This window comes from Camellia sinensis, chromosome 7 (assembly GCF_055761805.1).
Source record: "Camellia sinensis isolate YWXY chromosome 7, ASM5576180v1, whole genome shotgun sequence".
Classification (NCBI taxonomy): Eukaryota; Viridiplantae; Streptophyta; class Magnoliopsida; order Ericales; family Theaceae; genus Camellia; species Camellia sinensis.
This window is the reverse complement of record NC_138967.1, coordinates 178,126,403-178,198,491: the sequence shown is the minus strand read 5'-3', so window position 1 is coordinate 178,198,491 and position 72,089 is coordinate 178,126,403. Positions and strand designations below refer to the sequence as shown.

The 72,089-nt window shown below is 42.2% G+C and overlaps 3 protein-coding genes and 1 long non-coding RNA gene across 4 annotated transcripts in view; 2 read left to right on the top strand and 2 right to left on the bottom strand.

Moving 5' to 3' along the window:
• Window positions 1–3,124, bottom strand: part of LOC114288649 (Met-10+ like family protein) — a 7,200-nt gene extending 4,076 nt beyond the window's left edge. The window contains exons 1-2 of the mRNA XM_082879983.1: window positions 1,990–3,124; window positions 133–231 (exon numbers count right to left, since the gene is read on the bottom strand). Of these exons, the coding sequence (XP_082736109.1) occupies window positions 133–231; window positions 1,990–2,841 (951 nt within the window). The 5' untranslated portion in view covers window positions 2,842–3,124. The remainder of the gene's footprint in view (window positions 1–132; window positions 232–1,989) is intronic.
• A 13,546-nt stretch (window positions 3,125–16,670) lies between these two features.
• Window positions 16,671–17,635, top strand: LOC145794858 (uncharacterized). The gene is made up of 3 exons (XR_014334816.1): window positions 16,671–17,153; window positions 17,282–17,443; window positions 17,537–17,635. It is a non-coding gene; the product is annotated as an uncharacterized LOC145794858 (long non-coding RNA).
• A 27-nt stretch (window positions 17,636–17,662) lies between these two features.
• On the top strand, window positions 17,663–45,389 carry LOC145796320 (uncharacterized). Its single transcript, XM_082881407.1, has 4 exons — window positions 17,663–18,130; window positions 18,213–18,311; window positions 18,519–18,820; window positions 45,230–45,389. The coding sequence occupies exons 1-4, from the start codon at window positions 18,020–18,022 to the stop codon at window positions 45,387–45,389; spliced, it is 672 nt and encodes a 223-aa protein (XP_082737533.1). The 5' UTR covers window positions 17,663–18,019.
• Window positions 45,390–60,921: 15,532 nt separating this feature from the next.
• On the bottom strand, window positions 60,922–64,080 carry LOC114288674 (uncharacterized). Its single transcript, XM_028232229.2, has 2 exons — window positions 63,525–64,080; window positions 60,922–61,747 (listed from the first exon to the last, which is right to left on the bottom strand). Exons 1-2 carry the CDS (start codon window positions 63,837–63,839, stop codon window positions 61,202–61,204), a joined length of 861 nt encoding a protein of 286 aa, XP_028088030.2. The 5' UTR covers window positions 63,840–64,080; the 3' UTR covers window positions 60,922–61,201.
• Window positions 64,081–72,089: the final 8,009 nt, after the last annotated feature.

The window sequence follows — 72,089 nt, the reverse complement described above, 5'->3', positions numbered from 1 at the left end:
TGAAGAAGAATAGCAGGCAAACAGATTCAGAGAAACATAAAGCAACAAAAAAGAATGACACAAGAAGAAGGCATGCAGACACAAGAAGATTAAAGAAACATGCTTAGAAATGATATTGTTCAGGTTTATTACCTCATTCATCTGCCAGTAATTATAAAACAAAGTCAGCTTGCATCTCACAAGCTCAAAAGTTGATGTCGTATCCTCCCTGCCATTCTCATTTAACACCACCTGCAGAGTATGTTTTGAATAGTTGATATATTGTCACCAAAACAAGAAAACTGAAAATCAATCATTTGGAATTGAATCGAAACATGTGCACTCTACCACACTATAAAACATAGAACAAGCATGCGAGTATCGGATAAATTGAAAGGTATCCAGTCCACCCCTCCCAGAAACCCACATTGGGAAGACCAACCCTGTAATGACCTCTCTCTCTCTCTACATGAATGAAGCAATGGAAGGATTTAATTTAGGATGTCAATGCATACATGTCAAGGACTAACCAGCAGTAGTGAACTCACAGCCAGACAAAATTCTTCATTCGCAAGTAAACCAAACCAAACCAAACCAAGTAACTAGGATTTAATTACAGTCTGCATCACATAGTATCTGACAGAGTTAAAAAAATTTGCAGCCATATAGCCCATGCGTGTGGATACTTTCGTGATCACAAGACCACCTACATACTAAATCCATAATACATGGTTTTTCTTTTTTGTAAAAGAGATCCATATCAATGGCTATCAATGGACAAGCTTTCTACGGTCCAGACAAATGAATTGCGACATAACTACCATAAACAGACAATAAATTAATCTAATAATGGACCATGTACGAGGAGAAGAGGCACAGTCACATAGAAAGGTTGCTGTTAAGTTACCAATTTTTCCAAAAGCCTAAACTATTACAAAATGGGCCCAACAATGTATATCAAGCTATCTAACACCCCCCTTCACATACAACCCCGTCTTGCACGTGGAGAGACAAACAAAGAACCAAACAGAATGAGAAGCAAACAACCAAACAAAGAGGAAGATGCCAAACGGGAATATAATACCAAATGTTGATAGGGAGACTTGAACCCAAGAGCTCTCTCAACCAGAGCTTTGATACCATGTTAAGTTACCAATTTTCCCAAAAGCCTAAGCCATTAGGAAATGGGCCAAAAATTTATATCAATCTATCTAACAGTTGCTAACAAAACTGTTTTTTATAATATCTCTCAATCTTCTGCATTTCTGCCTTTACACAAGACCCTGGCGACACAAATATAGACTCAACCATTGTAGCCTTAATCAAATTAGGAAACCAAACAATTAATCAACATATTCCAAAAATATAAAATTCCTAAAAATATTATAACATAACTCTACAACAAACATCTGAATAATATAGTAAAAACTTGGTTTAATCTGGCAACAGCCTCTGGGCTTTCTATCAATTTCAGCCCCTAATTGGTCTACTGATTTCGAGCAGATACCCCTTTGAAAAAATTAAGCATCCTAACCATACAGGAAACGCTACTATGTTTACCCTTTTTGGGGTGCGTATGGTATGCACCTTATGCAAAATGTATAACTTTTTATCTTCACAAAAAGTATTACTTTTATCACAAAATGTATAACTTTTTTTCTTCACAAAAAGTGTTACTTTTATCACAAAATGTATAACTTGAGTTATACATAACTTACTTTTAGATGCACATCACGACTTCACCATTCATAACTTTTATCATAAAAATCGTAACTTCCGTCACAAAAATTCGTAACTTTTATCTCAAAAATCGCAACTTTTATTACAAGTGCACGATGTAGCATTTCCCAAATATCACTAACCCAGAAACAATAGTTGTATTACTGCGCATCAATCATCATCCTCTATCATAAACTTAAAGCATTACACAAAGGAATAGAATTAAATGCAAGGGAAATTTCAAAATCACAAGCAACAACTCACAGAGGATCAGAGTGTTGAAACAGACACCTTAATTGCTTCAGGCAAATTGTCCAAGCTTTCGCCGCCATACCTCTCATCCAAAAGCAACAACCGAGTCGAACCCTTCCATCTCCTCCCTTTAAACTCATCCCCAAGCAACCCACTCAAGTCCTCCCCATCCCCATCTCCCTCATCCTCAACAACCTCCACCGTGGAAAATTCATTCTTCCCAACAAACCCTTTCCTCTTCTTCTCCTCCCCAACTCCTTTCTTCCTCTTCTTTGGCCTCGACAGCTTCGCCAAATTCCTAAACTTGACAAACCCTAGCGAATTAAAAGTCCTCGCTAACCTATCCCTATACAAAACCAAACTCAATTTCTCACCATCTCCCTCAGCTTTTCCGTAAATTCGCCGATTGAGAGACACCAAGCTCTCGCCTTCACCATCATCAGATTCAGAACCAGAATTCGAATTGGTTTTAAGAAATTTCTTGAAGTCGTCTTCGATTTCGTCACCGGGAACCCTAGCGATATTGCGGACGCGAGGCCAGTTCAAGAGGTGGCCTCGGAGGCGGCTCTCGAGGGAAAAGCAATGTTCGGAGGGAACTCGAAGGGTTGAGACGTCGTAGACGCGAGCGAAGCTCTCTCTGTCGATTAGGTCGTCGTCGTCGTCTTCTACTTCTTGTTCTTCTTCTTGGAAGTGGTGATGGTGGGGAAATTTGAGGCCTTTGTGGAGGGAGGGGCCATAGGAGAAGGATTGGTCTATGGCGGCAGCGGCGGTGGTGGTGGTGGTGAGGAGAGAGAGGGGTTTGGAGAGAGGAGGGAGGTTGGGGTAGAAGAAGGGTGCAGATAGAAAGGAGAAAGGGAGAGAGTGAGGTCGGAGCATGAATTTAGTGAGCATGGCATGGGGTTAGGTTCGTAATGTTGTGTGGAAAATGCCCGGGAAAATACCAGTTAAGGGAGTGAGGAGACGGAGTTGCCAACGGTTGATGGATAAAAAGGGCACTCGGTGTGTAGGGTGTAAAAATAACTCGAGACTTTTGGGCGGTTTGAAATCTGCTTGAGATTAGAGTGGCCCGGCCTGATTAGGCCTCGGCCTTTTGTTTGAAGTCGGAGTGAGTGAGGAGACCGAGTTGCCAACGTTTGATGTATAGAGGGCACTCGGTTGGTAGGGGTGTAAAAATAACTCCAGATTTTGGACAGTTTGAAATCTGTTTTAGATTTAAGGTGACCCGGCGTAATTAGGCCTCGGCCTTTTATTTGAAGTTGGCTTGGCCCAAAAAATTTTAGATCTTGCAGGACAGCCCGGCCCGGCCTATTTCACTTAGCCCTCTCTATCAATAGTCAAATTTTAAAAAATAAAAATAAAAAACAACTTGTAACAATTAAATAATTTAAAAAATATAAACAAATAACATAAATAAAAAGATTGATCTTACAAAAATAAAAAAATAAAAACAAAAACAAAATAACATAACAGTTAAGGTCATTTCCTTACAATGAATGAATTATATATTTACATATATATATAATAATTCTAGACCCTCTCTCTTTGTGCTCCGCCCAACCTACCCTTGCATTATCACATCATCACTTGACACCCTCCTTCACTTTGCTTGCAAATTTGAAATTGCAATTGAATGAAAAATAAATAAATAAAATTCAAACGGTTTGTTGCCTGCAGCCTGTCTCGCTCCCTACTAGCCTATTCTGTTGCATCTCAATCACTCAACTCACTCTTCATTCATTGAATGAAAAAAAAAAAAAAAAATCAAACAGTCATAAATTAGTAAAGACGGTCATAATTCAAACAGTAATATATATATATATATATTTATTTATAGATTTACTTCACTATTTCAAACTACTATAAATATCCTTCATTTTTCAAAATAAATCTCTTAAATTATTCTCTCTCTCTCTCTCTTAAACTCTCTCAACTCTCAATTAATTTTGAAGTGTCATCCCTAAGTGACAATTACAATTGTGTAACAAGAAACTTTTATCAGAAGAAGCTAATTTTTGTATCGCATTCGCCAATCGATAACATTAATTTGTTTAATTAAATTTATTAGCTACTCATTTTTTTTATTAATTATTTGTGCACATATATTAATTATTATTTTTTACTCATTGTATTTACACATTATTTAAATTAATTGTTAATTCTTATATATTATTTTATTTACACTACTATGGATCCTAATATTCCTAATGTTTATGTCGATATTGATACATACACTACACAACATGAATCTATTGATTCTCTTCGTAATATCCCTCTTCCAACAGTCGGATCATCATCTAAAGCAGAACTAATAGTGTTTGGGAACATTTTGAAAAAATATCTATAAATAATTCTGATAGTACAATTACATTTAAAGCAAAATGTAAATTAGTGTTGCATCTGCAGGGGTATTAGTCATCTAAAAAAGCATGCTAACAAACATTTACAAAGTCAGCAACATGATATTCGAAGTCAAATGCAATTAGGGGTTTCATCAATTGGTAATTTGCAAACATTTTCATATGATCCTATACATGTACAAAATTCTATAGTTGATTATATTGTTAAAAAAGAATAACCTTTTACTACTAATAAATGTCTTAATTTTACCGAAATGATTCACGAAAGTTTTGCATTGCAATATCAAAGTTTTTCAAAAAATACTACTAGAAACAGGATTTTAAAGAAATTTGAGGATGTTAAAAGTGAATTATTTGATATCTTTAAAAATTTGAATGTAAAAGTTTGTTTAACATCTGATCAGTGGTCAAATAATGGTTTTGAATATCAATGTATCACTGCACATTTTATTGATAATGATTGGAAATTAAATAAAAGAATTATTTCATTTAAATTAGTTGAATTTCCATACACTAGTCATTCATTTGGTGTAGAAATAAGAAATGTCTTATATAAGTGGGCTTTACAAAATAAAATATTTACGATTAATTTAGATAATGCAGCATATTATAATCAAATTGGAGCCTGTTTAAAATCAACTTTACAATTACTTGTTGATGGTGATTTATTTCATATTTATTGTTGTGCCCATATTTTAAATTTGATTATTAAAGAAGCTATGCATGTATACTAGGCTTATGTACTTGTAATAAAAAATACAGTTGTTATTATTATGTCTTCTGCTAATCGAATTTCAGAATATAGAAAAATTTGTCAACAAGAAAATATGTCATTTAAAAAAATTAATTTTAGATGTAGATAATAGATGGAATTCAAATAAGAGCAATAGATTTATTTTTTGCAACAACATCAATAGAAGGAGTACTGACTCTCACAAAACTTAATTGGCGCGACGTAACCTTGCATAAAGAATTTTTAAAGTTTTTGATACTTCAACAAAATCATTTTCTTATATATATATATATATATATATATATATATTTATATTTCACCATTTGTTTTACATATGTTAGCAGAAATAATTAAAGTTTTTATAAAATATATGGGTAATGAATATTATGTAGCCATTATTACTTCAATGAAAGTAAAATTTGATAAATATTTGGATCATTTACCTCATGTTTTAGGTTTAGCTATAATAATTGATCCTGGGTGTAAAGAAATTGGTTTACAATAATTTTTAAAACATATTTTCGTTAATCAAACATAGTTTGCCCCTATTATGTAAACATGCAACAGATTATTTGAAGAATACAGGGTAACTGCATCTGTAAATACACTTATGCATATTATACTAGCAGTCTCATCTCGAGGCGAAAAATTAAGTGTTTTTTCAGCAATAAAAAGTAGAAGAATATCTCAACATATAAGCGTAAGTGTAGACATCCCATTTTTGACCGCCCTTAAGATTTGGGCACCACTGATGGTTTACTTGGTGAGGAAAGTTGTGCAGTGCAAAGGTTCGATTTCTTTGGCAAAAGGAGAGTCAAATCCTAACCTTACACTCCATTTTGGACCAAAACCATTTTTGAAAGATTTTAGACCTTAAAACCCTCTCTTTCAAAATATTTTTGAAAAGGGTTTCTACGTTGTTCCGCGGCTCGCATTTCGTTAAATGTTGCGCTTTTCGGTAAATCGGGCAAGGACAAAGTGGGAATGAATGAAAGAGAGGTGAACTCTTTGAAAAATCTTCCAAAACATCTTGGTTAGAGGTTTGGAGTTGAAGAAAAGAAGAAGAGAGGGAAAAAAGCAAGTTGGGGAAGAAGTTGGCCATGAATTGTTAAGAGAGAGTCGAACAGCCCTCGCTGAATCAGGGCCTATCCATTTGTACACTTGGATTTCAGATATGAGGCCACCACCGTTGGAAAGAAGACTTTCGGGGATTCATTTTTCATTCAAGAATCTCCTCAAGCCGAGGCCAGATGAGGGAGATATAGCTGGTTGAAGTTAGGCATCAACCCTATTGGACCGAAATTGAGCAGTCTTCACTAAACGAGGGATATCTCTTCGCACACTTCGAATTTTGATATGAGGCTACTACCATTGGAAATAAGACTTCTGGGGCTACAGTTTAGGCTCAAGAATGACCTGAAAAGAGGTCCAGATGAAGGAGTTATGCCTGGTTGAAGTCGGGGCCTAGGACTAGTTTTTGCCGTCGGCCTCTGGGGGACAGTGCCGGCCACAAATGGAGCTTGCTGGCCATAGCTCGGCCAAAAGTGATCCTTATCGGCCAACATTAGTAGCTGGTCAGCCAACAAAGTAGTAGGTCGGCCACCAAGATGGCCGGTCGGCCAGAAATGTCCAGAAAGCTCAAAATTTGCAGATATTTTGCTCAAGCTGTCTTTCAACTGTGCCAGCTGTCTCTAAATCAGATATTTTTGACCTGAGGCTCTCTTTTTGCTATATATGGAGGCCATATATCTTGTTAAAGGAAGTTAGCAAGTTTGGGAGGCTCTCTCTCTAAAATCCCTCTCTCTCTACAAAGTTTTGTAAGTAAAATTTCAGCCTCTCTCTTTAGAAGCCTCTCTCTCTTCTTGTTTTGTGCCTTAAGTTTAGAATCCTCTATACTTTTGCAAAGAGACCCTTAACCAAAGTTGATCATCTTTGGGCTGAGGTAGCTTGGGACTTTGTTTGAGCTCCAAAATGTGGTTTTAGCTTAGAATTGGGGTTGTTTTGCTGCTGTGCTTCAAAGGTAACCTCTTATCCCTTTTAAGCTCTTTGTTGTAACAAGCCCGCGGGGGACCTCGCTACAGCTCGGACTCGATTTTGTTGTCACGGTTCCTAATCTGAACCAAAGAGTCCAAATCCGGCAAATCGTTTTGAGAAACTGATTTTTTGAAAAAGTAATGCCAAACATGGACTGCTTTGCCAGATACAGAGTCGCCACCTAAATATTTTATTTTTGGGAAATTTAGGAAACCCTAACTCGGTGCCAAAAGGCCACGTGTCCGTCATCACCAAAGTTGCCTCGGCTCGGGAACTTGGGTACGATTGGGGAAGGTCACTTCGTGAGCACCCCCGCTCGCCCGGTCAAAGACCGGCCTCTACTAACCATGATATCAATTTTTGAAAACATTGTATGTTCTTATTCCGGTTATTAGCCTAGATTACTATGTGATGCTCGCAGCATATAAATATAGACCGGGTCGCCCGAATTGGAACAAAACATTTCATGCTTGCTTTTGAAAATGGTTTTGCTACCCGCAGGTAGGCTTGAAACATTTGATGATCTATTCCAATTCAGATAACCTAACCTTCACCCACAGGCATTCAGACAGTTATATCACATAAGCACATAGCCTCATGGTAAGCATGCTATTCATGGCATTCACTCACACACATACAAGGATGCTAAAGCATAGAACTTACCGAGTACTCCAAGCCAAAACAAAAACTGTATTAGAAATCATGCATGACCCTAAGTATACAGAAATGCCTAATGCAACACATGCAAAATGCAACTATAACAGGCTCGGCTATTCTAAGATGGTACATGAAATGCTACAACTATCATGTATTCAATTTGGAATTGAAAGTACGATGCAGTTAGTATGATGCGCCGAGCCCGGTGCATGCGATACAGATGAATGAATGCAAACATGCTGTCATACTGTATGCTAATTTAGATATGCCCTAATCTAACCATCATAAGCGGATAAATAAAAGGGAGAAAGACGTGGGGTTGGAAGACATACATCACACTCACGCACACTTATTACAGTTATGCCCTCACTCGGAGGGTCCGAATAAATAATACAGTCCAAATATTACAGTCCCGAATAAAAGAATATGACAGTCCAAAATATTACAGAATTCTAATTAATTAATGAATTAACTAGAAAGCAAATAGACTGGCGTGCAAGCCAGGGACTGCCTTGCTTCTGGTGGATGATGCATGTCCGGACTGTCTTGCGCAGAAATCCACCGAAATGCCCCAATTAGCCTCTGTTTACACCTGTTATTCTTGAAAAGCGTGCCAAGTCCCGGAAAGTTGCTGATTCCTGATTTTGCTGCAACAGAGAGCAGGAAAGGGGCATAGCAATGTATTTGCACAGATATATGCATGTCTCGATCCTCGTGCCACCAATTACGCATACCGAGGCATGATGGCCGAGGAGTCGAAATGCACGACTCAATATAGGATGAATGCACATGAAACTACAGCTAAAACCTAACTCCATCATGGATAATCCGGAGTGTCGGTGACTAGGGAATTGAGACGCATTCCGTCACTCGGAGTACGAAATGCACCTCGTTTCCCGTTCCCGGACTAACTCCTATTCCGGACACGATGCAATATGCATGATATGCATGAAATGCAACTAAGATACAATCCTAACATACTCAATGCTATGAAAATGAGATGCCTCGAAATGCGTGCACACGGGCACGCAAACCGAGAAAATGCACGAATGCAATGAAAATGATATGCCTCGAAGTGCGTGCACACGGGCACACAAACTGAGAAAATGATATGTCTCGAAATGCGCGCACGCGGGCACGCAAACCGAGAAAATGCACGAATGCAATGAAAATGATATGCCTCAAAGTGCGTGCACACGGGCACACAAACTGAGAAAATGATATGTCTCGAAATGCGCGCACGCGGGCACGCAAGCCGAGAAAATGATATGTGTCTCAAAATGCGTGCACGCGGACACGCAAACCGAGGCGATGATATGTGAAAATGACAAATGGACTTATACCAACATAAGTGAACCTCAGCCGCACTCACATGAGATGCCGATGGCAGAAAATGAAGTGCCTCGAAATGCGTGCACACTAGCACGCAAACCGAGACGATGCTAAAACGATGCGAATGACATGAAAACATGATATGGACTTATACTAACATGAGTGAGCCTCAGCCGCACTCACATAAGATGCCGATGGCAGAAAATGAAGTGCCTCGAAATGCGTGCACACTGGCACGCAAATCGAGGCAATGCATACGCAATGCAAATGACATGAAAAATGACAAATGGACTTATACTAACATGAGTGAGCCTCAGCCGCACTCACATAAGATGCCGATGGCAGAAAATGAAGTGCCTCGAAATGCGTGCACACTGGCATGCAAACCGAGGCAATGCATACGCAATGCAAATGACATGAAAAATGACAAATGGACTTATACTAACATGAGTGAGCCTCAGCCGCACTCACATAAGATGCCGATGGCAGAAAATGAAGTGCCTCGAAATGCGTGCACACTGGCACGCAAACCGAGGCAATGCATACGCAATGCAAATGACATGAAAAATGACAAATGGACTTATACTAACATGAGTGAGCCTCAGCCGCACTCACATAAGATGCCAATGGCAGAAAATGAAGTGCCTCGAAATGCGTGCACACTGGCACGCAAACCGAGGCAATGCTAAAATGTGAATGACATGAAAACATGATATGGACTTATCCTAACATGAGTGAGCCTCAGCCGCACTCACATAAGATGCCGATGGCAGAAAATGAAGTGCCTCGAAATGCGTGCACACTGGCACGCAAACCGAGGCAATGCATACGCAATGCAAATGACATGAAAAATGACAAATGGACTTATACTAACATGAGTGAGCCTCAGCCGCACTCACATAAGATGCCGATGGCAGAAAATGAAGTGCCTCGAAATGCGTGCACACTGGCACGCAAACCGAGGCAATGCATACGCAATGCAAATGACATGAAAAATGACAAATGGACTTATACTAACATGAGTGAGCCTCAGCCGCACTCACATAAGATGCCGATGGCAGAAAATGAAGTGCCTCGAAATGCGTGCACACTGGCACGCAAACCGAGGCAATGCTAAAATGTGATGAAATATGGCAAAAATGATATGCAAGCATACTAATGGAATTTCAGCACTAAAATATGGGGGAAAATAGTCCCGAAATGAAGCGAAATGACATGAAATGCAAGGAAATGTCCCGAAATGCGACATTAGGCACCCGAAATGGCCTATAGCTATGCCAAACATGCACAATATGGACATACAATGCAAAGACAGAAGCTAGAAAGTCCCAAAAGATGTACTTTCACAGTTATAAACATGGCCAAACAGCAAGTATAAGTAAGGGAAAAATAGCATGCAAGAATAGGGGCCAAAAGAGGGGTAATGAAGCAAGTGGTATAAGAAAAACTCAAACTGAAAAATTTCCTTCTACAACACTGAAGATGGACCAAAAATATGAACATTTACAGTATATGGAAGACCTAAAATCAGTATACAAACATGCTAAAAATGTGATGCAAAACAAGGCTCAAAAGGTGCTATAACATGAAGTATATAAAATAATCACCAAACAGAAAAAAAGTGTGAATGAAACATGAAGTATAGGCCAAAATAAGGCCACTTTTAGTTCGGACCAAGAGCCAAAAACAGAAGCAAAGAGGGCTATCAATTTATGCAAAAATGGGGCCAAATAGGGGATATAACTACAAGTGACACATGGAAACACCAAACAATGTTGAGCCCTTCTCCAATGTTGAAGAGGGGCTCAAAATAAGCCTTATATCAGTTTATAACATGCTCAAAAACAGATTGCTCATGGGCCAAAGATAGCATGCAAAATCATGACATACAAGATGATCAATGAAGCAAGTATATTATGGAGGGCTCAAACAGGGTTGAGCCCTTAATGAGAAGTGAAAATGAGCTCAAAAGATGGCCCTTTTCAGTTAGGGCCGGAGCTTGAAACCAAAAAAAAGTGGGGTTTAGAAATAGATCAAGAAAAAGGGTCAAAAGGGTAAAAGTGTTACTTACCCTTGAAGATTCAAACTTTTGTTGCTTTTTGGATGGATTTGCAGCTTCTTTAGCCTTCAAGAATCCTTCCTTGTTGCTGGAAATGAGATGGTGGTGGTAGAACTTGGTGGTGTAGAAGGAATGATGATTAGGGAGTTAGGGTTTTTTGAAGAGTTGAGAAGGAAGAAGATGGAGTTGGCTATGGAAGCTTGAAGAGTAAATTTTCTAACCCTTGCAAAGGAGGCCACCAGCTGGTTATAAGGATCAAAAAGGGGGTGTAAAGGTGGGGGAAAAGGAGGGTAAAACTCCCCCACAAAATATCCCCCGGATACAGGAAATATCTGGGGGATATTGCCTCACAGCTGTAAAGTACACAGTGCAAGGAAGCAGGCCGGCCTCACACTTTTGCTGGAGGTGGCCGGCCGGCCACACCCCCTAGCTGGCCGGCTAGGGGTCAAAAGGGTCAAGGTGATTTTCTGGCCGGCCAGCTATTGGAGAGGTACCCCTATATGTGTACAACACAACCATGTAGTTGAAATTCCAAGAAAGTGGGCCCAAGGGGTTCAACAATGGCTCGGAAAAAGGGGGTCAAAAGGGTCAAGTTGACTTACTGGCCGGCCATGAACTTTTAGGGGCCTCTCATGTGTGTACATCATAGATATGTGGTTCAAAGTTCAAGAAAAAGGGTCCAAGGGGTTCAACATTAGCCCGGAAGAAAGGGGTCAAAAGGGTCAGGTGACCTTAATGGCCGGCCACCAAATTTTAGGGGCCTCTCAGGTGTGTAGATCACAAATATGTGGTTGAAAGTTGGCAACACTAGCTCCAAGGTATTCAACATTAGCCCGGAAGTGCGAAAAACGGGCGCCGGGAGGCTCCGGAAGAGAGATAACTGGTTATTGCAACAATTGCTGGCCTCCCACCCTTCAGTGACCTTCCTTGTGATAAAACAGAGGTACCTGCCAAAAATGAACGAAAACCGTTGCAAAACGAATGTTCCGGGGCCAAAACACGTAGTTCGGGGTCCCGAAAATGGGCTGTTAAGCACCGAAAATGGTATTCGACCTCGAAGTGGGTTTCGCAACCCCCAGTGTCCCTCAAAAGGGATGAAATAAGATGTATGCCAAAAATCAGAGCAATAGGAGATGGTTAAGCGGTCCCGAACCGAGGCACACGGCCTGACGGCTCCGAAAACCGGGAACCGGACTCCGAAATGGGCAAAATGGCCTACGGCCACCAAATGTAGCCTACGGACATTTGAGAGACGGTCTACGGGACCTCTCCCTTCCCTCAGGAAAAGAAACAGAGAAAACCGAGTCTGGCTCGCAAACCGAGACAAGGCACAGAAAAGGGTTCGGAAGTCCGGAGGCAGGGCTCACGGCCGCGACTCTAAAACTTCTGAACAAGCACATTATGCAACATCACCAAGCGCTCAATCGGTGACGTCTGAGTCTTAAGGTCGGTCAAAAATGGGGTGTCTACAGTTGCCCCTCTTTAACAGAACTCGGAAGTCGCAAGTGACGGGAGTGAATGTCAAAGCCCAAAGACGACCCATTTTTGACAAGGCCGAAGACTTAGACAAACATACTGGATAAACAGAGATGCGCCCGCAGGCAGGGGGCGAAATGCAAATGATATGCAAGAAGCCTAAGGTAACCCAATGATCGTGCAAATGCAGCATGCTGTAATGAAGCAAGTATTCGCACATAGATGCAACAGTTTTAAGCAAGAATGCAAAGCAACAACTACATTTCATGCAGTTAAGAATGCGGAGGATTATTCAATCCCCGGCACGTCTCACACGGAGAAGATACAATACCTGCGGGATTCGTCTGGTCACACCAGCTTCAATTGAACCGTACATACAATATCGTGCCTGCAAAAGAGAGAAATTGCAACAAACACAACATGCTAACAACATGTATTTAATGTGATTCCGAAAGTTCGACACACGCAGTGCCGGTGAGTGAATGCATCGCAATGCAAAAGTAGAACATGCGTGACAACGCATGCTTAAACACAGAAGTATGATTAACATCAAGAAACGTGCATGTTAATGCAGGTATGTTCATGAAAATGCAAGATAATGTAACACGAGCAGGAATCAGGGCGCTCGTTTGTCATGAAACAACGAGTACGGAAATGCGCGTTTCGGCGAAGACGACTCGACCACGGCCTCCGATCCGCTTCCTTGAAAGGTTACAACTCATTCAAAAAGGATACACTTTGATTTTGATGAGTGACGATGAGCCACATGTCAGAACTTGAAACCGAAGTCCCGACGGAGCAATTTCGCGACCGGAAGTACACTTTTCTTGAACTTTTTCAGGTCCCGGGAACTCCGATCTTCCTCAAAATTTGCAGAGAGCTAGGTGAGCATGTGGGGATGATGGCCGGCCGTTTATCTTCCCAAGGGGAGGTGGCCAACCGGTTTCCACAAAAGCTAATGGCTGGCCGGCCATTTCTGCAAAAAGCAGATGGCTGGCCAGCTTAGAAAAAGGGGCCGGCCGGCCATGCCCTTTTTCCGGGGGCATTTCGGTCTTTTTCCCTCCTTTTTGATGCTCTTGCAATCCAAGGCCTTGACGCTTATAAAAGGCAGCCGAACCCTCTTCGTTTCTTGCCTCTTTCAACACTTTTCTCTCTAGATCTGAGTTTCACGCGCATTTTCCAACGCCCCGCGCAAATTGTTTCCGTAAAAACACTCGGTTTTAAGCACTTTGGAGCGATTAAATTCCGACTTCAGAGCTTCTTTTTACATTTTCACCACTTGAGGTAAATTTGTCTCAGTATTTGGAATATTTTCCCAGGAGTTGACTTTTGTTGACTTTTTTCGATTTTAGCCCATTTTGCTCATTTTTGCTCCCCTTTTGCAGATTCTTGAAAATGGCGGGTACTTCTTCCCATGGCGGGGGTTTTCCAGGTGCCGGAGATGATTTCGATCCCATGACTCTACCTCTGAGGACCCGACCTTTCATTCCCGGGAGGTACCGTCCGCCAGCTCACGTCCTCCCGCGTGCCGTCTTCCGTCATTTTACCAGCTTTGACGAGCGAGCACCCGTGGATCTGCTTCTCAGAGAGCCGGAGCAGCATCTCTCTCACGAGGCCCGAGAGGTATTTACCTTATCTTCTGTATTTTACATTTCGCACCTTTGCCATGCTTGAACATGTAGTTTCAAAACTTGAATTTCTGAACACTCGGCTCATTAATTAATTGCGAACACACAGCCCACATTAGAACACACGGCTCAAATTTCAAATTCTCTGAACACGCAGCCCAGGTAGATAGTGAACACGCAGCCCACAAATTAACTGAAAGTTGAACACGCAGCTCAAATTTCAAATTCTCTGAATACGCAGCCCAGGTAGATAGTGAACACGCAGCCCACAAATTAACTGAAAGTTGAACACGCAGCCCAAATCTCAAATTTTCTGAACACGCAGCCCAGGTAGATAGTGAACACGCAGCCCACAAATTAACTGAAAGTTGAACACGCAGCCCAAATCTCAAATTTTCTGAACACGCAGCTCAGGTAGATAGTGAACACGCAGCCCACAATTTAACTGAAAGTTGAACACGCAGCCCAAATCTCAAATTTTCTGAACACGCAGCCCAGGTAGATAGTGAACACGCAGCCCACAATTAACTGAAAGTTGAACACGCAGCCCAAAATTCAAATTTTCTAAACACGCAGCCCAGGTAGATAGTGAACACGCAGCCCACAATTAACTGAAAGTTGAACACGCAGCCCAAAATTCAAATTTTCTGAACACGCAGCCCAGGTAGATAGTGAACACGCAGCCCACAATTAACTGAAAGTTGAACACGCAGCCCAAATCTCAAATTTTCTGAACACGCAGCCCAGGTAGATAGTGAACACGCAGCCCACAATTAACTGAAAGTTGAACACGCAGCCCAAAATTCAAATTTTCTGAACACGCAGCCCAGGTAGATAGTGAACACGCAGTCCACAATTAACTGAAAGTTGAACACGCAGCCCAAAATTCAAATTTTCTGAACACGCAGCCCAGGTAGATAGTGAACACGCAGTCTACAATAAACTGAAAGTTGAACACGCAACCCAAATCTCAAATTTTCTGAACACGCAGCCCAGGTAGATAGTGAACACGCAGTCCACAATTAACTGAAAGTTGAACACGCAGCCCAAATCTCAAATTTTCTGAACACGCAGCCCAGGTAGATAGTGAACACGCAGCCCACAATTAACTGAAAGTTGAACACGCAGCCCAAAATTTAAATTTTCTGAACACGCAGCCCAGGTAGATAGTGAACACCCAGTCCACAATTAACTGAAAGTTGAACACGCAGCCCAAATCTCAAATTTTCTGAACACGCAGCCCAGGTAGATAGTGAACGCGCAGTCCACAATTAACTGAAAGTTGAACACGCAGCCCAAAATTTAAATTTTCTGAACACGCAGCCCAGGTAGATAGTGAACACGCAGTCCACAATTAACTGAAAGTTGAACACGCAGCCCAAATCTCAAATTTTCTGAACACGCAGCCCAGGTAGATAGTGAACACGCAGTCCACAATTAACTGAAAGTTGAACACGCAGCCCAAATCTCAAATTTTCTAAACACGCAGCCCAGGTAGATAGTGAACACGCAGCCCACAATTAACTGAAAGTTGAACACGCAGCCCAAATCTCAAATTTTCTGAACACGCAGCCCAGGTAGATAGTGAACACGCAGCCCACAATTAACTGAAAGTTGAACACGCAGCCCAGGTAGATAGTGAACACGCAGCCCACAATTAACTGAAAGTTGAACACGCAGCCCAAAATTCAAATTTTCTGAACACGCAGCCCAGGTAGATAGTGAACACGCAGCCCACAATTAACTGAAAGTTGAACACGCAACCCAAATCTCAAATTTTCTGAACACGCAGCTCAGGTAGATAGTGAACACGCAGCCCACAAATTAACTGAAAGTTGAACAAGCAGCCCAAATCTCAAATTTTCTGAACACGCAGCCCAGGTAGATAGTGAACACGCAGCCCACAATTAACTGAAAGTTGAACACGCAGCCCAAAATTCAAATTTTCTGAACACGCAGCCCAGGTAGATAGTGAACACGCAGCCCACAATTAACTGAAAGTTGAACACGCAGCCCAAAATTCAAATTTTCTGAACACGCAGCCCAGGTAGATAGTGAACACGCAGCCCACAATTAACTGAAAGTTGAACACGCAGCCCAAAATTCAAATTTTCTGAACACGCAGCCCAGGTAGATTTTGCAAGTAGCTTATTTCACTTCATCGGCACACAGCCCGAACTTCATTCCATTGGCACACAACCCTTTTTCATTTCATTGGCACACAGCCCATTTCATTTCATTATTGACACATGTATTCATTCTGAATGCAGGGTAGTTCCCGCAGTGTGCGGGGGTATGGTTCCACTGCCGCGAGGGATTGGTACGCTGAGCTCCCGGAGGGCGTCAGAGACTTGGTAGATTTGGCGGGGTTCGGCCCCTTCTGTGTTGGGTTGTCACGTTGTCCTGCCAGGAGGACGCTGATGGTCGCCTTGGTAGAGAGATGGTGGGACACCACCAATTCCTTTCATTTCTCTGCTACCGGGGACATGACCATGACCCCTTTTGACTTCGCTGTATTGACCGGCCTTGACGTCGGAGGTTGGTCCATCCCCTACGACGAGGACATGGGCGAGTGGGAGGCCGCCTGGATGTATTTATTGGGGGCTCACCCACCTGTTGACAGGGTCTCTGGGAGAGTCCGATACACTTGGTTCTCTTCCCATTTTCGGCGGGCGGAGATGGTGCCCGAGACTCCCGAGGAGACAGAGCAGTATGCTCGTGGCTTCCTGATGTTCCTCTTCGGGACTACCCTGTTCGCCGACAGAGGGAACACCATTGGGCTATACCTGCTGAGCGCTCTGGTTGACCTATCACAGGTCAGTAGATATGATTGGGGTGGCGCCGGCCTGGCTACCCTCTACTTTTATATGAGCGCGACCTCCCGCGGGCGGGGCGACTTACTTGGCGGCTACTGGAGAGCCTGGGAGGTACTTTTCTGTCCCCCTGATTTATATTTCTGCTTCTCATTACTTGTACATTGCACCCGCAGCGCACTTTTACAGTCTGTATTTTGCTCTCAGCATTTCGTACTTACATTCTGCACTGCTTTTCTCAGCTATGGGTTTATGTATACTTCCCATCATTAGCCCCAGAGCTGGAGGTGGTAGGGATTCCCGTGACCCCATATTCATTGATATTCGAGGGCCCGCACCGGCCGAGGCCTCGAGAGACCCTCCTTCGCCTGCGACAGTATTTCGACACGGTGCGACATTCAGAGGTACCTCAGAACTTTCAGTTCTTTTCATTTCCATATTTGATTTGCTCTGTATATTCTCGATTTCTGATTGGTTTATGCATTCATCATTCGCAGATTACATGGCAGCCCTGGGCGTCTCTGGGTGATGGCCTCCGACTTCGGTACACCGGGGCATCGGACATCTCCCAGTATAGGGTCCTGCTTGAAGGGCCGGTTAGCAGGGTATGGTTCTTGGGGGAGCGCTTTCTGCGCCAGGTATGGGGGTATCTTTCTCAGGATATTCCCGCAGTACCCCCAGCCAGTATGCGGACCGCTGACAGACTCTCTTACTCAGAGGTAGTCGGCGCCATGCTGGGCACTGATGCTTTACTGCATGTTGAGGAGGGGGACTACGCCACTTACCGTCACCTATACTTGATGCCTCCATTGACGGAAGCTCGTATCCCGATGATGAGGCCTGCCGGTACGTCATCCTCGGATCAGGCTCGGGCTCGAGCTACAGACGTCCCTTCTTCTAGCAGGGCTGGCACATCTAGAGGCGGGAGCAGACCGGTTCCTCCGACTCCGTCGATTCATCCTCATGTCGGATAGCCAGATATGCCTACTGAGTTGATGGCGTGGCAGTACGGGGCTAGCTCTCCGACTCTGATTCCACTAGAGCCTCCGATGCCCAGTGATCGATACGCCATTGATCCGGACTCACCGCCGGTATGCTCCACTTCTTTTCATTCATCATTCAGATGTTTAGACACTCTTCTGTTCACTGATGATTATGAACTCATTTTTGCAGCCATCGCGAGGATACATGGAGGAGGTGGTTGGGCTGGTGGCCACACTCGAAGGCATGGTCCTGCGTAGGGAGGCACAGTTGTCTGTCGCGGGCATCCAGGTACCTTCAGTTTTCTGGCATTTATCATACTTCTGATGACATGCTGATTTCTACTGCATCGATAGACCTTTTGTGTAGAGCACATCTGACACACACCCCACTTATACACTGTACTTACATGCACTCACTTCATGTAGCCTCTGCTTGTATCTGCATCTGATGTATATATTTGGACTGATGTATTTGAATTGAATTCTTTGTTTTCAGATGCCTTCCTGGTCCGGTCAGTCGCAGACCAGGCCATCCGGGCCTCATTGGGGAGCTGGGCCATCTGGGCCTTTTCAGGGGGCAGGGCCATCTCGGCCTTCCAGAGGATCCGGGCCATCTAGGCCTTTCCGAGGAGCTCGAGGAGGGCCCGTCCGCAGACGCAGGGCTCACGTTGTGGAGGTGGAGGCTGAGGAGGAGGAGGAGGAGGCTACCGACCGTCAGTCAGAGACATTTGCTGAGGAGGGAGGCTCCGACTCAGATGATGATGACAGTGCAGAGATTATCCCGCAGAAGAGGACAAGGCGTGCTTCTCGTTCCCGCTCCCGAGGACTTTGATGTTGTTATTTCCTGCTTTATTTTTCTTTTTGCTAGTAGTTTGTAGCACTTTGCACATTGTTAGGCAATTTTATTTTTTGTAAAACTTGTACCTTTGTTTGTTGCAAAGCATGATGAAATGAAATAGCTTTTGAAAGGGTGTTAGTATTTTAAACTTTTAGCATCGTATCGCATCAATTTATTTTGCACAAAAATGAAATTGAATGGAAATGTGCATTGTGTAATCACCAAGTCAGGTAGTGAACCGACGCAACAGACTAAACAACTCAACTTACTAAGATATAACAGAATCTTTAGCAAGTTTACAACTCGATAAGCAAAATGCAACAACGTAAATAAACAAGACTTTAACAAAGGTTGCTTAAACAGAGAGCAATGACTCAAAAACACAAAACACGTCCGCTCGACAAACAACTCGATAAGCAAAATGCAACAACTCGATAAACAAAACTCAACAAAAACAAAGTGTACTTCTGACGATCTGGGCATCGGGACACATCCGAAACGGAGGGAGATGAAGGCTTGTGACTTTCCCGTTGCATGGAAATGCTTGGAACTTTCCCTCGAAGAGTAAAACAGGGCCAAGGAGATACACTGCAGCATTGCCAGCCATCCCCGGGAGCCGGCCGGCCATTTTTTGAAAAAGTAAATGGCTGGCCAACTATTTCTGAAAAAGTAAATGGCTGGCCAGCCAGAAAAAGTGGCTGGCCGGCCATTCTGTCCTGCAGCCATCAGATTTTTGACACGTGTCCCCGTGAATAGTGTCTTTCTTTCTATAAAAGCTTCAACTTCGGGAACATTCATTTCATCTTAGTTTTAGGCAAAGATGGAGGCGTTTCTCGCAGAAAATATCACATCTTGGATCTCTTCTCTAGATGGCTCGGAAAAGCTGAATTTCCGGGGTTTCGGCTTGAATGCACTATTCACGCTAAGCCGTACTCCGCTACAGCTTCCTTTTCTCCATGCCGCGGCAAGGTTCTGGAATCCAGTGACACATGTTTTTAGCTTCGGCGGCCAAGAGATGTGTCCCACTTTCGAAGATTTTCAAGTTTTGATGGAGTCTGAGTGTTCTGAAGTGATCTTGCCCCAGTTCCGTTTTGGTCACGCCCAGGCTTTAGGGCGGATGTGTGGGCTCACAGCGCATGACGCTCGATCTCTGATCTGCAGTGGAGAGCTGGACATCCTCGGCTTGATCCATCGTTTTTCCGACGCCGGTGACCGCAGCAACCATTATTGGCAGGGTTTCCGGCAACACGCCCTCTGCTTATGTTTGTTGTCTCACTTTCTGCTTTCCTCGGGCTTTGGCTGGGCTAGCATTCGCCTGATTGAAGTCGCCCAAGGTTTGAGAGAAGGGAAGAGTTGTATTGCCATGACCTTGGCCGAGACATTGATGGGTTTAGATTCTGTCTATCGCCGGGAGGCGACTAGGTTCGCCGGGAGTCCACTGCTGCTGCAGGTAATGTTTCCCACCCGACCTCACATATATGTATTTGCTCACATCACTCGGCCCTCAAGCTCGGTTTTTCTCACAAAACCCTTGTCTTACTTTTCTCTCATCGTACATCTCTCTATTCTTTATTCTCTCATTTTCCATCCCTCCCCTAGGTATGGTTAATGGATAAGTTGCAGGTTGTGGACTCTTGCCTTGTTTATTCAGCTCGAGGTTACTTCTTTCGACAGCGCCTAGTCAATGCTCTTGACGAAAGGTGGTGGTTCGATTGGATGTGCAATTTGTCTGCAGACGGCATTGCTTGGCGTTGTCCTTGGCTCAACCTCCCGGCAATGAGCTATAGTATGTCCCAGCTGATTGGGATCCAATTGATTGGTCTAACCCATTGTGTATTTTATTTTCCGTTCCGGTTCCTGCGTCAGTCTGGCCATGATCAGACCTGTCCACCGGAGGGGATTGAGTACCCAGCCGCTTTCCCGATCCGGGGCGCACAGCTCGCCCGATATGCCACGGCATGGAGGACTAGAGAGCTCCTGGCCCCTGCTTCCACTTTCAGTTGTACTTTGTCCGATGAGTGCGTGGATTGGCTCAATGAGGAGGCACAGGTTGGGCCCAGCTTGGCATCAGATGCTCCATCCAGCTCTGGGGGGGAACGCAGAGATACTTGATTCAACTATGCCCCAAATTTATTGCTTATTTAGCATTTTCAAGTTTTCTTTATGAATGTACTAAAAAGCAACCTCGATTGTAATGCAAGAGCAGGAGAACTCAATTTTGAAATCAATGAAATTGAAAGTTGTGGTACTGAAAATTTTCCACTTTTGGTCCCAAAATGGTCTTAGTCATAAAAAGATTGATTTGAACAAAGTCAATTTTCAGTAAAACTTTTCAAAACTATTTTCGATGTGGATCAGAATTGGACACGCCGGAGATCTGTCACTGAAATGCACAACCCCAGATCCCTGCAACTGGAAAGTTGCCCCTAGTCTGAAGAACAATGCGGCACTTCATAGCAACGGAAAGTTGCCCCTTGTCTGAGTAACTTTGCATCGTCGCGGCAACGGAAAGTTGCCCCTAGTCTGAACAGCACTGTACCGGAGATCGCGATAAATGCTGATGGATAGAGATGACTGAGATGATCAAGATGGACAAAGTTGATCGGGAAAAAGTTTATGACTGAACTTCAAGGTGAAGCTGCCTACGTATCCCAAGGATGGGAATCAAGCCTTACGTAGTTCAGGCTAAGGTTCACTCGAGTATTTTCACTCTCCTTTTGCGCTCTAACTTTTGCCAAGGCCGCCCTTTGCGGGTTTTCAACCTTGCGAGCTCAGTTTTTATATTTTCTATTTTTTTGTGCCCTGAATTTTGCCTAGGTCGCCCTTTCGGGTTTTCGGCCTAGCGAGCCTCTCAAGGATAGTATTTCTTCAACTTGTCCATATTGATCGGTTGTGAGAACTCCAAGCCATCTAGATCCATCAGAACCACAGCCCCACCTGACCAGATAGCTTTGATGATGTAAGGACCAGTCCAATTGGGTTTGAACTTGCCCCTTAGGTCGTGGATGGGAGCTCGGTTGTCTTTGAGCACCAAATCTCCTTCTTTCAGATTCCTGGACTTAACTTTCTTGTTGAAAGCCCGGGAAATTCTGCGTTGATAGCCTTGGATGTGGTACAATGCTTTCAGTCTTCTTTCATCAAAGAGCATGAGTTCTTCGAATCTGCTTTGCTGCCAATCTGCTTCGGCTATCTGGCATTCAGCCAATACTCGTAACGACGGAACCTCAATCTCAATGGGTAGAACAGCCTCCATTCCATAGACTAATGAATATGGAGTTGCTCCAGTAGAAGTTCTGATTGAAGTCCTATAGCCCCACAGAGCAAACGGCAGCTTGTCTGGCCAATCTCGATAGGTTTCCACCATCTTCTGTAGTATATGCTTGATATTCTTGTTGGCGGCTTCAACCGCTCCATTGGTCTGCGGCCTGTATGTAGATGACTTGTGAAAAGCCACATTGTATTTCTCCAACAAGTCTATCACTTCTTTCTTGAAGTGGGAACCATTATCTGAAATTATCTCGTTTGGCACCCCGTAGCGACAGATGATGTTGTTTCTGATGAATTTTGCGACATGCGATGCCTTCAACACCGCGTATGATTGGGCCTCGACCCACTTTGTGAAATAATCTATCGCTACTAGGATAAACTCATGCCCGTTTGACCCCTTCGGGGTAACAGCTCCGATCACATCAATTCCCCAGACTGAAAAAGGCCATGGTGAAGTCATGTTGTACAGTTTTGACGGCGGGATGTTCATGCGGTTTGCATGAATTTGACACTTGTGGCATCGCCGAACAAAGCTAATACAATCCTCCTCCATGGTTGACCAGTAGTAGCCCTGTCTGAGGATCTTTCTGGCCAGCATTACTCCATTCATATGTGCACCGCACTCCCCCCCATGGATGGTTTCCATCAGGCGTTTTGACTCTTCAGCTTCTACACAGAGCTTATGCATTCCCAGATGGCCCCTTTTGTACAGATTTTCTCCGCAGATAACGAACTGAGCAGCCATTCTTCTGACAGCCCTCTTATCTTTGGCATTTGCCCCTAGTGGATATGTCTCCTTTTCCAAGAAGTTCCAGATGTCGTAATACCAGGGGTTGCCGTCTTGAACCTCATCTATGGTGGAAATTGACTCGTATGCTGGCACGAACTTCTGATCAATAATGACTGGACGCATCCGGACTCCGGACGGAATGTCTATCATAGAAGATAGAGTTGCTAGTGAATCTGCAAACCTGTTGTTCTCTCTTACGAGGTGGGTGAATTTTAGCTTTTCAAAACGAGGAATTAGCAAATCTAAGGTTTGGTGGTAGATTATCATCCTTTCCTCCTTGACTTTCCAATCTCCTTTTGCTTGAGACACAACGAGGTTCGAGTCCCCAATGACGTCCACTCGTCTTGCCCCTAGTTCCAGGGCTGCTTCTAGGCCAGCAATACATGCTTCATACTCTGCTTCATTGTTGGAAACCTTGAACCGGAGCTTGAATGCTAAAGGGATACGGGAATCGTCAGGCGCTATCAGCAACACCCCTATCCCATACCCATACTGGTTTGACGCTCCGTCAAAGTACATCGTCCAAGTTTCATCTTCGACGTGTAGAATAGCTTCATCTGGGAATAGATACTCAACCGCTTCATCCCCCTCAACCGGGTGGTCGGCAAGGAACTCCGCTACCGCTCTGCCTTTTACTGACTTGCGCGTTATATACTTCAAATCAAATTCGGAGAGCAACAGCAGCCAACGAGCTAGCCTACCCGTAAGTGCTGGTTTCTCGAAGAGATATTTGATGGGATCCAAACGCGAAACCAACATTACGGAGTGGGCTAACAGGTAGTGCCGCAGCTTCCTGGTTGCCCATACCAAGGCCAAACAAGCCTTCTCCAGCGGCGTATAGCGGGTCTCGTAATCCAGCATCTTTTTGCTCAGATAGTAGATGGCTCTTTCCACTTTGTCTTCTGACTCCTGCGCGAGCATGCAGCCCATGGTAGTCTCAGTTACCGAAAGGTACAATATCAACGGTCTCCCCGGCTCTGGCGGCGACAACACGGGCGGGTTCTGTAGATACTCTTTGATCTGCTCAAAAGCTGCTTGACATCGGCCGTCCCATTGGAATTTCTTTCCTTTCTTCAGGAGGCCAAAAAGTGGTTCACAAGTCAAGGTTAATTTAGAAATAAACCGCCTTATGAATTGCACTTTACCCAGAAAGCCTCGCACCTCCTTTTCAGTCCTTGGTGGTGGCATTTCTAAGATGGCCTTGATTTTGGAAGGGTCGACCTCGATGCCCCTTTGTGTGATCAGAAACCCTAGCATCTTCCCCGCTGTAACACCAAACGTGCATTTCTGGGGATTCAGCCGCAGCCGAAACTCTTTGATCCTTTGAAAGAATTTTTGTAAGGCGGTGTAGTGGCCCTCTCTATCTTTGGACTTGACAATCATGTCGTCCACATACACCTCGACCTCTTTATGGATCATATCATGCAATATTGTAGTCGCTGCCCGTTGATACGTAGCTCCAGCATTTTTCAACCCAAATGGCATCACTCTATAACAATATGTCCCCCACGGGGTAGTGAACGCAGTCTTCTGCCGGTCTTCGGGTGCCATCACTATCTGGTTATAGCCTGAGAAACCATCCATAAACGAAAGTAAGGCATGTCCTACCGTGAGGTCCACCAATTCATCGATGTGCGGCAAAGGGAAGTCGTCTTTCGGACTGGCCCTGTTCAAATCTCTGAAGTCTACACAGACCCGAATTCTGCCGTCCTTCTTCGGCACTGGAACTATGTTGGCCAACCAAGTTGGATATTCAGATACCAGCAGGAACCCTGCGTCAATTTGCTTGGTGACCTCTTCCTTAATTTTGAGGGCCCAGTCTGGGCGAATCCTTTTGAGTTTCTGTTTGACAGGGCGGGCCTCTGGATCAAGAGGGATCCGGTGCTGTACAATCTCAGGATCGATTCCAGGCATGTCTTCATAGGACCACGCGAAAACATCTTTGAAATCTTTTAATAAAGCGACTAAGCGCTCGCGCTCTTGTGAAGACAACGTGGACCCGATCTGGACCAGCCGCGGGTCCTTCTCAGTACCAACATTCACAGTAGTGATTTCATCCATTAAAGGTTTAACAAATCTCTCCTGCTCTTGATCAATTAATCGTTGCAAAACTGGGGGAATTTCTTCCTCGCTGTTTTCATCAAAATTTTGAAAATCCTGATTTAAGCAATAAATCAAAGGCACAGAAAAATACTCGGAAACCACATCCACATCATTCTCATTAAATACTTCCAAGCCGTCAGATTCCTCTGTTACAACAGACTCAAAAGAAAATGAAAAAGACGACCTAGACAGGACTGTGGTATCCGGGTTATCACCCCCAGGAATACCGGACTCAGACTCAGTCGAGCTAGAATCTGATTCCGACGCAGAAGATTCGGTAGAATCAGATTCCGGCTCACTACCTGACCCGGAACTGCTAGATAAAAAGCCTTCTTCATATTGCCAGATGAGAGAAGGTGCGATAGATGCATCCAAGATTGGCGCTGGAAAGCCTGCAGCTATTTCATCTCCAATCACAGAAACCGAAGAGTTATCCCCCAAGCACTCTTGGCCGATCGGAGGATCTAATAGTAGACTCAGTGCTACCCCCATTTCAAGCTCTGTGCTCTCAGGATCCACTGCTTCACATTGCTCAACCTCAGTTGGTGGGTCTGTCTGCGCTTCGGCAACGTCATCCCCAGATAATTGTATGTCAAAGAATATTTCAAAACCAGGCACGCGCGTCCCCTCCGCGTTTAGCCATGGCTCCGGGAAGCCGCAGAATGGAAAATCTTCCCCCTCCCGGACGAAACGTCCATTTAGGGTACCCCAGATGGGCCTATGCATTAAATCAAATGGCTTCCCGGCCTTCTTTGCCCTGGCCCTTCCGGCCATTTCTTTTCCTTTCCTCACCCAGTCTTCTTTAGTGGGTAGATAACCCAGTCCAAAGGCGTGAGGGTTGTGTGGCACTTTGGCCAACACTGAGACGCCTTTTCCGGCCACTTCTCCCTAATCCCATCCCAGGGGTATGCTTTAGCTTGTTCATGAGGTATATGGATTGTGCACTAACATACATGCCCTCATTCGCAGCCATGACATTCTGCACCACTTGAGCCTCGGCCAAAGTGAATCCCGATAAAAATACATCCTCCGTGCCGTGCTCAATCTCCAAGACAGGTGTAGACACCTCCGGCGGCGGATGGATTGATGAATTCCCAAAAACGATCGCTACCCCTTTTCCGTGAGGGTACTTTAGCATTTGATGTAGAGTGGAAGAGACTGCTTTGACCTGGTGCAACCACGGTCGCCCCAAAAGTAGGTTAAAGGTTGCAGGAACATCCAAGATATGAAATTCGGTACCGTGTTGTCCTGGACCAACCTTGGTTTGAATTTTAACAGTCCCCATCACTTCTCTGCTGGTATTGTCGTATGCTCTGATCACTTGGGTGGTTGGGACGAAGTCTACGGGCTTCAACCCGATTGCATATGCCGTTCTGGTCGGGCAGACATTAATCGCAGACCCGGTATCAACAAGTACCACCAGTATCCACTTATCTCTACATTCCACAGAAATATAGAGAGGTTTTTTATGGTTTGTGCCCTCAGGCGGTAGCTCCTTGTCTGAAAAGGTTAATGCCGGGGAACCTCCTCCCGGAAAAACCAGCCCAACCAGCTGTTCAGGCGTGGTGTCTATGGAGAGTTTGGACTTGTCCATGGCAGATAGGACGGCTTCTCTGTGTACTCGTGATGCCATTAGCAGTCCCCAGATGGAGATGTCTGCTTGTATCTTCTTTAATTGTTTCAGCACAGCTTCATCCTCAATCTGCTTCTCCTTCTGTCTCTCCGCTTCTCTGTCCTTCCCGGATGCCTCGGGTTGGTCCAGGTGTGGGGGCTTGAAGTACCGCCCACTTCTTGTCATATGGTCAACCTCATCGAGGTACCAAGTATCATCCGGCTGGTTATTCCCCCAGTCTTCATCCGTGTGGGCAAGACACAAGTCGTCATCTTCCCACCACATTCCACCGGCAGCCAACAGACACCTGTCTGGCTCCGGTCCACTCGCACTCTCAGCGCTCTCTATCCATATGCTCGCAGCGTTGTCTGTTTTCGTGCACGCGGCACTTTCAATCCCCTCAGGGCCTTTTGCTTTTCTAATTCTCTCAGCCTCCTCAAATTTTCCTTGTTCCAACTGCGTCAGTACAGTCGTTTGCTCAACAGTTCCTACATCCGTAATGCCCATGTCCTGAGCGGAATTCTCTACACCGGCGCTCTCCGGCGATACAACTTGATTTTCGGCCGTTCCGGCCACAACTGATATTTCTGCCCCTGCCGGGCTCTGTTCTGATTGGGCTTCCCCCACTCCATCCGGTTGATCTTCGAGCCATCCCGTGGCCTCCTCTGATTCCTCATAATCATACCAATTAATTGACGCCTCCCCCAGTTCCTGGTCATCAAGAAGTTGCAGGTTGGCAAAGTCCTCCCCTGCAGCTGTCAGCTCATCTGCCCATAGCCCAGATCTATCCCCCCGGATCATGCATAGCTCTCCTGTCTCTGGCAATTCTACACTTAGCCCAATTCGGCTCGTCGATAGGATGTGCTTGCTTGGATCATAGGCTCCCCCGACAAAATTCTGTCCAGTTTCAGATTCAACAATCTCATTTCCTCCCAAAATCTGCCCTGCCCCGTCTTCGCCGGTCACCACCATCGGTTCTGGTTGGGTTTTGGAGATGTCTACCATGCACAAGAAATCAGTGCAATCGGGGAGGAGCACCTCCGGCTTGGGTAGGTGGGTGGGCGTAATAAAGATGCTAGGATCGTAAGATGCGACCCCAGTCTGGATAAAGTTAATTCTTTTGGGAGGAGGAGCTTGGTTATGTGATGGGAGAGGGTTGGTTGTGACATTGGGTTGATCAGGAGGTGCGATCACTTGTTTGTCAATAAGATCTTGGATCTCATGACACAATCTGTAACAGCGGTCGGTGTCATGACCGTGTTGTTGGTAGTATGCACAGTATTTTGATGGGTCGTAAGAGGGGGGGAGTGGATTCTGTAATGGCTTTGGTTCTAGGGGTTTCAAATGATTCTTTTTGATCAGTATTCCTAGAACTTTGGTCAGAGGCATATATAGTGGGGTAAAGGTTCTTTGGCCTCGTGGTTGGAATCGGTTGTTGGCTTGTGTGTTGCTTCCGGACGCGCCGGAAAAGGGTGTGGCAGTCATAGGTCTTGGAGGGGGAGGGGGAGTGGTGGTGACCATACCAACTTCCGAGGCTCTCGTATTTGCAGCGCCGCTCGGGCCTGCATTGTTATTGCGATTGAAGGTCCTCCTCGGTTGTTCTCTGTCCTGGTCAAACAGACCTTGCCTCATAGCATCTTCTATTTGCACCCCCATATCATGTAAATCTGCGAAAGTAGGAAAGGGGAGTACAATCATTCTCTGCATTAATTTCGGGTGGAGATTGCGCACAATCATCCGAATTTGATCTTTGTCAGTAGGCCTTAAAGTCATCGTTGACGCCTTTGCCCTCCATTGGATCACAAAGTCCGAGAAAGATTCCTTGGACTCTTGTCTCGTCGTCTCAAGATCACGGGTTGTGATCTCGATCTGAGTGTTGTATGAATATTGTGTGACAAAGGCCTCAGCCATCTCATCCCAATTCTTCCTCACTTCATCTGGTAATCTTGCGTACCAATAGGAGGCCACACCTGACAGGGTTCGGCCGAATAGTGAGAGTTTCTGTGGTCGTGTTAGGCCCATTGGCCGCAAGACGTCCGCGAACAGTCGGATATGGACCATGGGGTAGCCGGTCCCGTCAAAACGGTCTATTTGTGGCATTTTGAACCTATCGGGGAGTGTCACGGCCTCCTCGGTATACCCATCTCCGATATCCGGCATAGCCTTGGCCCCTTGGGATTTTTTGAAGAGCTTCTCCAGTTTGCTCAATTTCAGAGCCGTATGATCAACCTCGACCTCGGATGGAGAGTCCGGGTGATTGGATGTATGGACCTTGGACAGTTGTGGTGGAAGCGGGGGCGGAGCCGGCCCCGTTGGAAGACTCGTGTCCTCTTGTAAAATTTGGACAGTTGGTACAGTATTCTGGGTATTCGGAGGAATATTCTGAACAACAGGTGCCTGCTCAGGTATTGGGGCTCCTGCCGGAGGAGGGATTGTTTGTGAAGGAGACGCTGTATTCTGTTGTTGCAGTCTGGCAATCAACTCAGCCTGCTGGGCCATGACTGTGGCCTGCTGTTTGGAGAATTCCGCTTGACGGGCGGCATCATCGTGCATTTGCTTCATACTCTCCTGCATCTGGCGCATCAAAGCCTCCATCCCTGATGTATTCGGTTGATCCATCTGTCTAACCGGTATGTCTATTTCTACAGCAGTAATTGAGACCTCAGTCCTGTAGTCCTCTGATAAAGTAACCCACTGTTCTGACAATCTCTGTTCTGACGTACTGCGCCTTTTCGGCTTCCTTCTGGTAACAGGGGGTAGAGAACGGAACACTGGCTGTCCGTCGATTAGATCCTCAGATCGGTGGAGTCGACGACCTCGTGTCCAAGGTGCTTGGGGAATGCCTGTTGGGTTGGAAGCAATCGTGCTAAAACTGACCTAGCAAAAGATAAATAAAGCGAAAAGGAAATAAATAAACAGATAAACGGACAGCATAACAGCTTAAAATAAAATGCAAGACACACAGTCGGGCATAATCAACACACAGTCAATAAGCTGAAATACACACTGGCCTCGAACACTGATTATTATCCCTGTATCATTGTTCCCTGAAACAAAATCTGATATCCGCAGATAATTAATCCTCAAATACTGGCTGATGCCCGCAGGCTTGATACCCGTAATACAAAACTGATGCCCGCAGGCGTGATGTCGACAATACTGAACTGAAGCCCACAGGCCTGATACTGTCAATACTGAACCGTAGCCCGTAGGCTTGATACTCAAACTCATATACTGATCTGATGCCCACAGGCCTGATACTGACAATTCTGAACTGAAGCCCGCAGGCTTGATGCCCAAACTCATATACTGATACATGCATTCCTGTAGAGACGCACTCTAAAGCACATAACAGATAAGTGAGAGCCAAAACACCCCTATGTTGGGGTAGGGTTTCCCTGTCCTATTGTGTCAGGAACTAGGGTTTCATTACGCACACAACGGTTTCAAACAACCTATAAACGGGTAAGCAACCTGTCCTAATTTGGAATGGTCACTATGGATCCGAATATGCACTAGGTCGAATGGTCAAAGAGGGTGCCCCGGTAAAAACCGGGGTTTGTGTTCCCATACTGGCAGAGCCCACAACCGGTCAGCCTTATGGTCATGCCTTGACAAGACAAGCCTCCGGCAAACCGTTCAGGAATAGCAGACGGCAAACACGGTGTCCTAGGCGCACCAATGCAAATGCAATGCAAAGAAACACACAAGTGTAGTCAAAAACAGATATCATGAGTTCGAGTCAAGTTCTCTAAGTCCCCAGCAGAGTCGCCAGAAACTGTAACAAGCCCGCGGGGGACCTCGCTACAGCTCGGACTCGATTTTGTTGTCACGGTTCCTAATCTGAACCAAAGAGTCCAAATCCGGCAAATCGTTTTGAGAAACTGATTTTTTGAAAAAGTAGTGCCAAACATGGACTGCTTTGCCAGATACAGAGTCGCCACCTAAATATTTTATTTTTGGGAAATTTAGGAAACCCTGACTCGGTGCCAAAAGGCCACGTGTCCGTCATCACCAAAGTTGCCTCGGCTCGGGAACTTGGGTACGATTGGGGAAGGTCACTTCGTGAGCACCCCCGCTCGCCCGGTCAAAGACCGGCCTCTACTAACCATGATATCAATTTTTGAAAACATTGTATGTTCTTATTCCGGTTATTAGCCTAGATTACTATGTGATGCTCGCAGCATATAAATATAGACCGGGTCGCCCGAATTGGAACAAAACATTTCATGCTTGCTTTTGAAAATGGTTTTGCTACCCGCAGGTAGGCTTGAAACATTTGATGATCTATTCCAATTCAGATAACCTAACCTTCACCCACAGGCATTCAGGCAGTTATATCACATAAGCACATAGCCTCATGGTAAGCATGCTATACATGGCATTCACTCACACACATGCAAGGATGCTAAAGCATAGAACTTACCGAGTACTCCAAGCCAAAACAAAAACTGTATTAGAAATCATGCATGACCCTAAGTATACAGAAATGCCTAATGCAACACATGCAAAATGCAACTATAACAGGCTCGGCTATTCTAAGATGGTACATGAAATGCTACAACTATCATGTATTCAATTTGGAATTGAAAGTACGATGCAGTTAGTATGATGCGCCGAGCCGGTGCATGCGATACAGATGAATGAATGCAAACATGCTGTCATACTGTATGCTAATTTAGATATGCCCTAATCTAACCATCATAAGCGGATAAATAAAAGGGAGAAAGACGTGGGGTTGGAAGACATACATCACACTCACGCACACTTATTACAGTTATGCCCTCACTCGGAGGGTCCGAATAAATAATACAGTCCAAATATTACAGTCCCGAATAAAAGAATATGACAGTCCAAAATATTACAGAATTCTAATTAATTAATGAATTAACTAGAAAGCAAATAGACTGGCGTGCAAGCCAGGGACTGCCTTGCTTCTGGTGGATGATGCATGTCCGGACTGTCTTGCGCGGAAATCCACCGGAATGTCCCAATTAGCCTCTGTTTACACCTGTTATTCTTGAAAAGCGTGCCAAGTCCCGGAAAGTTGCTGATTCCTGATTTTGCTGCAACAGAGAGCAGGAAAGGGGCATAGCAATGTATTTGCACAGATATATGCATGTCTCGATCCTCGTGCCACCAATCACGCATACCGAGGTATGATGGCCGAGGAGTCGAAATGCACGACTCAATATAGGATGAATGCACATGAAACTACAGCTAAAACCTAACTCCATCATGGATAATCCGGAGTGTCGGTGACTAGGGAATTGAGACGCATTCCGTCACTCGGAGTACGAAATGCACCTCGTTTCCCGTGCCCGGACTAACTCCTATTCCGGACACGATGCAATATGCATGATATGCATGAAATACAACTAAGATACAATCCTAACATACTCAATGCTATGAAAATGAGATGCCTCGAAATGCGTGCACACGGGTACGCAAACCGAGAAAATGCACGAATGCAATGAAAATGATATGCCTCGAAGTGCGTGCACACGGGCACACAAACCGAGAAAATGATATGTCTCGAAATGCGCGCACGCGGGCACGCAAACCGAGAAAATGCACGAATGCAATGAAAATGATATGCCTCGAAGTGCGTGCACACGGGCACACAAACCGAGAAAATGATATGTCTCGAAATGCGCGCACGCGGGCACGCAAACTGAGAAAATGATATGTCTCGAAATGCGCGCATGCGGGCACGCAAGCCGAGAAAATGATATGTGTCTCGAAATGCATGCACGCGGGCACGCAAACCGAGGCGATGATATGTGAAAATGACAAATGGACTTATACCAACATAAGTGAGCCTCAGCCGCACTCACATGAGATGCCGATGGCAGAAAATGAAGTGCCTCGAAATGCGTGCACATTGGCACGCAAACCAAGACGATGCTAAAACGATGCGAATGACATGAAAACATGATATGGACTTATACTAACATGAGTGAGCCTCAGCCGCACTCACATAAGATGCCGAGGGCAGAAAATGAAGTGCCTCGAAATGCGTGCACACTGGCACGCAAACCGAGGCAATGCATACGCAATGCAAATGACATGAAAAATGACAAATGGACTTATACTAACATGAGTGAGCCTCAGCCGCACTCACATAAGATGCCGATGGCAGAAAATGAAGTGCCTCGAAATGCGTGCACACTGGCACGCAAACCGAGGCAATGCATACGCAATGCAAATGACATGAAAAATGACAAATGGACTTATACAAACATGAGTGAGCCTCAGCCGCACTCACATAAGATGCCGATGGCAGAAAATGAAGTGCCTCGAAATGCGTGCACACTGGCATGCAAACCGAGGCAATGCATACGCAATGCAAATGACATGAAAAATGACAAATGGACTTATACTAACATGAGTGAGCCTCAGCCGCACTCACATAAGATGCCGATGGCAGAAAATGAAGTGCCTCAAAATGCGTGCACACTGGCACGTAAACCGAGGCAATGCATACGCAATGCAAATGACATGAAAAATGACAAATGGACTTATACTAACATGAGTGAGCCTCAGCCGCACTCACATAAGATGCCGATGGCAGAAAATGAAGTGCCTCGAAATGCGTGCACACTGGCACGCAAACCGAGGCAATGCTAAAATGTGATGAAATATGGCAAAAATGATATGCAAGCATACTAATGGAATTTCAGCACTAAAATATGGGGGAAAATAGTCCCGAAATGAAGCGAAATGACATGAAATGCAAGGAAATGTCCCGAAATGCGACATTAGGCACCCGAAATGGGCTATAGCTATGCCAAACATGCACAATATGGACATGCAATGCAAAGACAGAAGCTAGACAGTCCCAAAATATGTACTTTCACAGTTATAAACATGGCCAAACAGCAAGTATAAGTAAGGGAATAATAGCATGCAAGAATAGGGGCCAAAAGAGGGTTAATGAAGCAAGTGGTATAAGAAAAACTCAAACTGAAAAATTTCCTTCTACAACACTGAAGATGGACCAAACATATGAACATTTACAGTATATGGCAGACCTCAAATCAGTATACAAACATGCTAAAAATGTGATGCAAAACAAGGCTCAAAAGGTGCTATAACATGAAGTATATAAAATAATCACCAAACAGAAAAAAAGTGTGAATGAAACATGAAGTATAGGCCAAAATAAGGCCACTTTTAGTTCGGACCAAGAGCCAAAAACAGAAGCAAAGAGGGCTATCAATTTATGCAAAAATGGGGCCAAATAGGGGATATAACTACAAGTGACACATGGAAACACCAAACAATGTTGAGCCCTTCTCCAATGTTGAAGAGGGGCTCAAAATAAGCCTTATATCAGTTTATAACATGCTCAAAAACAGATTTCTCATGGGCCAAAGATAGCATGCAAAATCATGACATACAAGATGATCAATGAAGCAAGTATATTATGGAGGGCTCAAACAGGGTTGAGCCCTTAATGAGAAGTGAAGATGAGCTCAAAAGATGGCCCTTTTCAGTTAGGGCCGGAGCTTGAAACCAAAAAGAAGTGGGGTTTAGAAATAGATCAAGAAAAAGGGTCAAAAGGGTAAAAGTGTTACTTACCCTTGAAGATTCAAACTTTTGTTGCTTTTTGGATGGATTTGCAGCTTCTTTAGCCTTCAAGAATCCTTCCTTGTTGCTGGAAATGAGATGGTGGTGGTAGAACTTGGTGGTGTAGAAGGAATGATGATTAGGGAGTTAGGGTTTTTTGAAGAGTTGAGAAGGAAGAAGATGGAGTTGGCTATGGAAGCTTGAAGAGTAAATTTTCTAACCCTTGCAAAGGAGGCCACCAGCTGGTTATAAGGATCAAAAAGGGGGTGTAAAGGTGGGGGAAAAGGAGGGTAAAACTCCCTCACAAAATATCCCCCGGATACAGGAAATATCTGGGGGATATTGCCCCACAGCTGTAAAGTACACAGTGCAAGGAAGCAGGCCGGCCTCACACTTTTGCTAGAGGTGGCCGGCCGGCCACACCCCCTAGCCGGCCGGCTAGGGGTCAAAAGGGTCAAGGTGATTTTCTGGCCGGCCAGCTATTGGAGAGGTACCCCTATATGTGTACAACACAACCATGTAGTTGAAATTCCAAGAAAGTGGGCCCAAGGGGTTCAACAATGGCTCGGAAAAAGGGGGTCAAAAGGGTCAAGTTGACTTATTGGCCGGCCATGAACTTTTAGGGGCCTCTCATGTGTGTACATCATAGATATGTGGTTCAAAGTTCAAGAAAAAGGGTCCAAGGGGTTCAACATTAGCCCGGAAGAAAGGGGTCAAAAGGGTCAGGTGACCTTAATGGCCGGCCACCAACTTTTAGGGGCCTCTCAGGTGTGTAGATCACAAATATGTGGTTGAAAGTTGGCAACACTAGCTCCAAGGTATTCAACATTAGCCCGGAAGTGCGAAAAACGGGCGCCGGGAGGCTCCAGAAGAGAGATAACTGGTTATTGCAACAATTGCTGGCCTCCCACCCTTCAGTGACCTTCCTTGTGATAAAACAGAGGTACCTGCCAAAAATGAACGAAAACCGTTGCAAAACGAATGTTCCGGGGCCAAAACACGCAGTTCGGGGTCCCGAAAATGGGCTGTTAAGCACCGAAAATGGTATTCGACCTCGAAGTGGGTTTCTCAACCCCCAGTGTCCCTCAAAAGGGATGAAATAAGATGTATGCCAAAAATCAGAGCAATAGGAGATGGTTAAGCGGTCCCGAACCGAGGCACACGGCCTGACGGCTCCGAAAACCGGGAACCGGACTCCGAAATGGGCAAAATGGCCTACGGCCACCAAATGTAGCCTACGGACATTTGAGAGACGGTCTACGGGACCTCTCCCTTCCCTCGGGAAAAGAAACAGAGAAAACCGAGTCTGGCTCGCAAACCGAGACAAGGCACAGAAAAGGGTTCGGAAGTCCGGAGGCAGGGCTCACGGCCGCGACTCTAAAACTTCTGAACAAACACATTATGCAACATCACCAAGCGCTCAATCGGTGACGTCTGAGTCTTAAGGTCGGTCAAAAATGGGGTGTCTACATTTGTGCACTATTGTTTTGCCATCTTTCTACACTATTTTTGGGGTGGTTTTGAACTGAGAAAATATCTGGTTTTCAATCCTAAAATGGTGGTTTAGGCCTATTTTGTGTTAGGAGGTTGTGTGACACCCCTGTTCCGTAGTATGTTAATTGGTCCTTAACATGATGTGATTATGTATTTTGATATGATTTTGTGTTCCACTATGTGAAAATATGTGGTTTGAAATTTTATCTGTTCATCGTAGGAATATCTGTTTGAGTAGTCTGCTTTGGAAATTTAATTGAGGGCCTTATCGGCCACGGAACCCGAAATTGATTACGCCATTGTGGTTGGCATAATTTTTAGGGCCTACGGTGAAATTTAATTGAAATTTGATTCTGGTCAATTTAAACTGATTAAATTGATAAATTAAGTACCCCATTATTTTATATTAAAATATTTGTTAGTGGGGCTTGTTGTATATTTGTATTGCACTCTCCTTTAGCTCTCTTAAAACTCAAAATCTGAGTTAGACAATTGAGAGTGAGAGAGAGGCCGGCCATGGAGAGAAAAAGGGAGAGATTTGTGTAATTTGGGCTCAAGACTTGGGAATTTGAAGATCTAGCTCAAGATTTGGCTAGAGCTTGAGTGTTGAAGCTCTTAGGTAAGTGATTTCATGAACTCTTACTTGTAATTTGTAAGTTCAAGGGTTGTTTGTGATCAAGAACATGTAATGAGTTGATTTTTGTTGAGATTGAAGTCTTAGAACTCATGCATGTAAGAAATTACTTTGAATTTGCATGTTTGAGCTTGAAACACATGATTCATGTGGAGTTTTGGGTAAAGCTCATGTTGTAGTCACCATTTGTACCATCTAAGTTGAGAATGATGAGCATCTCCCACATGCATGTACAAATCATGGGAGTATAAGTCTTGAATGTTTGAATTTGAGCATGTTGATGATGGGTTTGAGATAATTTGGGACATGCATGTAGATAATTCATGTAATTGAGCTTCCTAATGTTGTAATCTTGCATTAGTAGCATGTTAGCATGTGTAAATGTGTAATTTGAACCATTGCATGCAAGAAATGTAGATGGAAAACTGATTTGGAGCTCAAGAACACGATCTGGGAAACCCAGATTTTTGAGGTCCGCTCGAGCAGGGTAATGGCCGCTCGAGCGGGAAAATCGTGCTCCCAGCATTTTTGCAGAGTTGGATGCTCGCTCGAGCGGGACACTTCACGCTCGAGCGTGGATTTTTGTAGACGGACCTTCAGCTCGAGCGCTCTATTCCACGCTCGAGCGCATCTTTCGTGCAACCAGTACTTTGCAGGCCTTAAGGGTCCGCTCGAGCGGAGAAGTTTACGCCCGAGCGGGGACCCTGTTTCCTGGAATTTTGTTCATGCATTCTGTGATTCGTTTTCCGTTCTCTTTCACCTGTAAGCACTCTTAGGCATGTGTTAAGCATTGTAAATGAGTTAATGAGATAAGAACAAAGCCTAAAGAGGAATATGTGAATTAAAGAACGGATTGAACTGTTAGTGACCCTTTTGTATTCATGAAATGTGTAGGGTCAAGCTCCAGGGCGCATCCATAAGCCGATCACTGTGAGTAATATCAATATTTGAAAACTTGTCAATGTCCAATTGTTATTCCCCTATAAATATTATGAGTTGTTAATTGGGATTGTGGACAAAAGTCTGACAAGAATAAATGAATGAGTGGGCCAAAGGCCGTTTTGACATGAATGAGTGGGCCAAAGGCCGTTTTGACATGAATGAGTGGGCCAAAGGCCGTTTTGACATGAGAGAGTGGGCCGAAGGCCGTTTTGACATGAATGAGTGGGCCAAAGGCCGTTTTGACATGAAAGAGTGGGCCGAAGGCCGTTTTGACATGAATGAGTGGGCCAAAGGCCGTTTTGACATGAAAGAGTGGGCCGAAGGCCGTTTGACATGAATGAATGGGCCAAAGGCCGTTTGACATGAATGAATGGGCCAAAGGCCGTTTGACATGAATGAATGGGTCGAAGGCCGTTTTGCCATGAATGGAAACCCGGATGGGCCAAAGGCCAGAATGTTTGGAACTACAGTTACTTGACTTGCATTTCGTATAGTTATATATATTTTGCTGTTAAACAGAAGTATGAATTGGGCCCAAGGCCGTTTGGAGCATGTTGTTCTACATATTGTTATGTAACTGTTATATTTGATATTATTCACTGGGCTATCGCTCACGCTCATTCATGTATTTGTAGGTGAGCCAAGGGAAGTCCAAACCCAGCCCCAGTGAAGTCTGCTAGGAACAACAGGAGTTTTGGGAGAGTCAGCCTTGTGCCTCGCGCATGAGACCATCCTTGCCCTTTTACTATGTACCTATGTTTTGTCTTGTTGGCAAGGACCTAGTGCATGTCTGTACATAGTCTGTTATAGGTTGACTCGTTTTGGACGATCCTGTCTGTAATGAATTTTGTGAAACTGTACTTTTGATGTGAGTTATTAACGTATCTGAGTATGGTTTGTTTGATGTGCATATAAGCACGGCTCTATGGACAAAGTTTTTAATTTTGCTTCCGTTTGGCCCCCATTAACTCTGTTAAAATACGTTTAGAACAGTTTGAGGCCGTAGGTAATCTCATGATTACTGGCCGGTTACGTCCTTAACCCACGGGGGCGGGTTCGGGTCGTGACAGGTTGTCTCTCCCTTTTGTTCCTTTGCTTGTATAGCTTTTGTGCAATCTTTCAAGGCTTTCAAACCAAACTTTTTGGCCCTTTTTACAACTGAAACTCAGAGGTTTTTTCAGTGACAAAAACCATGTTTTGAGGTCCAAAATGGGAGGGGGTGGCCTCCCCTTCTTGTCTCTCAATTCCATGCCTTGTTAGCATTACAAAGTAGCATGATTTTATGGCTTAACTTAGCTTAATCTTAGCATGTTTTAGGCTTTGTTTTGTCATGCTTTAGGACTGTTTTGAGTGGTCTTGGTCGTATGGCTCATGTTTTGTATAGCTATAGAGTAAATGCCTTAACTAGCTTTGTGTTTTAAGGCCTCTAGCATGCTTTGCCTGAGTTATTTGCATGGAATAACATCATTTTATTTGTGATTTCAGAGCATACACCCTTGTCACACTCTCACATATTTCACTTTTTCATTACTTTCGAGAGTTGTGCTTTGTGCCTTGTTTGTGTGTTAACACATGAGCATGTTTTTCTTGCCACTTGTGCTTCAATTCCAGCATGTTTTAGCTACTAATTTGGCATGATTAAGCTCTTTTTTGAGCTGGTTTGATCATATGAGCTTTGCTTTGTATGCTTATAGTGCAATTGGGCTAAATTGCCTAGCATGTGCTATTGTTTTGGCCTCTGAACATAGCTATTTTTGGCTTACTTCAAGCATGTTTTAGAACTCCATTCAGGGTGTTTTAAGACTATTTTGGACTGTTAGTCCCTTTTGAGCTTGATATTGCATGCTTCTAGTGTAATGCACTTCACTAGCTTTGATGTTTTTGGCCCTTAACATGTTGTACATGTGTTGCTTGCATGTTGTTGCATTATTTGTCATGCCATTTCCGCACTAACGTCTGCAACCTTCCTCATTTCTTCATTCTTCAATTTGCTTTGAGGCTTGGTTAGCCTTAGGTTGTGTTTAAGCTTGAGATAGAGTTTATGCTCAATGGCATTAACTCTCTTTTGAGGGTTCCTCCTAGCCAGAGGCATGAACTCTCTCATGTCTGGAACCATCCATCAGTTGACCCCTCTCTCATTAGAGGGCAATCACATTGGACTTAACCGGTTAAGGGATTAATTGGTAACTTAAAATGTGTAAACAAAAATGAGCCAAGTAAAACATGACTAAGATAAAACATGTTGTTTGCATTGCATGTGTTTGGATTGGACGTTAATTCAAACACAAGAAATGTGGGACATTTCATACTCATAGTGATGAAACGTGTTACATTTCTTGGTCGCCGACACCCTTGATCATGCATGATAGGGTGAAGGCTCTTCGAGTTTTATTTGTGCATTCATTAACATTGCATAAGCTTGGTTCTTAGCCATCATGCATTGAGAATGCTTGGTTGGTGGCTTGAGAGCCAAGTGTTATGCTCCTTTGAGCTTGAGACATGATAAGGAGTGCAGCAGTTGTAGACACCCCATTTTTGACCGTCCTCAAGACTTGGACGTCACCATTTGAACGCTCGGTGATCATCCATGTTCATGTTCGTTTTGAGTTCCCGGAGGCCTTAGCCGCGCGCCTTGCTTCAAGATCTCTTAACTTGCCTGTTCTGTGCTTGGTTTTGCACCAAGGACTTGTGTTTTGTGCTTCTGAGGGTGGGAAGAGGCCTGTTAGCCATTCCTGAAACGCACCGGCCGTGGCATGATGCCACCGGCCTTGTTTTTTTTTCTACCGACCAAATGTTTGGTCGGTCGACATTCTCTTAGGTGTATCGGCCTTTTTGTGTGGTCGGCCGACCATTTATTTGGCCGGTTGTCTCTTTTTTTGGCCGATACCTCCTTTTTGCCTTTTTCAGGCATTGTGCATACTAGTTGTGCTAGCTGGAGTGCACAGACCTGTCCTTCATACACGTGTATGGAGGAATTTGCACCCTTTGCACCCTTTTGGTCTAGCTTCTTGAGGAAGCTTGGACCTTTGTCTTAGCTTCCTCAAGAAGCTTGGACCCCTGTCTCAGCTTCCTCAGGAAGCCTTGGCCCCTTAGCCTTAGCTTCTTTAAGAAGCCTTGACCCCTTTTGTTTAGCTTCTCTTGGAAGCTTAGGCCTTTGCCTTGTCTATATAAGAGGGCCCTTCCTCTCCTTTGGAGAGGTTCAGCAAAATCAGAGTTATATAGCATATATACACCATTCTCTCTCTATATCTCCCTCTCTCTCTTCATTTGTATGTGTTAGAGGGCCTAAAAGGGTGTTTTGTTCTTAGTTTTGCACTAAGACACCTAGTATTACACCATATTTCGGTTTTGGAGGTGTTGAGAGTTTGTTCTTGGAGTTTTGAGTTGGTTTTGATCAGAAAAAGGGGGCTGGACTTGCTGTTCTTGAAGTGTTCTTCAAAGGTAAACACTATTGCTTTATATTCCCCAATCTTGCACTAGCTTTTAACCTACTTTGCATACTGTTTTGAGCTTTGTGTATAACTGATAAAACTCTGATTTTTCATGCTTAAGATGTTTCATTAAGGTCTCTTTTGTGTTTGGGGTCGACCTCCTCCTCTTAGGCCTTGTTTGGCCCCTTTTGTGCCTTCTTTGGTTGAGCTTTGAATACTTTTGTGCATTGGCCTTCTCACCACTGAAATCCAGAGGATTTTCAGTGGTGAAGAAGAGGTTTTGAAGTCTTGCATAGGGGAGGGACACCCCTCTCCCTTTATGTCTCATTTGTTCATGTTTTTGGCTCATAAAGGTAGCATGCATGCTTAGTTTTGTTTGGTCTTGTCTCAGAGGTTATTGGAGTTTATTTAGCATGTTTTACCTTTGTTCTATGTTGGTTCATTGACCCCTTGCATGCATAATGTACTTGCCTTGTATTCTTTCATTTTGTTTAGAAATGCATCTTGCCTTTAGACCTCCATGCTTGCATGTTCTAGCTTGACTTCATGAAGCTTTTGGTCGTATTTCATCATGCTTAAGGTCTGTTAGGTGCTGATTTGATCATGTTTGCCATGTTTGGTATAGCCTCTTTGCATTTTGGCTCGTGAGCCTTGAGTGTGTGAGTCATTAGCTTGCATTACCTAGGCTATTTCAGTGATTTGGAATCACTTATTATGCCATTTCAGTCCATGTTTTGTGCTTATATGCTTGCATTTGCTACCCTTTCAATGCCTTGAAGAGATGTGATCTTATGCTCCATGTTTGGGCCTTGGTGTATGCTTCTTTGTTCAAATCATTTAGAGGTCATCTAAGTGAGTTTTGGGGGTTATTTTGGCATATTATAACTCAGTTTTTCATCACATAATCCATGCCATGTGTGGTTGGGGTGGGTGTAGAGAAATGCTCCCTTTTGTGGCTTTGGAATGCCCTTTGTTTTGGGCCCATTTCTTGGCATGTTTGGACCATGTTCCATGTGTATTCTAGTCTTATTTTGGAATGCCCTAGGACTATTTTTTGTCATTTTTGTCCTTTGGGGTTTGGTTGTCATAGCTATGGTTTGAACTTCCTTGTTGGCCTAAAGTTTGGGGCCCTATTGCATACCTTACTTGCATGTTTTGTTTGAGTTGGCATCACTCCTCATGAGATTTCAAAGTTTATTATAATGCCATATCCTCATATTCATCGCATTTCACTCATGCTTAAAGGTTGTGCATTGTGGTTTAAGTAATGGACCAATTAGTAAGCTTGTTTGCTTTGCATTTTATTTTATTTTTTTGCCTTCACCCATCATTTTGGCCATTGTTTTGGGATGGGCTGAGGTCTCCCAATTGCGGTTTAAGTCCACCATTGCATGTTTTGATATGTTGCATTACTTTGGTTTCATGCTTGCATTGTCTCACCTTTGCGCGTTTGCATGTTGTTTAGCTAGTTGCATTCCATATCCTAGTTTGCATGATAGGTTGCATTGCATTATATCTTACATGTTTGGCACATTGCACTTGGCATGTTTGTTACCTTAGCCCCATATTGCATGCTTGAGACATGTTGCATACTTGAGTCACATTGCATACTTGCATTACATTTTGCTTGGTTTGGGGTGTCAAACCAAGCATGAGGAATGAAGGGCGTTCGTACTCAAAGTGACGTAACGCGCATCAATCCTCGGTCGCCAATGTCCTTGATCTTAACATGATAGGGCGTGTAGCACTCATGTGTCTTGTTGCATTCATTCACATTGAAATGCATACTTGACCTCTTGGACCATCACGCATTGAAATGCGCGATTAGTGGTCCGAAGGTCAAATACCAAACTCCCTTGAGCCCATAGCATGATAGGGAGAGTAGCTATGCACACATCGCTTTGAAAATTCCATACCATGCACTGTTTGTCCTCTGCTGCTGTCAAAACAGGGCTCTGTAGGAAGAAATGGCCGGCCGACCACTTTTGGTGCCGACCGACCATCAGTGTCCAGCCGGTGGTTCAATATTTGGTCGATAAGCCTATTCCCATGGCCAATGGATTTGAATTATTGCCGGTGATATTCCACAACACTCAGGGAGTGATTCAGAAGGATTCTGGAAACCTTCATAAATTTCAGAGGAGCAAGGCAGTGTAAACAGAGGCAACAGTGGCATGGTACCGGGTTTCCAAGCGAGGCGAACCGAGCATACATCATCCCATCGTACCCAAGTTCCCGAGCCGAGGCAACTTTGATGATGACGGACACGTGGCCTTAGACAAACAAGTCAGGATTTCCTAAATTGCCCCATAAAAAATATTTAGGTGGCGACTTTGTATCTGGCAAAGCAGTCCATGTTTGGCACTTCTTTACAAAAAATCTGTTTTCAAAAACGATTTGCCGAATTTGGACTCTTTCGTTCAGATTTATAACCGTGACAATTTTGAGTCCTGAACTGTAGTGAGCCCAAAACGAACGAAACGAGATTCATTTCTCCCGGGACGTTCGGGGACGTCTACAGCAGTACACTCATTTCCTTACAAATACATTGTCATGCCTCTGTTTGCTCTCTATTGCAACAAAATGAGGAATTTCAGGGAAGTAGTGGCCAATCGGCCATATATCCTAGCCGACCGGCCATATATCCTAGCCGACCGGCCATATATCCTAGCCGACCGGCCACCAAAGACAGCCAACCAGCCTCCAGTGCTGGCCGATGGCCGCCAATTATGGCCGATCAACCATTAGTGTGTTCTTGAGATTAAATAGAAGCAATCTGGAGGTCGGCACAATTTTCAGAGGTCCAAAGATATGCAAACAGATGCATCTAGAGGCAAGGTGGTGGATTTTCGGGAGGACACAATCGAGCATGCATATCTCTCTCGCTTCCCGAGGCCATTCATTTAAATTGCTTAGCTAAATAGTTCATTAGCTTAGTCGTCTTGTAATTAATTAGTTAAGTGTTTAATTAATTAATTCGGTTTGTAATTAATTAGCTTAGTGTAGCTAGTTACTTCAATTGTTGTAATTATTAGCTAGTTACTTCAATTGTTGTAATAATTAATTAGCTAAGTTAGTTAATTAGTTGGTTTGTAATAATCAGCGTAATTAGCGTAGCTAGTTAGCTTATTTGTTTGGACCCTCCTTCGCGAGAGCAATATTGTAATAAGGGTGCGCATGTGTGTGCCTGTCTTCTAACCCCACGTCTTTCTCCTTTTTATTTACCCGCTTTCAATGGTTAGATTAGGGATCATTTTCAATTAGCATACCTTATGCTCCCATGTTTGTATCATTCATTTGTATTGCATGCACTGGGCTCGGCGCATCATTCAAACTGCATTGTATTTCAATACACTTACTTGAATACGTGTCTAAAAGCATGCTATCAAGTGTTGCATTCATATGCCATCTTAGATAGCCGAGCCTATTTAGTTGCATTATTGTATGTGTTGCATTAGGCATCTTGTATAGTTAGGATCATGTATTGATTTCTAACTAGTTCTCTGTTTTGGCTCAGAGTATATTGTGAGTGTTTACGCTTTAGCATACTTGCATGAGTGTGAGTGTTGCCTTGATAGCATGCTTGCCATGAGGCTATTTGCTTAAATGCTAAATTTCATGAATGTCTGTGGATGGAGGCTTTATTGCTTGAATTGGAGCAATTCATCAAAAGTGAGTTTTAAGTTCACTTTGCGAAGTGGAAAAATTATCATATTTTAAGCCCGCCCAAGGGTGGCAAATCCGCGCTTTAGCCCACTTGCGAGTGGCATTTTCAAACCATTTTCAAAAACAAACATGAGTTGATTCGTTCCAATTCTTGTGATTTAGTCTATACTTATATGATGCACGCATCACATAGTAAAATTAGCTAAAGAATCAGAATAAGAGCACATGTGTCTATAAAACAACATATTATGCTTAGTAGAGGCCAATTCTTTGATCGGGCGAGCGGGGGTGCTCATTTCATGACCTTCCCCCCTCGTACCCAAGTTCCCGAGCCGAGGCAACTTTGGTAATGACGGACACGTGGCCTTTGGCACGAGTCAGGGTTTCCTAAATTTTCCAAAACAAAACATTTAGGTGGCGACTCTGTAATTTGATAAAGTAGTCCAGTTTGGCATTTTTTATTCAAAATCGGATTTTCCAAAATGATTTGCCGGATTGGACTCTTTGGTGATTTATCAATTTTACATTGCACTTTGTGAGATTAGATTCAGAACCGTGACAGGAGTCCGAACTGTAGTAACTAGGAACCTAATTCGCGCCCTTTCCGAAGAGGTGAGGCGCGTGGAGGAAGTTCGGGCAGTCTACAGTAAGTAATTCTGAACTACAACTTTATTTGGAAAGCCCGTCAGCGGATGCTTCTGATGATTTTGATAATATGGAATGGTGGAAACAAAATGAAACTATGTGGCTTGTGGTTTTACAGATGGCCCATGATAAATTAACAATTCCTATTTCTACAGTTGCTTCGAAAATAGCTTTTAGTGCAGGTAGATGAATACTAAGCAATTACTGGAGCAGGCTTTCACCTCAAATAGTTGAGGCACTGATGATATCCAGAGATCACATGCATGCGCTTACAAGAAGACAAAATGATAGTGAAAATGAGCGAATTCAAAATGATTTGGATGACATATCCTTGGGCAACGAGACTAAAATGTCTATCTCCTCCGATGATTGATTAACAATTTGTTTTTTACTATTTTATTTTATTTTATTTCATTTATTTATTTATTTATTTATTTTTGTATTAGATTATTGAGGTGGAGTATAATGCAAATAATTGGTAAGCTAGTAAATGCCAACCTAATTGAGATATACTTGACCTATAGTGATATAATTGCTCCACCATCATCAATAATCAACACCTATTTAATTTAATAATATAAATTTTTATAATATTTTATTTCACTTTGAAATAAAAATTATTCATTCAATAAATATTATATAATTAATTTAATATTGTAATATGGAAAGTTTCATTTTCATATATATATATATATATATAATTATTAATTTCAAAAGAAAAAAAAATACATAATTGCATACTTTTTTAGTAATAAGTTCATAATTAAAAAAAAAAAAAAGTCATACATAATAAAATTTAAATACCACTATGAAACATAACCAAACAAAACATCTTATTAATCTTAACTAAAATATTCTAGTACAATTTTTCTTTTATTTTTTATTTCTAATAAATAATTTACATAAATAATGTATTTATCTTTTGTTTTCCAAACCAAAAAAAAAAATCCCGCCTAAGCCCAGCCTGCGGGCCGAAACCAAGCCCTAGGCCCTATTATGAGCAGGTTTGGGCTTGGGCCTGGGCCCCACTTTTTGGCCCATGGCCCATGGCTCGACCCAACCTGCTAAAAAAGCAAGATCCTGTGAGGCCCGGATAGGCCGAACTGGGCCGGGCCATTATTACATCCCTATTTGTGGGTCATTAAGTGGGTCAGGTCATGTTTTGGGCCAAGCGTTATTATTTGGAAATCTCATTTCAACCCAACTCTATGAGGAGTTTGTTTAGCATTTTTAAATAAATACACTTGGAGCTTTTTTAACGCTTATTTTTTTTATATTAAATTTGAATAAAAATTTGGGTCAATGTTTTATTTGATACTGAGAGTTTTAACAATTTTTTTTTATATTTTTTATCAAATCATTGGTCAATTAAGAAGACGATCGGGCAGATATCTGGCCAATCGATCGATTTTGTGTAAATTGGCCAAAACATGAAGGACAATTTTGCAATGAAGATGTTGTCTAGAAGGACAATTAGCCAGTCGTCCGGTGTACCTGCAAAACTAAAGGCACCCTCAATTTGATGAAAAACTGAAGACATTCTCAATTTGATGAAAAACTGAAGACATCCTCAAGTTATATAGATTTGATGTCATGGTTGAAGTAGCAAACCTAAACTTATTTTATCAAATTTAAATTTGATGGAAAAAAAAAATAGTAACCGTTGGAGATGGTCCTATGGATGGTCATTTTTCCCGCCCTACTTCGCACTTTTATCTCTTGCCTTGCCCCACATGGATTTTTCCCGCCCCAATTAAGAAATGAAATGGGGACGGATTTTGCTTCCCCCGTCCTGTTCCATCTGAACCTGCTAAGATTTTATTTATATATTTGTGTACGGGGAGCAAATATTCCGGCAAGCCCGTATTCCTTTCTTCCGAGCTCCGTCGATGTCCGTTCACCTGCGAGCAAGTAATGGTGAGCTACCCGGCGGTGTGTGGCCGGAAAAACCCTCCGACGGTCAAGTTAGCACACACCTTAGGATGGATAGAGAGAAGGGAGAGAGTCTTTGAGTGTAAGAAGTCCTTACAGAGATGTTCGTGTCCCGCGTATGGGGGGCGCAGACGTGCTTATATACCTTCTGAGCCCCATATCCACTCCCAGTCATCTCCTGACACGTGGCTCTGCTATCCCATCTGTCAGCATAAACCATGCCATTCATCACCTAACTCCAACTGCCTGTCATCACAGCTGGAGCTCGGCAGTCGAGCTGCTCTACCTCGGTCATGCCATGCTTCATACTTCAAGCGCCTAACCGGATAAACATACGGAGGACCGGGCTAGGCGGCATCCCGGCTGAGCCTAGCCCGGATACTTACTTTGATCGGCCTTCCTGCAGGTCAAACAGTCTCCTCGGCTGACCACGCCTTTCCGGGCACCGGCCACTCAACTTCCTCGGTTGTCCACGCCTTCCCGGGCGCCGGTCACTCGGCGAATCTGGCTTTGGCCATCCTCGGACCGAGCATCCTGGTCCGATCGAGCACTACCTTACCGAGCAGTTTCTGTCCGGTCCGGGGTGGCACACACTCAGCCCGAACTCTGCCCGGCCCAAGTTCTGGCAGCCCACTTTGGGCAAAAAGTCGATCATCTCGGACCCATGCACCGTTGGGCCCTCAACTTGCTCGGTCGTTACCTCGGCCCAACTCCAGATCACAATTCACCCTCTCAATTGCCCCTTAATTCCGTCCGCGGAAGCGTGACTGGGATTACTCACTTCGACCGAGTTAACATTTCTCCGGTCTTCAAGACGCCAAGCCTCGACCGGGCTAGTTGACGTAGTTGTCTGCAGACTTGACCGGTTATATTCCTCGGCTGACCTCTTCTTCGTCGAAAGTAGCTCGGTTGGCTCTTCGTCTTTTCAACCCGTCGCTTCAGTCCTGACGTAGCCATAAATGGGGACACGTGGCGGCCTGCCATTGGTCATCGGGCAGCCAACCCGCCGTTTTTGCCAGAATTTGAATTTGGGCGGTCTCTTTCGCCTATACATACATGCCCCCCATCATTCCATTTCTTCCTACTGCTGCTTCCATTTCTGACGATTCTGAAGCTCAAGCCTTCTCCTCAAACTCGACTGCCATTCTTCGTGATTGTGGGATTAGGCCCTGCCCTTGTCTGGTAAGTCATTCTACCCTTATTCTGTTGCCATTTTCTTTCATATTACACACATTAGGGCACAAAAACGTAGCTTTTAGGGCATAGACCACAAAAAACGTCCCAAACCTCCCACTGTTCTTGGTGTTCTTCGTCTTCCTGAAGAATGCTGAAGAACTGGGGTGAACCAGGCTCTGGGCCTTCTTTTGATCCAAAAAACCAACCAAACCGGGCAAACAACATGTTTGTCTCAACCACAGCAAAAACCGAGATAACCAAAGGACTTGGTCGCTCAACCGGGCTAACATCAGGTCTACTTGGGCGACCGAGCTCCTTAATTAGACAACCGAGGTGGTTTGGCACCCTTACTGACCGAGCTGAAGTCTAGCTCCTATTGCGAAACCGCGCTCACTTACACTTGCCATCCTTTTCCTGCAGAGTCCAAGGGGACCACTGTCATTCCTGAACCTCTCAGCACCGAGCTGCAACCAATTACCACCGTGCCCAACCCATCAACCAGGCTATAGTAAGTCGGCCACAAATGGGGAAATTCCGCTTCCTAGTGGATACTCCGGCCGCGCTAGCCGCTTTCAGAGAGGAGTACGGCATCCCGGCCGACGTCCATGTCGAGCTGGCCGAAGAGGAGACCACGCCTTGGGGTAGGGAGGAATGCCCCTTCACCGTGCTGTCCATTGTCGAAGGGGGCCTTCGTTTCCCTCTTAACCCACTGATTACCGAGTTCTTACGCCGAACCGGGCTAGCGCCAACCCAAGTGTCCACCAACACGTACAGGATAATAAACGGCGTTCATGAGCTAAACAACCGGTTAGGCATTAGCCTAGGTCTAGCCGAGGTCCTACGCCAATACACCTTGGGCCACACCGGCGACGGTCTCGCCTATTACCTCAAGATTAGACCGGGCAGAGAGAAAATCGTGACCGGCACACCAGACAAGGATCTTCACGACGATGATTTCTTCTGGGTATCTGGTAACTACGAGACAGCCGAGGTACCGGGCTGGATGATTAGCAAAAATTTTGGGAACACATGTAAGCCGTGCAAATTATCTCGGTTTATACACTTGACGTTTCTGTAGACTAATGATTCTCTTGTTTCTTTTGCAGCCATCCAAGCCTTGCAAGCCAACTACAATTTCCCCAGCGTAAAGTCAATCAGGACCGCGCTTCACTACCGCGACCGAGATTGTAACCAGCTGCTCGGCTACAGTCCCACATATAGATACTCTGCTCCCCGCCGGAGTAAGGTCACCGACATCCTCCGAGCTCCAACACCTCCACCAGATCCTACTCTGCCAGACGTGCCCCTCGTTCGCCTGACCGAGGAACAAGAGATGGCCAAGCGCAGCAGAATCAAGAACCTGCTCACCGCCACATCCGCCGAGCTGCCGAGCGTTGCAACTCCCTCACCCATCGTCGGTCAATCCGGTGGCGCTGTGGTCGCCCTTGCCTCCCAACCGACCGGGCAATCCAGCCGAGAACCCTCTGCACGGCGCGCCGGGAAAAGGGCTCGGGCAGACCCATCCGCCGAGTTAGTCGCCGAGCTAACTACCGAGCATCCGACTGACGCCCCCGCCCCAGTACCGGCCTGGCGTCCCCAGTTGAAACACCGGGGTCAGGACATCCCGGCAACGGCTTCGATCAAGGCTGACAAAGAGCATCTGCTCGCCTTTGATCTGTCCAAAGCATTCCTACTACCGAGCGACGTGGTCGGCAGCGACCATGTCCCTGACACTCGGTTGGTCAAGTCATCCGTGAAGTCCATGGCCAGGGTAAGTCAATGCAGCTCTGAAAATTTCCCAAGTGTTTGCCCGGTTCCGTTTCTAATCAACTTTGTTTCTTGCAGGCCATTCAAAAACAACACCTGGTTTTGGAGCGCATCCACCGGCTTAGGCAAAAGGCAAACGACACAGCCAGCCAGGTCGAGAGTCTTCAAGCCGAGCTCGGCCGGGCTAAGGCTTCCCTTGAGATGGCCAACGCTGATAATAACAGACTGCTCGGTCAGCTGAACGCAACCGAGAAAAAACAAAGTGAGCTCCAGGCCGAGGTGGACACCCTGAAGAAGTCGAAAAAGAAAGCTTGCCGGGCTGCCAACAACGCGGGTTTCAACGAGGCCGAGCAGAGCTACAAGAAGCAAGTCTTTGCAACACAAGACATATACTTCAAGGCTGGCTGGAAATCCGTTTGCGAGCACCTCGGCCAGGGCTCTGACACCGATGTATTTGCCAACCCTCCTCCAGCTTCGCTACCGGTCTACCTCGTGCCTTATGCAAACGACGTCTTCAGCGCTTTGCAGGCTGAGGCCGAGGAAGGACTTGAAGATGGAGAGGATGACACAGATTCTGAGGCAGAGGAGGCCGAGGTGCAAGAGTAGCCCGGCAGTGCTGAGCCCGGTGCCCAAGAAGTCGGTCCTACCATCAACCTTGATGCCGGCGAGGACGAGTTCACCAATCTCTCCCCCCTAGTTTAGTTTTCTTTTTCCTTGTTTGTGTATTTTTGCTTCCAACTCTTTTGATGTAACCGGGCTTTGTCCCCTCATTTTGTAATGAATTTCTTATCAATGAAAAATTCAAATTTTTGCAAGTGTTTGCACGGTTGTAATCAGTTCTGTCTTCAGCAAAACATCTCGGTATAACACATCGTTTGAACACTTTGTCGACCGGAATCCATAACACGGTCGAAGCATTTCAGCATAACAAAACAAATCCATGAACTGAAATAACCATCTCGGTTGTAACAAAGTTGAACAAATCAACACTTCTAACCGGAGTACACCATCTCGGTTGGGAATCCTAAGTTGGACAAGACCCCAACTCTTCCAACCGGAGTACATCATCTCGGTTGGGAATCCTAAATTGGACAAAACACCAACTCTTCCAACCGGAGTACATCATCTCGGTTGGGAATCCAAAGTTGGACAAAACACCAACTCTTCCAACCGGAATACATCATCTCGGTTGGGAATCCGAAGTTGGACAAAACACCAACTCTTCCAACCGGAGTACCTCATCTCGGTTGGGAATCCAAAGTTGGACAAGACACCAACTCTTCCAACCGGAGTACATCATCTCGGTTGGGAATCCAAAGTTGGACAAGACACCAACTCTTCCAACCGGAGTACATCATCTTGGTCCGTAACATTAAAACAACAATCCAAGTGCTAAAGCAAAATTACTTCTATAATTTGACAAAAAGAATTACATTCTGCTTTGCAAGCCAAAAAATTTCTTTACACAAAAAAAGAAAGCAAAAGCTTAAAAATAATACAGTTTCAAGTTGGCCGCATTCCATGGCCGGGGTATGGCTCTTCCCTCTAGATCCTCCAGGTGGTAAGCCCCCTTGCCCGCTAGACCGGTGATCTTGTAGGGTCCTTCCCAATTTGCCCCTAGTTTGCCTTCTCCTGGCACCAGGGTGTTGCCCATAATCTTCCTCAAAACCCAATCACTAACTTTGAACGGTCTGGGGTGCACCGTCTTGTTATACTTCTTTGAGAGCTCTTGTTGGTAGGCGGCGACATGGATGAGGGCCTTCTCTCGACGCTCTTCCACTAGGTCCAGCTCCAAGGCAATAGCTTCAGCGTTCAGCTCGGGCTCAAAACTCTCACTTCTAAGGGTGGGCATTCCAACTTCCAAAGGTATGACCGCCTCCATGCCGTAAGCCAAAGCAAATGGAGTTTCCCCGGTAGAACGTCGCGGGGTTGTACGGTATGCCCAAAGGACGCTAGGTAATTCCTCAGCCCATTTGCCCTTGGCCTTTTCCAGCCGTTTCTTCAACCCATCTAGTATAGTCTTGTTCGATGCTTCGGCTTAACCATTGGACTGCGGGTAGGCCGGGGTGGAGTTGTAGAATTCTATCTTCAGATCTTCACAAAATCCTCTGAATAGGCGACCGTCAAACTGGGTGCCGTTGTCAGAGATCAAAATCTTGGGGACGCCAAACCGCGTGACCACGTTCTACCAGACAAATCGCTTCACGTCTTTCTCTTTGATGGTTGCCAAGGGCTCAGCTTCAACCCACTTTGTGAAGTAATCTGTGGCCGCGATGAAGAGTTTCCGGTTGCCCGGTACTGTTGGCAGTGGTCCCACTATATCTAGCCCCCACATGGCGAAAGGCCAAGGACTGGTGAGGGAAAGAAGTTCCCTGGCAGGCTGGTGGATCTGATGGGCGAATTTCTGGCATTTTTCGCACTTGCGGACATACTTTTGTGCGTCGGCCTGCATGCACGGCCACCAGTATCCCTGCGAAATAGCTCGGTAGGCCAAGGACCTGCCCCCTATGTGGCTGCCACAAATGCCCTCGTGAATTTCGTACAAGAAGGCCTCCACACTGTTCAGGTGCACGCACTTTAAATAAGGCCCAGTGAAGGACTTCTTATACAACGCGCCCGATGGAGAGAGCCAAAACCGCTCTGATTTCACCCGGATTTTGTGTGCTGCTTTCTTGTCTGTTGGAAGAGTCCGGTCTCTGAGGAATAAGATCAAGGGGTCCATCCAAGAAGGACCTAGCCCGGCGCAGACTACATCCGTCTGCCCGGCATCTTCAATGCTCGGCCGCGGAAGAAAGTCTATCAACAGGGGGTTTGGAGACGTACTATCTACCATGGAAGCGAGGCCGGCTAGTTCATCAGCTCGGCTGTTTTCTTCCCGGCCAATCTGTTGGACTCTGATTGCCTCAAACTGCTTGATGTGTTCCCTGACCAGAGCTTGGTACTTCGCCATCCTGTCATCCTTTGCTTCATAAATCCCAGAAACTTGGTTAACCACAAGCTGGGAATCACTGTACACAAGGAGCTCGGCAGCCTGCATTTGAATTGCGCTCTTGAGCCCGGCGAGAAGTGCCTCGTACTCAGCCTCGTTGTTAGACGCCGGGAAGCCAAGCGTTATAGAATGTTCAATGGTTAGGCCATCCGGGGATATAAGAACAATACCTAGGCCGGCACCATGGCGGTTGGACGCTCCATCAACGAAAAGCTTCCACATGTCCCCCACAAAAAGCTTCCAGCAGTCAGATGGGTCCTGAGAGTTGCGAAGGGCAATGGGATCACAACTGCTCGGCTGTGCGGTGTCAAGTTCGGTGTTGACAGGTTCAAATTCAGTGCCCCTTGGTGATTCAACACCGGACTCAGCAAGTTGTTCTGTAATGCTCAAGTCCGTAGGCGAATCATCAGGTTGCGGTGTGAAGCCGGCCGCAGGTTCTGAGCTATGTGGAACCATGCCTTCCCCCCTTGATGATTCGGCACCGGACTCAGCAAGTTGGTTCGGAATGCCCAAGTCCGTAGGCGAATCATCAAGTTCTGAGCGGTGTGGTCCAATTTCTTCCCCCCTTGGTGATGCGGTATCGGACAGAGTGGATGGGTTGGTGATACACAACTCCGTCATCGCATCACCGGGTGGTATGAACGTGCAAAATGAGGGAACTTTGATGGTGCGCGCTGACTCCGCGGCGCTACCTAATTCAACTGGTTTTTCCTCGGTTGGCATTGCGTGCATCTCATCATCTGCCTCAGCAATGTCGACCGGGCATACCGGATGAGTGCCAGGTGAGAACTCGGCGACAAAATCTGCCAAGGTTTGGGCTTTGATGGCGGTGCGCGGCTGGAACTTCACATCAAACTGTCCCAACTCGACCGCCCACTTTAGAATTCGGCCTGAAAAGTCCGCGCGTTCAAACAAAGCCTTGAGGGGAAACTCGGTCAATACGATGATAGTATGGGCGTGAAAATAGTGCGCCAATTTTCTTGAAGCCATCATCAAGGCCAGGGCAAGCTTCTCCAGTGGCAAGTACCTTGATTCTGCCGGTAACAAAGTTTTGCTGACATAAAAAATTGGGAGGTGCTTGATTCCTTCAGCCCGGACTAACACCGCACTTACTGCGTGCTGGGAGACGGCAAGGTAAAGGTAGAGTTCCTCACCCGGCTCTGGTGTAACCAACAGCGACGGGGAAGACAAATAATCCTTGAGCTCGGCCAAAGCTCGGTCACACTCGTCATCCCATGAGAACTTTGACTTCAATGCTTGAAAGAAAGAGCGGCAGCGATCTGATGACCGGCTTATAAATCGATTAAGCGCGGCGGCCATCCCGGCCAGATGCTGCACGTCCTTAGCCGAGCTGGGCTACTTCAACTCTTGCACGGCTCTGATCTGAGTAGGGTCTACTTCGATGCCTCGGTTCGTGACTAAGAATCCCAAAAATTTTTCGGATCCCACGCCAAAGGCACACTTTGAGGCGTTCAAGCGTAGCTTGTGCTTCTTCAGAATGGCAAACATCTCGGCTAAGTCGGACAAATGGTTTGCCTCATGTCGGCTCTTTACCACCATATCATCGATGTAAGCCTCCATTGTCCGGCCGAGCAAAGGAGCAAACATTTTGGTCACCGTCCTCTGAAAGGTTGCCCCGGCGTTTTTCAAACCAAAGGGCATAACTCGATAGCAGAAGAGTCCCCTTGGAGTTGTGAAAGAGGTGATTTCTCGGTCAGGCCCATGCATGGCGATCTGGTGATAGCCGCGGTACGCATCCAAGAAACTGAGCCTGTTGTGTCTAGCCGTCAAGTCCACTAGCTGGTCGATGCGCGGCAAAGGGAAGCTGTCTTTGGGACAAGCTCGGTTGACTGTCTTGTAGTCGACACAAACTCGCCACTTCCCATTCTTCTTAGACACCACTACTGTGTTGGAAATCCACCGAGGATAGTGCACTTCCTGAATTGCTCGTGCGTCAAGCAGATTCTTTACCTCCTCAGCAACTACCTCGGCGTGATACAACGCCGATCTCCTTGTTCGCTGGATGACTGGCTTTGCTCCAGGGAAGACATTGAGGTGATGGCAGATAAAACTTGGGTCGAGGCCAGGCATGTCGTAAGGCGACCATGCAAAGACTTCAATATTCGCCATCAAAAACTCAATCATCTCGGTCCTCTCTATGGCCGTGAGACCTGAACCGAGCAAGAAAAATTTGTCCGGCTGCTCGGTATCAATCCGCACTTCAACCAATTCTTCTACAGCCTTCTCCTCGGCCTTGGTACCTACATCATCCAAGACACCCTGGTCCTCCGGTCCCTCAATCATTTGAACGAATCCTTTGGCAGCCCGGCTTCCGTTGACCGCCACGAAGCACTGTTTGGACATGACCTGATCGCCCCAAATCTCCTCGATTGCCCCCATAGCCGAGGGGAATCTCATTACTTGGTGAAAAGTTGATGCCACAGCTTGCATGGCGTGTAGCCATCCCCTTCCAAGGATAAGGTTGTACGTCAAAGGCACTTGCAGCACCCAAAACTCAACTTGCTTGACCACGGATCCCGCTTTGACCGGCAGGATTATCTTTCCCAAAGGCCACTCCGGTTGCGAGTTGAATCCAACCAATGGCGAAGTAGCCAGAGCCAAGTCCGTCTCACGGAGTTTGAGTTGTTTGAACGCATCATAATACATGATCTCGACCGAGCTTCCCTGATCGATCAAGATCCGTCTAACATCAAATTCTTTGACGCGTAGTGTTACTATAAGAGCATCGTTGTGCGGCGTCTGGATACGCTCTAAATCCCTTGAGGTGAAACTAATCACGTCTTTCTCTTCTGTCTTCCCCCTTTTGATGGCAGGCTGTACCGACAAAACTTCCCTCATATGCTCTGCCTTCTTGATCATGCCCCGGAGTTCGCAAACACGCTCCGGTTCCACGATGCCGTGGATGACATTAATAACTCCTTGTGGTGGTGCATCTCGGTCATCCTGTCCCCTGGGATCGACCGGAGCCTGATTCGGTTTCACGCCGCCATCAATGTAAAGGTCCAGATGCCCGGCCGCAACCAGTTCTTCCAAGTGTTGTCGCAGAGGCAAACAATCCTCAGTCCGGTGGCCTCTCTCCCGGTGGAACGTGCAACGATACCGCGGATTGTAGCCCTTTTGTCCATCGCCCAACTTAGCAGGAAACCGGACATACTCCTCGTCTCGGATTTCACTAAGTATGCGATAGATTGGAATCTTGAAGACCGTGGTTATGCCAGTCCTCGCCTTCATTCTTCTGTTTGCGTCCTCAACGTCATCTCGGGGGTAGTCATCCCGGTCATTCCGACGTCCTCTACCCCGGTTTTTACGATTTGAACCCCAGTCTGGTTCCTCTGCTCGGTCACTTGAGCGGCTGGACTCTTGCCCAACTGCGTGCACTTTGCCTGCTGTCTTCTTGTCTGTTACGACCGAACTGGCTTTCACGGTAGAAGCCGACGCGTCATCCTCCACACGGATGTACTCATTGATGCGCTGCATGAGCTGGCCCATGGAGGTCGGCTAGTGCATGGTAAGCGAGTCCCGCAGTCTATGTCCGACCGGGAGACCACGCTTATACTGTGTGATTGCAAGGTTGACCGGGCAGTCTAAGATCTCGTTGAAGGTTTCCCAATACCTTGAATTGTACGCCTTCAGTGTGTCGCACGGTTCCATCTTGACACTTAGCAAGTGATCGACTTCCTTTGGTGTTTTTGTGTTGGTTTTGAAGCGCGTAACAAACGCCTCGGCCAACTGATGCCACCTTTGTATGCTCCCTTCCGGCAACCTCTCAAACCACTTTAAGCCCAGCTCGCCCAAACATGACGGGAAGATTAGGCACATAAGTCCGTCATTCCGCCTATGTCCGGCCATAACCTGTCGGAAGTGACTCACATGCATATAAGGATCGGTTTTGCCGTCGTAGAGCGTGAACTTAGGCTGATGGAAGCCTGCCGGAAGCGGTGTTGTTTCTATTTCCAGGGAAAAAGGGGTGGCATTCAGTCTGACAAGGTCTGTATCTTCAAAGATTGGCACTGCTTGGCGGGGTGGAGGCATTCCGACCTCCTCGCTGGCGTGAACCCTGTAGGAGAGCCGCTGGAAGGCTGGTATTCTTTGTGCTTCGCGCCGGCGAGCCCGCTCCTTTAATACTGCCTGTAGATCCTCGGACTGAGCAGAATAAGAGTACCTCGACGTCGTCGCCGGACGTGAGGGTTTGTAGGTGCTGTCTTGTGCGCTAGACTTTTCTGCATGCACGTCGGAATCACCAACCTGGTAACTTCTGGTGATGGAAATGGACTGAGTACGTCGCTGACTCTGATCGCCTGACCGGCGGGATGGGGTGCGCTCACTGTGGTCTCCCACTCCAGCTACACCTTTCCCATTGACATGCCGCTTAAGATCCTCCATCTCCGCCGCCATCCGCCTGATGACAGCGTCTTGGTCCCTTAACTTGTTTTCCAGTCGCCTGGCGTGCGAGTCTCTCCTCCGCCGGTGACCGTCTGGACTCCGTGAATGACCATGACTCCTTCCGCACTTATCCCGCGCGTCTCCTGACTGTCCGCCAATGGGCGTTCCCAAGTCAGCCATTGGGTGGACAGCAGGAGGTCCCTCTCTCCTTCGGGTATACTCCGGGGTGGCTCCGTCGATGGCGGACAACGGAAACTCGTCGTTGTTTGCCATGGTCGGCGATCAGACGAACCTGGAAGACAAGGTTTTGTCTGTCAAGCTTCCCACAGACGGCGCCAATTGTACGGGGAGCAAATATTCCAGCAAGCCCGTATTCCTTTCTTCCGAGCTCCGTCGATGTCCGTTCACCTGCGAGCAAGTAATGGTGAGCTACCCGGCGGTGTGTGGCCGGAAAAACCCTCCGACGGTCAAGTTAGCACACACCTTAGGATGGATAGAGAGAAGGGAGAGAGTGTTTGAGTGTAAGAAGTCCTTACAGAGATGTTCGTGTCCCGCGTATGGAGGGCGCAGACGTGCTTATATACCTTCTGAGCCCCATATCCACTCTCAGTCATCTTCTGACACGTGGCTCTGCTATCCCATCTGTCAGCATAAACCATGCCATTCATCACCTAACTCCAACTGCCTGTCATCACAGCTGGAGCTCGGCAGCCGAGCTGCTCTACCTCGGTCATGCCATGCTTCATACTTCAAGCGCCTAACCGGATAAACATACGGAGGACCGGGCTAGGCGGCATCCCGGCTGAGCCTAGCCCGGATACTTACTTTGATCGGCCTTCCTGCCGGTCAAACAGTCTCCTCGGCTGACCACGCCTTTCCGGGCACCGGCCACTCAACTTCCTCGGTTGTCCACGCCTTCCCAGGCGCCGGTCACTCGGCGAATCTGGCTTTGGCCATCCTCGGACCGAGCATCCTGGTCCGACCGAGCACTGCCTTACCGAGCAGTTTCTGTCCGGTCCGGGGTGGCACACACTCAGCCCGAACTCTGCCCGGCCCAAGTTCTGGCAGCCCACTTTGGGCAAAAAGTCGATCATCTCGGACCCATGCACCGTTGGGCCCTCAACTTGCTCGGCCGTTACCTCGGCCCAACTCCAGATCACAATTCACCCTCTCAATTTGTATGTATAAATATATATAATATATTTATTTTTCATTATAATAAAATAAAAACACTACAATATTATACTTAATATTAATTTTTAGAAAAATTTACTCATAAATCCCATATGAGAGAATGTTGATCCATTTAGTTCTAGGAGTTTTCTTATGAACCAATTAATCCTTTTTGTTGTGAAAAGTTATATTTATTTGATTTGATACCATTTGACTTTAAGTGAATGCATTTTTATAATTTATTTTTCTAATTTTCTACTTCATTTTTTTTTTTTTTTTGATGAGAATGGAAATATGAGGTGTGAAAGTTTATTTTTGAAGGAATTGTTGGTTGAAGTATTGGTTGTCGAGCGTGAAAATTTACATTTTTGTAGTATGATTTTTTAGTGTTACATTGGAGTGTTACATTAGAGTGTTATGTTTGGAAAAAGTACATTAGAGAATTTTTGTGTCTTACATTGATTAAAGTGTTACGTTGAAAAAAATACACTAAGGAATTTTTTTAGAATGCTACGTTATTATGTTTGGGAAAAATACACTAACGAATTTTTTAATGTGTTACATTTGAAAAAAGTACAATAAGGAATTTTTATATGTTATATTGATTGGAATATTACATTTAGAAAAAAATACACTAATTTTTTTTTAGAATGTTACGTTATTACGTTTGGGAAAAATATATTAGAGAGTTTTTTAATGTTATATTGATTGGAGTGTTATGTTTGGGAAAAGTGCACTAAGGAATTTTTTAGCATGTTACATTAGAGTGTTACATTCGAGTAAGAAATTTTTGTGTGTTACATTGATTGGAGTATTATGTTTGGAAAAAATATACTAAATTTTTTTTAGTGTGTTGCATTGAAGTGTTATATTTTTGGAGTATTACATTAAAGTGTTACGTTTAGAAAAAGTACATTAGGATTTTTTTTTTTTGAAATGTTACGTTTAGTAATTTCAACATAATGAGAAAACTTACATTTTGGCCATTTATGTAATTCACACTAAAATGGGACATTTGGGTTCATAAGAGAAAAAAGAGGACTAAACAGTTAATAAGATCACTATTTGAGATTTATTGGTGCTTCACCGTAATTTTTATTCATTTATTTTCTATCTTATATAATATATTTTGCATTAAGTATAAATTAGTAGTCATAGCATACTATATTATCTATAATTTTTATTAATATTTTCAATTTTCAACTTACAAAATTAACTTACCTCTCGCTCTGGTCCATCACTTCCGATTTGGCCCATCCCAATATGACATGAGACAGGAGCAGATTTCTATAAACTCGTCCCAAACCTGGCTTGTAATCATCCTTATAATGCACTTATTTAGATTAATGCATTTATTTGGATCGCATTATCTTTCTACTTTTCTGTATATTATTTGTAAAAAGTTAAAAAATATACTTATTTAAATTATTTCAAACAACCCCTAATTCTAGATTTTAGATGAGTTGAGCAGGCCATTGGACAAATGTTTTTCCCTCCTCACTTTTTTGTCCAACACTCTTCAGCCATGTTCAGCAAATAAAAACGCATGGCAGTTAGGGATTCACAGGCAAGGAAGAGGCCATGTTTTGTGTATGCTGGTCGATCGTTCGAACAATCGATGCAATACTTGTCTATTGTGATCGTCACCTTTACTGACCTTAACTGTCACCTATTACTAGTGACTAACTGGACGACTGGCAAAAGAATACAAAATGATTGCTTGATTAAATAATGCTAAAGAGGAGGCGGATCCCAGGCAAATAGCCAGCCACCCCTAAAGTCAACTACATGGACTTCAAAAGTTTATATCCAATCCCAAGATTTTAATTAAATTTTCACCAAAAAAAAATATCAATGAAGACAAAAATACAGTACGTGTTTGAGAAGTGGATTTTTATGTAAAAAATTTTAGTTATAAGATATTATTAGAGAATTTTTTTTTGATGTTTGGAAAGATAGTTGAGTTTTTTTGTGATTGGATGTGATATTTGTGAGAGAAAAAGTGAAATGATTATAGAATTAGATGTGATATTTTGTTTGGATTTATTTTTTTTTATTTTGCAAAAAGTTTGTCTTTTAGTGAAAAAAAAAAAAAAAAAACCACTACACAAACTTCCCAAACACCACCATAAAGTGCATAATTTAAAAATCAAAATGTCACAAAACAAAGTATTTTGAACATCATGTGTATATATTTGTAGCTTTTGATTTTTTTAAGACTATATTACAATTGATGTAAATCAATTTAGACGCTAAGAGTGTTAAAAATATTTAAATTCATATTTTGCAGTCTAAAAATCAAACTGATAAAATAAAATTATTAAAGACTAATGTAGAACAAAATTGCATCCATTAAAGGCCATTTGCATAATTAGTCCAAGACCCAAATTATTTTTGCTCTTTAATAATAATTTTTTTGCATAAGAACATCAAACAAATGGCACCAAACAACTAATAAACAACATGAGAAAAATGGATGGTACATTCCATATGGCAAAAAATAAAAAATAATATATGTGTACACATTTGTTCATCCCCTTCAAACAAACAAATAAAAAATGTGAATGGAAATTTAATACACACTCTACCACACCGGCCGAACAGAGGAAACAAAAATCTGTAAGCAAATCATTTTCGTTTCGCATCATGAATAAGCTCATACTCTACCAGAACGAATTCATCGCTCTAGAAAGAAAACAAAATACTAACACATTAATGACCATTCTATTCCATAGGTGACTTTATTATGGCGCCCGATTGCGATTACGCTCGAGCAATCCTTGCATGACGACTCTCTTCTTATGCTCTTCGGACTCAATCTCGGATGACTGAACAGTTTTTACCGTTGTGCCAACCCTCTTAACATTGTTAGGGACTAGGAAAAAGCACGTCGAAGTGCATACTATGGCACAAACTTTTCCCCAGAGGATCAAAACCAATAGGCATAGAAGAAGCAACAACATCACCATATTTGAACTGTAATTTTCCACAACTTTCTTTGTTGAGATTGATCTGTCTACTTGTTTTGATTCAACTGGACTTGCTTGAGGTTTTGATTCAACTAGACTTGCCCGAAATGATTCCTTTCGTTCTGATGAAGATCTGGAGTTTAAAGTAGATGAAGCAGATGAGGAGGTACAGAACGGAGCTGAGGAAGTTATAGAAAACGATCGATTGTGATTCATTGAACTGCTGCTGGATTCTGAGGATTCTCTAAGCTTTTCGTTTGCGGATTTTGAAACCTTCTTGGTTTTGGTAGAATCTTTTCTACTGCTACGAACCTTCTTGGCCTATTAAAAAAAAAAAGTAAATTCATTAATCAGTTTGAACATTGAAAAACTGTAATGATTTATCAAAAAATCTACAGTTCAATTTGAACAATAATAAAAAGTGAAAAGTAATAAGCACAATCATGTTGATAGAGAGCCAATTTCGTCGTCAAAGATCATGATGTAAAAAAAGTGTGGAAAAAATAGGGAATTCGAAAAGCAAAGTGAGATTGAAAAGGAAAAAAATGAGATTTATCAAATTTAGAAAGTATTCAAATAAAAAATAAGAAAAATTACAATTCAGTGCACTTTAAAAAAAAAATTATAAATTTTTTGAAAATATATGATTTAATTATTAATATTTATAAAATTTATCACTAATTTATAATTATTTTTTAAAATTATCGCTAATTTGATATTTCTCCTGCTGTTGACAAACTCTAATTTTGGAATGTTCATGGGACTAACAGGATTTAAATGCTCTCTAACGTCATTAAAATTTAAATTTCAAAAAATCTTAATTTATATTGTTTTTGAATTTGAAATTAACGTAATTTGGTGTGACTGTTACTACTACCATTAATCATAAAATAGACAACTCACTGTTCACTAATTAATCACTGTCATCAATGTTTAATTTAATGCTTTGATTTAGCCCCGGTTTGCCTATCATTTTGGGGCTAAAAAAACACAAAATAACAAAATAGATTAAGCTAATAATACAAAATATCACATTCAATCCATAATTATCACACTTTTTCTCTCACAAAAGTCAAAAAATTCAAACCAAACGATGCTAAAAAAGTCTGCCAAACGAAGCTTTAATATCACTTAAAATTACAAATTTGTATGAATTCTAAGTAAAATTTATAAAACACCAAACTATAATATGATTCATTTTAACTTGTTAAAAATTCAAAATTTGAGAATTGTTAGTTAAATAAACAATTTCAAAAATGTTTTTAAAAATTCTATCAAATATCTCACATAGGTGTGAGACTCACATGAGTGTGAAAGTCACATAGAGGTCTCACACCCATGCAAGACCGTTGTTAGAAATTTTGAAATCTCTAGTATTACTCAAACAAATTAACTTTAAGCAAAAAAAATTATTTATATGCTTTAAAAGCTAGTAGATTCAATCGATAGCTCATCAATCACGTAGATAATTTGACAATAGTTTAGAAGTATAAAATGTAATAAACTCTTTAAATTAATAATTTTTTGAGTTTGATTCAATAAATTTATAGGCATTATAAACAAAAAAATTAAGTTTAGTTAATGAGTTTGATTAAATTAAATTTAAATAAAAAAAATCAAGTTTAAACAAATTTTAAGAATTGTTAAATTTTCAACTACTCATTTCATTCATTCATGCCTATATTCATGCGTATGACAATAAGAACTTTGTTTATTATTTGAAAAACCAAAAAGTAAACAGAGTTTTTATACACAATGATGGAATGCAATGATCTCAAAGCTAACTTTTTGAAGGTTAAAATTAATTTTTTGTTTTTTTTTTTTAAATATAAAAAAATAAAGAAATGACATGACTAAAGAGGTGCGAAATCACATTTATTTTTTAAAAAATAAAAATTTCTATTTTTTCACAACTTCATTGGAGTTCACATTCATATATATTTTGTTTGTTCTTCATTCAGTAATTTGTTAGATACTCTTGCCTTTAATTATTTTTTTCAAAAACAAAACGAATTTAAGAATTCAACGATGAGTCAACCAAACAGACCATGAATCAATCAAAGCAAGTAAAAAACGCAAAATCAAAGAACTAACTAACCAATGAAGTCTCGAAGAACACAGCTTTAATAACTCGAGACAAACTCCGGCGAGACCTCTCATTATTCCTCCGCCCTCCGCCGCCGCCGAGACACGAAGAAATGTTCAACTTCGCTTCGGACAAGGACCTCAGAATCTTCGGAATCACCATCTTCTTCTCTTGGCCTTTGTCAACTGTGATGTACGCGAGGACCGGATCGCCTGTTCCTTCAGTTTGGCCAGGGCTCTTCTTCCCTTCTTCTTCTTCTTCGATGGCGATCGGTCTCAAACACAACCACAACTTGCTCCTTCCTCTGTTCTTCTTCACACAATCCATCTTAACAATGCTGGATTTCTAGATTTTGTACTGAAAAAAGTTTGTTAGGATTTTGTGGTGTCGTGTATTTAGGGGAAGAATGGAATGAACGATCGGGTGTGAAATGTTGTGTTGGTGGCGTTTTGGAATCGGCGGAGAGGCTGTGCCGCTCTTCGTCTTCTCTCTCTCCGATATTGTGAAACTTAAAATTGTTTTGGTCCGATTATTAAAGGGAAGCGACGTAGTGTACCCCAATAATATAGGACTTGCCAAAAAAGATTTTGGATATTTTCCCTTCTCCAAGACTCTAAAAATAGTCACTAAAAAAGTTGAAAATGGATTTCCTTTTGTATCCCAATAATATAGGACTTGTAAAAAAGGTTTAACTTTCCTATCACTATCAATTTTGGGTATTTTTACTCCCCCAAGTCTCTAAAAATAGTCACTAAAAACTTGTAAAAAGATTCCACTTTTGGTTTGGTTTTATCTAAATTTGCTTTTAGGAAATTTGAAAGATAAAAATTGATTTAGTGAAAATTAATAAATCAAAAATACTTGCCGTTCGTACTTGGAGTCTTGTAATTATGTTGGTACGGGTCGGGTCAAGTGGGTTTTCATCTCTCATTCATCCAAACTTAACAGATGGATTGATTGGTTTACGAGCGGAGATATATTGGTTTAACGGTTTGAATTTTATTGTTTTGGGGTTTTTTGGGACTAGTTTCTAATAATTATTAACTATTTTGCACTTAAAGGTGTTGGCTTATTGGGTTGGGTCGGGTGGCTCCCATCCGCCATCCATCCAAATTTAAGCGGATTGAAAAAAATACATCTGCATTCATTTGTTCGTTTCATTAAAATCGTCAATTCGGTGAAAAACAGATTCGGGTCATTCAGTTTTGATAGATCGGATGAATGCTTGACTAGCCATAATCTTCACATGATTTTATTTTAGTTTTATAAAAAAAAATGTTTATTTTTATTAAATTAATTTTTTTTAAATTGATATTGAAAATGAAATTAAACTGTTGCTAAAGATAAATACAAAAATGTGAAAAGCTTAAAATAGAATGTTAATACAACAATAACTCTATTCAGCTTGCTTGGTTCCATTTTTTTAAAAACACTTTTTAGAAAATTTTACTTTCTTATTTTTCGTGTTTTTTTGTTTTTAATAAATTTTTTTAATATTTTACGTAATTTTTTTACTTTTTAGACACACCTAACATAAATACACCTAAAAAATAAAAAATTGTAAAAAAATCTTTTAAAATTCACAAAATACCAAAAATACAAAAAAAAATACAAGAATTCAGTACATTTTTTATATTTTTATGTATTTATTAATTTTTTAAAATATTTTTTCACAAATTTTTTATTTTTTAGATACATCTGAGTAAGGTGTATCTAAAAAAGTAAAAAAAAATGTTTAAAATTTTAAAAATATTTATTAAAAATAAAAAAATACGAAAATCAAAAAATTTAATTTTTAAAAAATTATCTAAAAAATTCAAATCAAACACATTGATTGTATTTGTGAATGTGGCAAGTTGGATATAGAGGTGTATGTTTTTAAAATAGCATGATGATTTGGCCACATATTCTATTTTTCAGACATGTTTATAATCAAATCAATTTTCCCTTTTTAATAAGCTGAAATTAGTTACGGTGGAAATAGTAATACATCGGCCTATCTTTGAAGGTAGATTAAAAGTTGATATTTTAATTTTTTTTCAAAAAATATACAAAAAAAAAGAAGAAGATAATCAGTATGTTTAATTTGAATTTTCTGGATGAAATTTTTTAGTTTTCGTGTTTTTTTGTTTTTAGTGAATATTTTTAAAATTTTAATTTTTTTTTACTTTTTTAAATGCACCTTACTTAGATGTATCTAAAAAGTAAAAAAATTACGAAAAAATATTTTAAAAAATTAATAAATACATAAAAATAAAAAAATTGTACGAATTCTTGTATTTTTAGTATTTGGTTAATTTTTAAAAAAAAAATTTACAATTTTTTTACTTTTTATGTATATTTATGTTAGGTGTGTCTAAAAAGTAAAAAAATTGTTTAAAATATTAAAAAAAATTCAGTAAAAATAAAAAAATACGAAAAATAAAAAGTAGAATTTTTTTGAAAAATATTTTTTAAAAAATGAAACCAAGCAAGCTGATATGACTTAACAAATTAAAAAAGCAAAAAAAATGATGTGAATTAAAAAGTTAAAAAATTAAAAAATTAACTTTTAAACTAATTGTTAAAAGAGACCATCAGTTGAGTTCGTGTCTTATCATATCATCTCAGGATTGGTATAAGAATTTGGGGTTCATATGAAAATTTCATTAACATTAAACTCTACACATTTATTTTTTTATATTATTATATCGTGCTGTTTTAAATTAGTGTTTTATTTATATATTGTTAATTTATCATGTCAAACAACTTTCATATTTAATTAAAAATTAAAATACATATAAATATTAAAGCTTTTTGTACAAGTTAAATTTTATGAGAATTAATCACTAAAGTTGGTTAAAAGTAAATTTTTTGACTTTTTGACTTTTGCGTTCACATCACCTCTACTTTTTTATACATTTAAAAAAAAAAAAATCAAAAAGCCAACTTTTAACTTACATTTTAGAATAGGCTTGAGCTGAAATTATTTATAAATATTTAATTTTAACTAATTTCAATTATATTTAATTTATGTATGCAAACTATATTTTTTTATTGTATTGACTTTAAATAATAAACAAAGATGTAAGGTTATTTCAAATGGGAAGAAAAATAGTTAGAACAAATTATACTTTACGTCCTTAACCTATCACTCTGTAAAACATTTACGGTGTGTTTGGTTTGTATTTTGAGATAAATTTTCAAAAAAAAAAAAATTGGGAAAAGAGTTTATAATTTTTTTTTGATTGTTTGGTTGTATATTTTGGAAATAGTTTTGGAATTTGAGAATTTGGGATAATTTGATATTTTGTTGTAATTAAGCAAATATATATGAAAGAAAAAGTGATTGAAAAGGAGAGAAGAGAGAAAAAAAAATGATTGATTGATGTGTAAGAGAAAAAAATGATTTTGGAATTTTTTTCAAAAAATTTGAACCAAACAAAATTTTGAATTTTTTTTTCAAAAATTATATCTTGAGATACAAACCAAATAAAATCTCTTAACTAAAAATAATATTTTGTACTCCATCGAACTATCAATTAATAGTTTGCATTATGATAACTCAACTTGATAAATTCTTATGTATTCTCATTTTAACTGCTAAAAAGAATATTAGAAGCTATTGCATGACATAAATTATAGTTAAAATATATCCTTTGGAGACAATGCTAACAACCCTTTAAAATACATTCATCCATATCCAATATTAACGTTGGAAATTATTATTATATAACTAATAAATCTTATAGTTTTTTTACTCATTAGTGCGTCACCTATCACATTTATTAAAGTGAGTCATGTTTTATATTTTATTTTATTATTTTTATTGCCAGACAATCAATGAGTAAAAAAGTTACATTAATCACAATTCGGTGGTATGTTAAATTAGCAATGTTAGGGGTCACAAATTCTGTGGCTCAAATGGTCCAAAATTGTCAAAACGACGTCGTTTTAGGTGCAAAACAAGCCAAAACGACGTCGTTTTGACTGTTTCGGGCCATTTGAACCACAGAATTTGTGGCCACCAAATATTTTCCATGTTAAATATAATATAAATTTGATATAAAAGTTTATAAATTTATTTTTTTATGTTGCAATTTTTTTATTAATTTCATAATATTTTTCCATCACTCCACATGAGTGATAATTTTTTCAAAAAATTTGTAAAGATTGGTAATTTGTATTGTATTTTCATGTTAAAAATAGGAAAATTTACCCATAAGTCCTAGTTTTTGAAACGTTGAACCATTTAGTCCTAAAAGTTTTCTTATGCTCCATTTAGTCTCATTTTTACATCAACATGATGTGAATGATGTAAATGATCTGATGTTTCATTCTATAATTTCAAAATTTATTGAAATCTGATGAACATTAGATGTTTTTCATCCTATATTTTCAAACATTATTGAAATTTGATGAACATTAGATGTTTGAAATCCAATGTTTGTAACATGACTCTGATGTTATTAACATTGTATCTGATGTTATTAACATTGTAATGGGACCTTTCAGTATATAAGAAAACTTTTAAGACTAAACAGTGCATAAGTTATTAATTTGGGATTTATTGGTCCATCCCCCATAAAAATAATACACGATAGTTATGCGGTGAAACTGAAAATTGTTTTGGTCCGCCTATTAAAGGGAAGTAGTGTCCCCAATAATTATAGGACTTGTAAAAAAAGATTTTGGACAGTTTCCCTGCCCCAAGTCTCTAAAAATAGTCACTAAAAAAGTTATAAAAAGATTTAGGTCAAGTTTGGCAAGTTGAAAAAAAGTCAAAAAATTAAAAAGTTATTCAAAAAGTTAAAAAATTATCACTATTCACCAAAAGTCAAAAATTACAGTTGCATAACTCTCAATCCTAATTTTTCCCTACACACTAATTTATATAATTTTTTAATACACATTTTTCCATAAAAAATCAAAAAGTTAACCCAAACAACCATATTTTTTTCCTCAACTTTTTAGTCTAAAAAATTAAAAAATGCACTTATTTAAGACATCCCAAACAACCCCTTACTTTTGTGTCCCAATAACATAGTACTCGTAAAAAAGATTTAACTTTCCTATTACTATCAGTTTTGGATATTTTTACTTCCCCAAGTCTCTGAAAATAGTTATATTTGTTTTCCAGTATTACAGTCCACTCTGGACTGTGATAGATGAACAGTAACAATAGCTCCTGTTTGTTTTGATTTTGGGCTCCGGATTCGTAGTCCGAAGGGACTATAGATAGGCCTTGACGAGAGAATTAGCAATCTAGAGTGGGAGATGGTATTAGCAAAGTAGTCTGATCGGATTGGGTGTTGTCGAACGTCCTCCCGGAAGTCCGGCCGGACATCCGGCTGGTCAACCGGCCAACTAATTCTTTTTTTTTTTACTTGTTGGGCATTTTTTCTAAAACCATTTGTATTTTTTGTTAAATAAAAATCATAGTTTTATTATTTTATATAAAAATAATTTAACAATCCCCACACTAACAACTATTATCAAAACAAACACAATTTTACTAATCCCCTCACTATCAATCCCCTCACTACTAATTCTCTCAATATCAATCCCTTCCATTCTACCTTTGAAAACAAACAAGGCCTACGAGTTGTAAAAATATTTACTCACTACTAATCCCCGCACTATCAATCCTCTCTATTCTACCTTTGAAAACGAATAGGGCCTAAGAGTTGTAAAAAGATTTACTCTTGGCTTTGGTTTTCTAAATTTGCTTTTCAGAAATTTAAAAGATAAAAATTGATTTAGTGAAAAATAATAAATCAGAAATACTTGTCGTTTTTACTTGGAGTCTCATAATTAGGTCGGGTCAGGTGAATTTTCATCTGTCATCCGTTCGAACTTAGCGGATGGATTGATTGGTTGACGAATGGACATATATTGGTTTAACAGTTTGAATTTTATTGTTTTGAGACTTTTTTCGGACTATTTTCTAATAATTATCAACTATTTTGTACTTAAGAGTGTTGGCTTTGTTGGAATAATCTTATGTGTAAAGAAATGAAACTGAAATAACATATATAAAATATTTACAGTAATGTTCTTGTACCGAAAAATTCGAACAAAACCTTTTGATCAAGTTGAGTGTGTGACACTCTGTCCTTAAGACAGATTCGCCCCGTTCAGTTGTTTACAGAATAATGACGTCTATCTCCCAAAATACAATGATCTTACACAGATTATAGTAGCACTACGAACAATCTATTCGGCAAACCAAGCTTATGTTCTACAACTCTAAAAATTCTATAAACTAATATGAGGAATATATGCAGGAGAGAAGAAAACTGGAAGCAAAAATTGAATGAGAAAATCTGCTAGAAGAGGTCTTTTATTTATAGGCACAAAGGTGTCTGTTCGGAAGGGTAGAAAATCTCTCCGAACAGGTGTGAAACGAGAACTGTCAGATAGGGAAGGAAGGTGACGAGAGAGAGACGCACTGGTTCGGATAGAAAATTCGAATTCGAATTTTGGCGCAAAATTTGAATTAATTCCGTTAGAAATTCAAATTTTTTCGCAAGAATTTTGAAAAAATTCAAACGAATTTTGTCCAAAAAATTAAAACTAAAACCCGACTCTACCCATGGCATGATCGGACGCGTGTGTGGTGATTTAGGCCAAAGCCCACTTTATCCATAACTCCCCTCTTTACAAAACTTGGGATGCCCCCTTGGGGCTCAATCCAAGTATGTCCACCTAGAGCTTATATACTTACACAAGCTCTCTTAAAGTTTCAATGTGGGACAACCAATTTAAGGAAATCCATATTTGACTATTCAACTTCTTGTTTCACGAACTCGAAAATGACGTCAACTCCCCATTCACTCATAAATGGTTTTGACGAACCGTCTTCACCGTGTGACTTGCCATGCGGCAAGGAACACGTCATCTCTTTGAATCCACCCTAAAAGAGGTGTGGGTCCCACTCAAAGTTGATCCTAAAATTGGCCCAAAATAAGCCTATAAAGCCATATTTTCCAACAGGCTTATCGGGTTGGTTCGGATGGCTCACATCCGTCATCTGTCTAAACTTAGACGGATTGAAAAAAATATATCTACATATGTCTGCTCGTTCTATTGAAATCGTCCATTCTGTGACAAATTGATTCGGGTCAGTTAATTTCGATAGGTCAGATGAATGCTTGACTAGCCATAATTTTCATATGATTTTATTTCATTTTTAGAAGAAAATAAATTTTTAAAAAATAATGTTTATTTTCATTAAATTAATTTTGAAAATGAAATTAAACTGTTGTTAAAGATTAATAGAAAAATGTGAAAAGCTTAAACTAGAATGTTAATACAACAATTACTCTATTATACTTGTGTATGTGGCAAGTTGGATATATAGGTGTGTCTCTAAATAGCATGATGATTTGACCACATATTCTATTTTTCAGACATGTTTACAGTCAAATCAATTTTCCCTAATAAGATGAAATTAGTTATGGTGGAAATAGTATTACATCAGTTGAGTTCGTATCTTATCATACATCTTAGGGTTAGTATTAGAATTTGGGGTTGGTATGAAAATTTCATTAAAATTAACTCTAGTCATTTAATTTTTTATATTATTATATCATGCTATATTAAATTAGTGTTTTATTTATATCTTGTTAATCAAAAAATAAAAAACATATAGAAGTGTATAAGTTAAAATTTTATGAGAAGTAATCACTATGAGCTGAAATTATTTATAAATATTTAATTTTAACTCAATTTCAGTTATATTTAATATATATGTATATGTAAACTCTATTTTTAATTATATTGACTTAAATAATAAACAAAATGTAAGGTTATTTCAAATGGAAAAAAATAATTAGAACAAATTATACTTTACCTCTTTAACCTATCACTCAATAAAACATTTAGGCCATGTTTGTTTGGGTGGACATGAGTTTGGGATTGGACTAATAGTCTAATAAAATTATTAATATGATGTTTGGTTAAACAATTGAAGTACGGACTAATTATTTTAAACTTGACTATTAGTTAAGATAGGATACATAATCCAACGGATTCGTAGTCCTAAGACTATTAGTCATGGAAATGCTAATCCAGTCCGCCCAAACAAACATGGCCTTAATCCCTCAACTAAAAATACTATTTTGGACTGCATTGAACTATCAATTTAATAGTTTGCATTATGATAACTCAACTTGAGAAATTCTTATTTTAACGGCAAATAAGAATATTAGAAGCTATTGCATGATATAAATTATGGCTAAAATATATCGTTTGGAGACAATGTCAACAACCCTTTGAAATACATTCGTCCATATCCAATATTTATGTTGGAAATTATTATTGTATAAACTCACAAATCTTATAATTTTTTTACTCATTGACCTATTAAAGTGAGTCATGTTTTATATTTTATTTCATTATTTTTATTGCATGACAATCAATGAGTAAAAAAGCTACGCAATTAACATTTCAATGGTATGCTGGACATAATATAAATTTGATATAAAAGTTTATAAATTTATGTTTTTATGCTGCAAATTTTTCATTGATTTCATAATATTTTTCCATCACTCCACCTGAATGATAATTTTTTCAAAATATTTGTAAAGTTTGGTA

Excerpts from the sequence above, each read along its gene's own strand:
- LOC114288674 (XM_028232229.2), bottom strand. The coding sequence starts at position 63,839 with ATGGATTGTGTGAAGAAGAACAGAGGAAGGAGCAAGTTGTGGTTGTGT. Across the intron at positions 61,748-63,524 it reads TGTTCTTCGAGACTTCATTG|GCCAAGAAGGTTCGTAGCAG; the intron begins GTTAGTTAGTTC and ends TTTTTTTAATAG.
- LOC145796320 (XM_082881407.1), top strand. The coding sequence starts at position 18,020 with ATGCCTACTGAGTTGATGGCGTGGCAGTACGGGGCTAGCTCTCCGACT. Across the intron at positions 18,131-18,212 it reads TTGATCCGGACTCACCGCCG|CCATCGCGAGGATACATGGA; the intron begins GTATGCTCCACT and ends TCATTTTTGCAG. Across the intron at positions 18,821-45,229 it reads ATCCCGCAGAAGAGGACAAG|GCTTTCACCTCAAATAGTTG; the intron begins GCGTGCTTCTCG and ends TTACTGGAGCAG.